Below are 70751 nucleotides of genomic sequence, written 5' to 3' on the forward strand. Positions count from 1 at the left end.
GTTTTGATCCATGTTTTCATAATTTTAAGTTAGTTTTCTCATTTTCATGTTTTATTATTTTTAGAAGTTTATTTGTCATATTCCATTGATTTAGATTGAGTCATTAGTTCTAATAAATATTAGTTTGATTTTTTAATTTTAAAAACATTTTAGTGATTAATTAATAAATATTAGCATTATATTCAGGAATAATTATTATTAACAAGTATTATAAAATTTTAGCTATAATTTTATAGTTTTTTCATTTTACTTTAGTAATATTAAACCGTTTAATGTATTTATTTATTATTTTTTTAAAATAATTTTTTCTTCTGTTTTATGTCACCGAATTATCTTTTTTTCAAAAAAATATGAGTCCAAAATATAATCTCTCGCTGTTATAATTGGAAAAATTCCAGTTTATAGACATATGTAATTTATTATTTTTTAGTTTATAAACATTTAGTAAAATAGAAATATAGTTTTCATTATTGTAGTTTTATTAATAGGTATCACTATGAACTCAAATGAAAAAACAATTCATATAAAATACAATTAAGACTCTGATGAAGAGGGTTGATTTCATATGTTTCACTGATAATTATAATTTGGTAATTATGGTTTATTTTTTAGATTTATCTTTTATGTTATTTTAAAGTATTAATAAAACTTTATTAGATTATTATGATAATGGTATTTTTACATATGTGGTTTGGTGATAGAATAAATAAAAAAATCTTGTGAGCACCAAATCATTATCTATGTTGTGTTGTAATAAAAAAATAAAATATATATCTTCTAATTAATTTCATATTTGAAACTAGTTAAATAATCCAATACTATTAAAGTTGAAGTATATCCTATTGATATTAGTTGGTTCCAACAAAAAATATAACTGCATTTAAAATCAATATTACCTATTTAGATATTAAAACTACCCATAATCTACCTATTACGAAAATGGTTATTATTACTAACTTCCCTTTTGTATATTTGATGAACATACCAAAGTATCATTCGGTTGAATCTGTAATTTTCAAATGAAATACTTTCTATGACAAAAACAGATAAAAAATAGTATATACTGCCGAAGTATACTACTTCGGACTTGATAAATTTCTCTATATTGTATATATTACTATTTCCATTGTTTAATAATATCTTAAAGTTATCATAAAATAACTTTTAAATCTGAAATAAAAAATATAATCTTATAATAGGTTATTAATATTTCATATCAATTAATTTTATTTTTATATATTACCATTTTTTTCTTTTTGAATGACATCATAACAATTTCATCAAAATATAAGTAATCACAAATTTATTCCATTTTATGTAATTTACCAAAGATCATATTAATCCATTTACATATATACATTTAAGAGAATATATTAAAAATTATTTTTTCAAACATTTTTCAAAATTTTTGTTTGGTTTTCAGTGCGGATTGGATTTTGTATTGGTTTTCCGATATAACACTTTAAGAATAACTCGAGTATACGAGTTAGAACTAATGGAATATGAAAATTTGATTTTCGGATTGATTTTGAGTCGGGGTTTTATGGATACAAATATTTTTGACGTACTATGTTAGGTAACTAATAAGAAAATATAATATGTTAAGTAACTAATAATCTTTAGGAATAAGTTTTAAAATAATTTCTGAAATGTATATAACGCAAGTGTACAGACCTATTTCCTATTGTTATCAAAGATTATATTAAATTAAATTAGTATTAAACACAAATATAAAAACTAAATTTCTTAAAATTAAAACAAAAAATATACCCGTCTTAAAAAGGCGGGTTAGAATCTAGTCAATACTATTAAATCTGGATCATACCCCATTGATATTAGTTGAGTCCAACTTAAGAAATAAGAAAGTAAAGAAGCAAAGACGCATTATATAAGTGCTTATATCCATATATTATAACTGCTCCCTTAAAAAGTCTCAGATACAAGCATTATTTTTTTTAAAGTATATCATCCTAATATTGATACAGCTAAACCGTAAATGATTAAACCATTGGTTATGAACTTTAATATAGGCTTTGGTTTTTTAATGTCGTTAAGAAACCTGAAAACTTTGATAAATCTAATAACCTTAAGAGTTTGGATTACACAATTTAAATTACATATCTTCAGCAACATACATATTAATACTTTAAATTATAGTGAATATTCTTGGTTTAATTCTTTTATAATAAGTTATAATATTTTTAGTGAATATAAATTAAAATATAAATGCATTTATAATGTTTTTTATAATACTTCAATTTAAAAATTTTAAAATACTTTTATAAGTATTTTTAAATTTATTTATCTACAACCATCCGCAACAGCAAATGTTATCTGAAATCATTTTTTAATTTTAAATGGATGGAACAATTTTTGAAACTGTTTATAACGTTTTGTGATCATTGTAAAACGCCAACAATGCTATCTTAATATAAATGTCAAAGCAGTTGAAGATGTTTTTATTTATATTTTACAACATAAATATGGATAATAACAAATATGTTGTATTAACGGGTGAGAAAATAATATAAAAAAATCTCATACCAATTAGTTATGCAGGTTTCTTGTGGATTTTCTTTTATTATATTTTACAACATATATATACAGTGGACTATCATAAAATTATAATTGATAATTGATAACAAAAATAAACTAATCCAAATCAAACAATTAGTTTTGTTAATAGATTCATAATCTACAAATCATATCATCTTTTTATAAAAACTTAAAATTTAACTTCCTAATCAGAATACAAACGGATTCTAATAATATAACTAAAAATAAAATAAAAACTAATAATTAAAAGTTACATATTAGTTCAACTAGTGGTTTAACTGGTAGGCCTTGTTCTGAGTTTTAGAGGATTTTATTTAATCTACAAAATCATGTCATCTTTTTTATAAAAACTAAAAATTTAACTTCCTAATTAGAATACAAACATATTCTAATATCATAACTAAAAAAATAATAATTAAAAGTTATATATTGGTTCAACCAGTGATTTAACTGGTAGTCGGGTCCTGAGTTTTAGCGGGTTTTTGTAGATTTTACCGGATTATTAAATAATGATTTTTTCCTTAAACTCAAACCAGATTACACATCTGATCACCGGATTTACCGATTCAACAGCGGATCTGGTTTGGGGTTTCAAAACACTAGATACAAGTATATAGCTAGGCATTATCACAAATTCAATATAATTATTAAAACCTCTTACTTATAATTTTTAAAAAGTAGTATACACATATATATGATTACAAAAAACATAAAAAATAAATTTCTAGAAAAAAATAAAATTAAAAAATACCCGCCTTTTTAAAGGGCGGTTAGAATCTAGTTTAGATTAAAATTTAAAAATTATGTTAAAATTGAATTAGTTTTTTTTTTTTTTTTTTTTTTTAAATTGAATTAGTTGGATACATATTAATTCGTACAAGGTGCATACCATCAACTAGTAGCGTTAAAAGAAAAACAAAGATGTTTTGATAATCCTCCACAGTAAAATACATTAAATCCCATGAATAACTAACAAAACATCTCCGAGTTCGATTGCAATAGATGTTACAACTTAGAGCATTTTTTATCCAAGGTATTTAGACGGTTTTTAGAGAGAGGGAACCACAAAGTGAAAGAACCAAGGAAGAAAATAGTCAGATAAAAAACGCTTGAGGTAGGTTTTATGCACTGTGCGTGGATTTCACCGACACATGTTTTTTTTTAATTTTTTTTTAATCAGAAAAGTAAAAAGAAAAAATTTAAGAAACCCTAATGGGTTTTAGGGAAACTCTTGCAATTAGTATACTTTTCGTGACCAGAAATCAGTATATGGAAATTGAAATATATTTAATCTTCAATTTGACGTATATAATTATTTATTCGAAGATATAAAAACGTACACTATTAATAAAATACACACAAAAAAAGGGAACAACAAATTTTTGAAAATCAAACATTACAATCTCCACGCCGTTGTTCACCAATAAAAAGATTTATAAACAAACAGTTTTTAAAAGGGTGCGTTTAAGCATGTTTCTTAGAAGCTTTTTGTTTCTCGAGTTTCTCGAAAAGGGAGCCATCGTAGACAGCTCTAACAGTGTCTTTGTGCAACAAACCGTTCTTGTCTTTGCATAGATAATACAAGATCTTCCACTCCGTAAATGCAGCAATCCTGTAAATTTTTAATTTACATATTACTACTACTATTTAGAATCAGGTCCATATAATTAGAACGAAATGAACCAACCCGGTTCTAATACTTACGCTCCTTTACGATCATTAGCCTCTTTGTTTGAGTTGAGCAGTTGTTTAAGTTCCTTGTTCGTCAATGCATCGGGATGTGTCTTTGAATGCTTTGCAAATATCTCCTCGAATTTCGATTCCACAAATCTCCAAAAGTTTGAATTATAACAAAACAAACAAAATTAATAAACTGAATGTATAGTACTTTTAATTTTGAAGACATGTAGTAGTATTTTGGAAAACAAAAAATTAAACAACAATTATAGAATCTATTAAAAACATATTTAAATTGGAAAATTAACAAGAGAAGAAGATACCTCCCATTCTTGTCGTAAACGCCTGAATCGCTGCCGTGTTTAGCAAGATGGATATTCTTAACCTCTATCGGAAATGATAACGAGAAACCTTTTCCCTGCAAATCAAAACACACATCATTGGCTCCTTTTTAACTTTTGTAATAAAGTATTAAATTTCACTAATTAGTTAACTGTGTCAATATATAATTTACAACCGTATTTGTAATTTAAATTTACCGGACGAGTTTTGCTGCTTAGACCGATATTGATGAACAGAGAAGCGAATGCCGACAAGAGATATCCACATCCGATTGCTCTAAACCCTATTTTTGTTTTGTTTGTCGTTATCAAACAAAAAAAACTATCAAAATCTTACTTTGATTACTGATGAGTCATAAGACCATACATATACAGATCGATAAACGAAAATATCTCCTAGACAAATCTAATTTTAGATAGTAAGAGATTTGTTAAGACATTTTTGCCGAGTTTTTTTACAAGAAGAACGTACCTTGATATGTCTCTGAGGGATAAACGATGCCATCTTTGTTCCTATCGAAGAAGGCTACATGTCTCTGTAAGAAGTTATCTTCTTCTGGCACAAATTTCACTCCTAAGAAAAAAAACAAAAACGTTTTAAGAAATCGATTGTGTTACGGGTACAGATGCATAATCACAAACTTGAAGTTGAGAATGTGAATGCAGGAAAGAGTACCAGAGGAAGCCATTATCGTAGAGACAGCAAAAAGGAAATGGTCGAGAGAGAGAGAGAGAGAGAGAGAGAGAGAGAGAGAGAGAGAGAGAGATGAGGAACAGAAAAAGAAGTGTAGAGAGAATAGCGAAACAAACGCTTCTTTTATCCTTAGTTTTTTTAAATCTTTAGAATTAAGAAATGTATGATAATAATGCAATCGAAGATTCAATTAATGTATGTTTTTTTTATTATGATTGGTATACGAAAACGTGTAAACGACTGGGAAGCGTAGGGCATTTTTTATTGGCCTCATTCATGAACCACGTAGCTTGCGCTGATTACAGCCATATATAAGCCCATTCCGTTTCTATTTGACTTGAGTTTTTTTTCTCAATAAAATCTCAATTATTCAATCTCGGAGAATACTTAATGTTCTAGTTAATTACTCGCTGTTAACTTTTTCTTTCTGTAATTTATTTTAAAATAGCTTGGCATCACCCTTAACTTCTTCATAATCTTTTTTTCCTGGCAAAACTTCTTTTTAATCAATCGTTTTGATAATTATACTTTCATATTCGTCTATTAATTGCAAAGTTTGCCGTTTATGTCCGTCTAGCATAGCCCTCGTCAGCTTTTATAACAAACTATTGCCACACGTTAGCTTATTATGTTTCCAAATAAACATATTTTTGTTGATGATCCTATACTCATCACCAAGAACATCTACATTGAAGGTTTAAGAGGAAAATTCTCACACATTCCAAAAAAAAATATTATAATAATGAACAATGACGAATTCGTTTCGTTGGAGTTCGTCCGGATAAACTCGGTTCATCACGGGTTCGCCACGTGGCAGTCTTCTATTGGTCCGTTTATTTTTTTTCATAAAAATCAAACGGACAAGATAAAAGAATAAGAAAAAAATTAAAGTTATGAACCTTCTACAGAGTTCATTGATGGATGGGATGCTCTAGCAACTCGTTTACTTTTAAAAAGCTTTTATTCATAATAGTGTTAAATAACTTTTTTTTTAAACGAAAATGTTAGTCTAAAATGAAATTAATAGAAAACAGATTAATTTAGCATTTGGAAGTTAAAAGGTTTATATTTAATACCAATGAAAATGGGTCGGATGAGCGCAAAACGAATCGTGCTTTACATTACTTACCTGCAAAGGAGATCAAATTGATGATAATGCAACTATAGTGGGTGATATGATTAAATTATTAGGTTTTTTTTTTCCGTCAAAGATTTATATTAGTAAAATGAGCTAAAACCCAACCGATACAAAGCCCAAACCAGACCCACACAGAAAAATCAACAATCAAGCATCCAGCCCACTAACTGAAACCCTAGCGACTATGGACTTCTCACGTCGACGGCCGCCTCGCGTCAAGTTGTTGGAAGAGCAGGACACGTGTAAACATCCCCGCCATCAGAGGAGTCACGCGTCACACGACCATCGCGTCACCATCTTCACTCGCTACCACCGGAGAACACAAACTCCGTTCACCGACTCACACCCACCACCGTTCTTCATCGCATTGTCAACACGCCATAGGAGTCAAATCGACCCTCGAGAACTCCTCGGTCTTTGAACTACTTCACACCCGCGAATCGAGAACCACTGGAATCTTTTCATCTCGCCGGAGAGCTTCACCGTTTCACGAGATCTCATCCGCAGAAACCTAAACCAACTGGAATATAACCACTTTGAAAACAAACCTATTGTAGTGACCTAAACTCAAAAAGAGTACCGGGCTCCTTGTCGGCAGCACAGAGCTTTGGTAGCCTCCGTTCTCCGTAACTAAAAGTCGGCGGAGGTAAGTCTGACGGAGACTCCCTTCCCGAAAGTTAGGATCGGCGTCGGTGAATCTGAGGTAGTCTCCACCGTCCGGAAAGAACGAACTCTTCACAAACAAGTCACTCTTTCTCCCGGTCCTGCATGCGATGGCGTCTTCACTCCAAGCACCGAACCACCGCTTGGGATAGAGGCGTTGTCAGAGCTCCGACAAAATAGTCTTTGACAGGACGGTGGAGAGGGACCTTCAAAAACCAAGAACAAACAAACAGATTGGATTCCGGCACCGGCACGGACGCTCACGCACCGGCCGCGTACCGGAACCAATCTAGAACTAAACTTCTCTCTCTTCTCTCTCTTCTCTCTCGACCCGTTTTGGTAAAACCACTGTGATGATTAAATTATTAGGTTTAAAAGTGCTTTTTGATAGACAAATTATTAAAGAGTAATATATCACACAGGTGTGTTTTCCTATGGTGATATAATCGTTTCGGTGCTTTTTTATATAACAAACTTTAATTATTGACTTTTTGACCAGTATGGATGACATTTTAAAAAAAAAAAAAATTGACGAACCAGTATGGATGAATGACTAAGCTCATCTATATCTATTTTGACATTTGATCATTTGAACTATGTTATTACTTTGGCGGATCGGTAGATTGATAACAGTTATATGATATAGGGGCTGTTTGTTTCACCATTTATCATTTCCATTCAGATGATTCATTTATATGATCTATCTAGATGATCCATTCAGATTTTTGTACATGTTTATTTGTTAATCTAGATATCTCATCTAGATGAAATATCTAAATGAATCATATGTTTGTTTCTTTGTTTCTATTTCCATTCAAATGAGTTTAGTAAATAAATTACCAAAATACCTATGTTAGTTTAATCATATGGTTAATTATTTAGTTTAATAATTTACATTAGAATTATTTCAAAATTAACAAGTCTTTTTGCGGTTTGGGCGGGAAAACAAGATTTTTCGGTTTTAGCGGACAAACACATTTTTGGGTTTTGGTGTGAAAATACAATTTTTGATTTTGGTGAGAAAACACGTATTGCGGTTTTAGCAGGAAACACGTTTTTGCGGTAACGATATTTTTCAGCTTGGCGGGAAAACGAGATTTTTCGGTTTTGGTGGAAAAATAAGATTCCGCGGTAACGATATTTTTCAGCTTGGCGGGAAAACGAGATTTTTCGTTTTTGGCGGGAAAATACGTTTTTGCTGTTTTGGCGGAAAAACGAGATTTTTCGGTTTTGGCGAAAAAACTAGATTTTTTTGGTTTTGGCGGGAAAACAAGATTTTGTTGTTTTGGCGAGAAAACGCGTTTTGGTGAGAAAACGAGATTTTTCGGTTTTGGCAGAAAAACGAAATTTTACGATTTAGGCGGGAAAACATGTTTTTGCGGTTTTAGCGGGAAAACGAGATTTTTCGGTTTTGGCGAGAAAACGAGATTTTTTTTGGTTTTGGCAGAAAACGAGATTTTGTGGTTTTGGCGGGAAAACACGTTTTTGCGGTTTTGGCGGGAAAACGAGATTTTTCGGTTTTGGCGGGAAAATACGTTTTTGGCGAAAAATGTGTTTTAGCGGGAAAATGAGATTTTTCGGTTTTGGCGGGAGAACGCATTTTTCCCTGTTTTAGATGGAAAATGATTTTTTTTTTATTTTGGCGGCAAAAGCGTTTTTTGTGGTTTTGGCGGAAACACATTTTTGTTGTTTTGGCGGCAAAATACGTTTTGACGGAAAAACGAGATTTTTTTTTGTTTTGGCGGGAAAACGCGTTTTTGCGGTTTTCGCTAGAAAATAATATTTTTTCGATTTTGGAGGAAAACACGTTTTTGCGGTTTTGGCGGGAAACACGTTTTTGTGATTTATGCGGAAAAAATTTTTTTTCGGTTTTGGCGGGAAAACGCATTTGACGTTTTTGCGGGAAACACGTTTTTGCGAGAAAACGAGATTTTTAGTTTTGGCGGGAAAACGAGATCTTTCGGTTTTGGTGGAAAACAATGTTTTTGTGTTTTTGTCAATTTTTAGGTGTGACAAAATAATATTATATTTAGATTTATAATTTGTGAATTACATTAGAGGCATAATAGATATTATACCATTTTGAATGAATCATCTCCATTCAAATGATCCAAATTGGTTCATTTGAATGGACTTTAAAATTAAGCCTAAATTTCCAAAAGTCATCCGAATGATCCATCTGAATGAGTTGCAATTTTACTGTCTAAACAAACAAAACTCTCATCTTCATCCAAATGGTTTATCCAGATGGAGAAACAAACAGGTCCATAGTCGTTATGAATTATAAAATAAGAATTTTAAGATTATATATATATATTAAATTCTGCTGGTTAGCCATCTTTAGAATTTGGTATTAGATGTTATGAAATAGTTTATGCTTACACATATATCAAGTTATCAACTATTGATCTCGACAAGATTATGGATTATTTTTTAACTAGTTTTGTTTTTATAATAGTTTAGTAGAATTGTAAGTACATTCTGTTAATAACAACTGATAGAAGTGGATAGGTAGTGAATGGTTTTTCCACTAATTGGATTTACTAAACAGTTAGTTTTTTTTAACACAAACTAAACAGTTGGTATTTCATGAAAATTAAAAGATTTGATAGAGGTGTATACAGTTTGAGAATTGATTTCAATAAAATGTTTTAATAGACTTTTAAGAAACGGTATCAACAATTCACACGCATTGGATAAGTGCATTAATCAAAATGTCATTGCGTAAAGCCGAGTGCAACGGATTCTTTATGCTTCGATCTATTGTCTTGTCCAAAGCCAAAGGCTGGTGAGTGGTGATGGCAACGCTACAGCTTTTCTTCTCCACATTCACATTAGGTGTAGATCGTTGCTTCTACAAATTACCAACAACATTCCGTTTTTTATATTACAATCCATTTTCGTATTATACTATTATTATTCTTTAAAAAAAAAGGAAAAATCACATCACACAAATGCAAGATAGACAACCTAACGTGTAATAATAGAACCCTTTTTGTGCTACCGGTGTAATAATAGAACTAAGACCACCAATATTGGTGTCCTTAGGCTTGTCCTTAACTGATTTTGGGTTGAAATTTAAATCAAAAAAGGCATTTAATTATAAGAGACGAGATCAATTGTCCTAAGCTTAGATACATTTGGGTTGTGTCCTTAAGGCACGTGTTGTGTTGTTATTTGTCGAAGGAAAACGTAAACAGATCTGTCGTTTTACTTTTCTCTCTCTTTTTGCATATTCTGTCGTTTTAATTTCTATTTTGTAAATGTCCTACCTATAATCCATACATTTAACAAAGTCTTTACCTTGTGTCCTTAAGCACCAACTATTAATAAAAAATACTAAAGACCATTACCTAAGGACAATGGATAATGATGCTCTAAGATCGGCTAAATCGTTTTATTTTTTTTTTTTTGGCTCAACAACTTACTTTTCATTAACCAATCTCAAGTGTTTACAAGATCTTATCAACCTCAACAAAAGAGCTTAACCACACTGGCACAACAGAATACAACTTAGGGACAAAGGACGCGAGCGTTGTAGTCTCCCTCGCTATTCTGTCTGCTACTTTATTACCACTCCTAGGATAGAACTCCACTCCATAGCCACTGTTTTCTGTCAGTAAAAAACTAATCTCCTGCATGATAGGCTTAATAGACAGCCACATCTCTTCCTCTCCATAGATTAGCTTCTTTAAAGTCAGGGAATCAGTCTCAAACACCACACTTGTATAACCAAATCCGGTTAAGGTTTGAATGGCCCACCGGAGAGCTTCAGCCTCAGTTTCAAGCACTGACCCTGCATTTGACAGCTTCTTCGCCCCTGCCCAGAGGAGGTTGCCTTGTTGATCTCTCGCGACCCACCCAACTCCACCTTCACATGTTTCTTTTTTCCAGGATCCATCAATATTACACTTAATCTTCATGGGTGGTGGCGCTCTCCATTTGCGGTCATGGCCCTCTTCTGTAGGCTTTTTTACCTCTTTATTTCGTACCTCTTGAAACACAAACTCGTTACGGTTCTTCCAAATCCTCCACAGCAGATAAGGCACAGACTCGTCTTCCACCTCTTCCTTTGGGAACTCTTGTTTTTGGTTTAAGACCCAATGGAGGTTGGTGTAGATCGAATCCGACCAGATACCATGAGGGGGGGGATGAATTGTGGAATGAGCCCATATCAGTCTCGCATAAGTGCACTGGAAGAGCACATGGTTAATATCCTCCTCACGACACTCACATCTGCTGCAACTCATATCCTTTGCGATATGTCTTCTTACCATATTAGCTGCTACCGGGATTGAGTTGCTAATGCATCGCCATAGGAAGTGTCGTATTTTTGGGCTTGCATTCACTCGCCATGCTTGTTGGTAGAGGCCGTCAAGGCTCGGCTGTAGTGCCTCCTTCTGCTCTTTTTCTGCCTCAATGATGTTCACTAGGACCCAGTAGCCTGACTTCACCGTATAATGGCCTGTTTTAGTGAAATCCCAAGCATAAGAATCCTCGCTTCTCCTTCCTGCTGGGGTTATTTTCCTGATTTGGGCTTGTACCTCTGCAGTGAACAAGCTTTGTAGTAACTCTTCATTCCAAGTTCTGCAGCTTGAATCCAAGAGGTCACTCACTTTCAACTGTTCTGTCACTACCATTTCCCGTGAGTATCCATTCCATGCCATTGACTGGACCATTGTTGCCGGAGTTTTACCAATCCATCTATCCTGCCAGACCTTTGTTCTCTGACCATTGCCGATAATGACTCTAGCCCCTCTTTTGATTAGCTCTTGAGCCGCAAAGATACTCCGCCATGCATAGGATGGCCGGGATCCTAGAGTTGCATTCAAAGGGTCAGATGTCTTGAAGTACCTGCTCTTATAGATCTTGGCCATCAATGAATCAGGATTAGTGACCATCCTCCATAGCTGTTTGCCTAAGAGTGCCAGATTGTAAGCTTCCAAATCTTTAAATCCAAGTCCTCCGCAATCTTTTGACTTACACAGATGATCCCAACTTTTCCAGTGCATCCCCTTTGACTCCTTGTTTGTTTTCCACCAGAAGTCCGCCATTAGGGATACTATCTGCTTGCATATCGTCTTTGGAATCAAAAAGCAGGACATTGTGTATGTCGGGAGTGCCATAGCCACTGCTTTTAGCAAGACTTCTTTACCTCCCGGTGACAGGAATTTAGTCTGCCATCCCTGTACTTTCTGAGCCATGTTCTCCTTCAAGTAGCTCAGTATGGAGACGCGTGAACCACCCATTGATTCTGGGACTCCTAGATAAAAGCCTTCCCCCCCGGTTTGATCGATCCCTAATTTTATCATGATCTCCTCCCGTCTCTGGAGTGGGATATGCTTCCCAAAGTAGATGCTCGACTTTTGATAGTTAATCCTCTGGCCCGATGCAATGCTATAGTTACGCAGAAGCTGGGTTACCCTGTCTATTTCCTCATCTGAGCTCTTACAATATAGCATGCTATCGTCCGCAAACAAAAGATGGGAGACCGGAGGGGCTCTTCTCGCTACCCTTAATCCCGAGATCAATCTTGATTCTTCAGCTCTCTTCAACATTTGGACCAGCATCTCTGTACACATCACAAAAAGATAGGGTGACAGAGGGTCACCTTGTCGGAGTCCCCGTGATGGTACTATATCCCCAAATGGGGTTCCATTGATCAGAACTTGGTATCGCACCGATGAGACACAGCTCATAATGAGTTTAATCCAGTGTTCATTGAATCCTAGCGCTTGCATTGTTCTCTCCAGGAATCTCCATTCAACACGATCATAGGCCTTGGAGATATCCGTCTTGATAGCGATAGACTCATAGGCACACTTGTTATCCGAGCTTAACGCATGAAGCAGTTCGTGAGCTACCAAGATGTTATCGGATATGAGTCTTCCCTCCACGAAAGCTGCCTGTGTTTCTGAGATCAATGATGGCATCACCTGCTTGAGTCTCCCTGTCATTAGCTTGGATATCACCTTGTATGCCACGTTGCACAAACTGATCGGCCGGTATTCGCTCATTTTTCTTGCAGTCGGGCTCTTGGGTATAAGGCATATGTTTGTGTTGTTTACCCCCTCTTCCATCACTCCAGTTTGGAAGAACCTCTGCACCATTTCCATAACCTCCTCCTGGCATGTCTCCCAAAACTGTTGGAAAAAGAATCCATTCATGCCGTCAGGTCCGGGGCATTTATGGGGGTTGATTTCAAACACAGCTCTTCTGACTTCCTCTCTTGAGATCGGCTTCATAAGTGTCTCGTTTTGAGTAGCGGTCAACACTGGTGGTAGCTCACTCCACACTGCTAGCTCCGCTCCTACATCTTCCGAAGAGAAAAGAAAATTGAAATACTGCTCAGCCACTTTACCAAGATCCTCATCTGCAAACCATTCATTCCCAATATCATCAATCAAACTTTTGATCATGTTTTGAGCTCTACGATTTTTGGTTACAGCATGAAAATATTTGGTATTTCTATCCCCAGCCCTCAGCCAGTTCATCCTACTCTTCTGCCACCAGAACAGTTCCTCATTATAGTATTCTTCATTCAGTTCCTTCCTCATGCTTTCCAGCTCTTCTCTTTTGAACTGTTCTTGTCTTGATGCCTCATCGATTTTGTAGTGGAGTTCTTGTATTCTCATTGCTGAACTTGGTTTTGCACTTCTCTTCCACACTGAAATGGCTTTCCTACAGGTAGAGATTCTTCCCATAATATTGGCTTGTCCATTCCCTTGCGCCTTCCAGCCCTGATTCACAACCTCAATGAAGCCTTCTCGCTTTGTCCATCGATGATCGTACTTGAAGGTTGCTCTTTTCTTCCATTGCATTCCATCCAGGGAGGTTAGGATGGGACTGTGATCGGAACAAACTCTCTTCAGATAGTAGATGGTGGCCTGTGGGAAGCACTCGAGCCATTGTTGGTTTGCCACTGATCTGTCTAGCCGGCACTGTACCAGACCATTAATCCTTCTTCCTGCCCAGGATAGGAAATCGCCTTTATGCTTAATGTCCCACAGACCCCAGTTGCTAAGGAGCTGACGAAATTCTAGGCCTTCTTTTTCTGATCTCTCAGCTCCGCCGGACTTCTCCGATTGATCTACCATCTCATTAAAATCTCCAGTTAAGATCCAAGGGCCTTGTCTCTCTGCGCCTAGTCTGGATAATCTTTCCCAGACTTCACTTCTTTTACTCTTCACTGGGTCTCCATATACACAAGTGAGGTGGAATTGGTGATCTTGCCATTTAACCTTCGCATCAATGACTCTACTGTTTGCTTGCAAGATTTCCACTTCACACGATTGTTTCCATAGAAGAGCTAGGCCTCCACCCTTTCCTTTTGCATCCACTGATCTCAGATACTGAAAGCCTAGCTTCTCCACAACATACTCCATATAACTTCTCCTACTTTTGGTCTCGCTGAGGAATATTATCTCAGGAGAATACTGACCAAGTATCTCCTGTAGATGTCGAACTGTCGGGACATTCCCCAATCCCTGACAGTTCCAACTCAATATTCTCATATTGACCTCGAAGGGTTGGTATTAACCTTCAACCCTTCTTTCCTTTTGTTTCCACTTGCCAATGCTATCCTACGGACAGAATGGTCTGGGACAGATGCTGCTACAAGAGCAGAATGAGTGGGGGTAGTGAAGCCCCCTTGACTAGCCGCCTGGCTCAAAGCCTCTGACTTCTTCTCCGACCCTTTACTCATACTGCCGAGTCGGCAGAAAACAGATGGAGCCTCATTTGTCTTTTCAGTAGAGCCTATTCTCATCTTCTTCGATTTCCTTTCATCGCTACTACTCATCCTTCTTCTTTTGGAACTACCCATTCCTCCTGTTACTCTCTTCTCTCGAGGGGTGAGATCAAGCTGACCTCCAAGACGTTCAAACACTGAGGGTGGGCTTCGACTTCCCTTACTCGATTGTCCTTCCTGTTTTTCTCCTGATCGAGCTTCAGTTAATTTATCACGAAGATCCTCCAGCGTTACCTCTGTATCCTCTCCCAGCTCCATTCCACTTAACCTATTGAAGACAGAGTCTGATCCTTGTCCTGTTTTTGAGGTTCCTCCCTCACCAGAGCTCCCTAAGGTACCTCTTGAACCCGTCTGGTCTCCTGAGCCCTTTGATAATGCTGTAGATTCCTGGGAGCTTCTTGAGTAGCCGCTCACTCCTCTCGAGCCTTTTTGTTGCCAGACCAGCTGTGGAACTTCAGCCACCTTTTTTCCTTTACGCAACTCTCCTCTACTGTCTTGCCTTGATGATTGAGCCATCCTTTTGCCTCCTGCTTCCCCTCGTGCTTCCCCTCTTGGGGTTACCTCTTTAAAAACCACTCCTTTGAGTGCTCCTCTCTTTGGGTTCGCCTTCCTTGGGGTCTCCTTGATTCCTCTGTGTCTACGCATAGGTTCCACAGGAGCTTTACTCTGCTTAATCCCTTCCTCACTTCGATGGTCTTGTATTTGGAGGTTGCATCTAGTCTGATCATGAGTGAGCCTCTTACAAGTGTAGCACACTTTTATTAGCTTCTCGTATTCCAGCTCTGTGGGCACCGTTTCACCAGACTTGAATCGAGCTGTTCTGCGGAACTGTATTGGCTCCTCCGTACTGATCCACACTAATGCTCTTACATACTCCAAGGAGTTGGAGTTCTTAGCATGGAGCTCTATTCTTTCCACCTTCCCTAGTGGTTTCATCAGGTACTCCACCATTTGATGTTTCATGCGATGAATTGGGAGCCCTCGAATGCGGATCCAGAATGGGATCCGCTTAAGGAACTCCTCATCTGGGTGTGGAGACCATCTGTTCATAGAAACTATCCAGCCATTAACAAACCATGGCCCCTTCGTCAGGACATGTTGTAGGTCGCTCTCCGCTTCGAAGATGAACTGGACTTTGTCATCACCAACTCCTCTGCCCTTGACTTTGTCCTCTAAACCCCAGATTGGTGGCAGAGCTTTCACGAGGCCCCCAACTTTGTGGACATAGGGGTTGAGGCACCTCACTATCACGCTCATGGTGTTCTCCTCTATGAGATCCTCAAACTCCAAATCCGGCATGTCCACCATCTCTCCTTCCTCCAACAGCTCGAGCTCTTTGAGTTCCTCCACCAAGGACGCCTCTTTCTTCTTCCGAGTTCGAAACATGGTTCGCTTGCAAAGCTACCGCCTTTCTTCTGTTTTTAATGAAACCGCACCGCAAAGAAGTCACACAGACTTAATGAGCCTCAGATCTGTAGATCTATGGCTATCGACACCTTATGGTCTCTCCTCCCGTGAGCCGTTCGATGACTCTAGCTCCCGGGAGCAGCAACTCTCTCTCCTGACTTGCTGAATGTTAGGATTCTTGCTCTAGACTAAATCGTTTTATTGTTCTTGCGAAATAAACAGTTCTGGATCATTAAAATTTATAATGTATTGTAAAGATTTCTGATTAATAAAATTCTTTCAGAATTATTTACTAGATTTTGGTTTAACTGACAGCTGCAGTCACTTGGTACTTTTGTTAACTGGTAAAATGTTTGGTTATTGCAAGAAGTCAAGAGTAGATAGAACGCATCTTGCATGACTAGAAATACCTGCCATGATTTTAACAAAATATAAAAGTAATTTGCTTTCCCACCCTCCCAACTTTAACTTTTCCAGCTATCTATGCAAAGTCTCTTATTTTGATGCCCTCTTTTCCCTCAAATTGGGCCCCAACACACACAACTAAAAAGAAAAGTGAATGAGGAGAAGAGCTAGAGTTTATTAGGAATTCTGATATATTCTCAAACATTACATAATACATAATCAAATGGGTAGGATTAAGCCCTGTGTAAGAAAGGAGTTTGAGGCAGGCACAATGTCAAAGCGTTAAAATATGATGTTTATATATACACTGTTTTTGTCTCTTTAATTCTCATACAAATTCCTCATTTTACCTTAGTGCTTCACATGACGCAACATTTGACCACAAGTTCCTTTGGGTCTGTTCTCCCTTCCTCATTACCTGATTGTGAAACACTCAGTTTTCTGTTAGAATCTTTAAACCAGGTATGTAAGAAGTTACCTTGTCAACCCAAAGGTTTCAAAAGTAAATACAACTCCTATACCACTTAAAAATAAATTTTACCTTCCAAGGGTTGAGACAACTTGCGGTTCTGGGGTGACATCATTTCTTTTTTAAGCTGCATCAGTAAATCTTCCATTGTGTATTCTCTTCTCCAGTTGGAAAGCATAGGGAAATGACTCGGTTCAACCTGATCGTTTTGTTTTGACCCATCTTGTTAGGAAAAAACAAACATGCAAAACAAGAACTCCTGATCACCACTAATGTTGGTTGTTGTTAAAGCTTACCACTCCATTATCAGAGTTAACGCAAGACATGTTAATCTGGGTCTGGAACCTGACAATAGGAGGAATTTGTGGGTAATCTTTGCCACAAAAAAGCTTGAGCTGGAAGATTTTCCCTTCATAGGCAGTCTGATTATTCACATAAAACAAAAACATGGATCAGATGCCAACAGTGGAAACATACATTTTCTTTGGTCTCTCTGTCTCATTTACCAAAACTGGTATAAGCTCCATACAGTTAAATGCAACTTAGGTCATCTCCAACCCCATTCCATTTTTTTTCTAAAATAGAGTAAAATTGATTATGGAGTAAAGAATGCTCAAATCCCATTATATTTCTTACTCTATAAATGGAGTAATCTATTTTTTATTTGTTCTTTACTCCATTATGGAATAAAAAATGAAATAGGGTTAAAACATTTTTACTCAATAGTCACTTTTACTCTATTTTGGAGGAAAAAATAGAATTTTTCATATCATTTACGGTTAATTAAATCATAAAAACGTATATATATATATGGTTTGCTGTATTAATTCCAACAAAATTGCATCTTTCTCCATTTTAGACAGATAACAAGGGTAAGATGCCGAGATGATGGAGAAGAGAAGAAAGGAGAGTACGCTATGAGGACCGATGATGGTGCCAGTCCAAGATTGCATGAGAATATCGTCAGCATCATCCATTCCATAGCTGACGGTGCCGTCACCAATACCTTTCTCACCTCTTTCAAGCTCTTCCAACAATCTAAAGTTTCTTGGAACTGCCCAAACAAAAAAAAAAGGTTAAGATAGGTGAACACAAAACCCTAGATTCCTCCAAAATAGATGGGAACTTACCAACGACCTTCTCTTCCTCGGAACTCATCGCCTGAGAAGTTAGAACGTAGTCGGAGAATTCAGGGACTTTCCTGAAGGATTCGGCGAATAGAGGAGAGGAGAGGAGAGAAGAGAGAGAGTCCTGCCTACTGTTCAGCTGAATGAAAATGGCAAAATAGTGGAAGAATAATAAAAGAGTGAGCTGGTCAAGTGCGTTATCACGCTCGTTATTTTGCAACCCCCACTTTATAATTTGAAGTATTTTATTACATCCCCTCAACCTCAAGTATCATTCTGCTCTGGACGCGTGTGATATCTAAATTCTATGGCATGCTTCATTATTCAATTACTGCCGCTAATTATTCAATTTAAGACAATCGTTTATAGCAAATCACCAGCAAAACGTACAATTATGGAATTATCATAACTAACCAAAAACAACAATAACCAAAGCCAAAATTATCATAACTAACCAAAAACAACAATAACCAAAGCCAAAATAATTAACAGAATGCCAATTTATAAACCCTTTTAATGTGTGTTCAAAAAAAAAAAAAAACCCTTTTAATGCCTTTTTTACTATCTGATCATCTGTGAGCTGCCTCGGTCTCAGGAGACTCACACTCTACACTTTCTATCAGCAATTTCCTCACAGAATCATCAACAAATTTAGTTTGACAAGCACGGTGACTCCACACTAGGAGATATAAAATCAAGCCCCATAAGTAAGCAGTATCCGCATGCCATCCATAGTTCGAGCACCTTCCTCTTCTGGTGGATGATGTCCGTACACCCTTTCACATTTCCCCTCAAGTTGCACAAAACACCTACTACTAAGTAAAATGTTTAGAGCGAAACCTCGGAAAAACAAAAGAGACAAGGCCATAACTGTGTGAATCAATCTTATGTGATAAGTATTTCAGTTATATGTCAAAAGAAAAATGCATCATCTTAAAATAAATATTCAAACGTCAGAACAAAATTAACTTTTCTATAACATCGGAAAAGCCTTCAAGGCTTTCAACTGTAACACTGCCGAGAAGAAAGCTTTCGACTTTTATAACAGAACAAAAAATAAAGGGTTTCTTCTACAAGCTTTCAGGTAGCATCTAAGCTCACCATGCGGTTTTCATGGTTCGCCTCACATCTCCATCTTCTTGCTCGACCTGAAAAGTGATAGACAGACATATATAAGATGATGATACAGACAACACAAATTAAGTAAAACTATTAAAAAGGAATCTCACCTCAACAACTACCCTCTTCTTCTTCTTTGATTTTCCAACAACATCAGGCTTTCTTGAATCTCTTTTTCCTTTTTTATGAATCACAACTTGCTCCTCAACGTCATCATCACCTTCCTCATCATCTGAATCTGTAAGAAAGTTTAATCAACAATGAGAAAGACCTGACTTGACTAAGAACCCTACAAAGGGATCTATGGTTTTCAAAAGGGAGCATCCAATTTGACAGAGAATAATGAATGTTTTTACCATGTTCATCATCATCAAAGCCAGAACCCTTAGAGGGAAAACCAGAGAAATCTTCCATATCTTCCTCTTCCTCAAGTTCTTCATAGCCTTCAACATATTCAATCTCTGGTTCCTCCTAATCCAATTCAACAAAGAATATCCATAAAAAAAGGGTCTAACAAAACAGAGCAAAAAAAAACAAATTATCAATTCTTTAATGTGTAAGCTTAGACAAAAGGCCAAAAGGGTACCTCCTCTTCTTCCTGAACATCCTCAGCCAATTGCTTTTCTTCATCAAGAACCTTGTTCCACTCAAGCTCCGGGTAATTGTATATGTCACCGTAAATACCCTTCTTCAAACGCTCTAGCAACTCGGTCTCAATGGCCTTATCCAAGACCGCTGCTTTGATAGCCTTCTCCTCTCTTCTTGATTCTCTCTTAATATCCCTTCTAGGCGTAGTCATTATCTTCTCCCTGTGAACACAAAATCAAAACCATCAAACAAACAAGGAAGCTGCAACAAGAAAAGACAACCACTCCTCCTGAAAGAGAACCAACCAAACCTTGTTTTGAGAGCAAGTTTCCTCATCCGAATACGCATCTGAGTCATTTTAGTCAGTCTTTGTTTGATCTTGTGCTGTAACAACTTAGGCCAATACAACTACCACACACACACAAAATGAAACAGAGTAAGCTCTTGTTTGCATCAAGTCTATGTACCAAGGTAAGCTAACTAACCAAGTGCTTGTCAATGGTTTCAAGAGCCTTCTCGTAGTTTCTTGGCAGCTTCACCCTCTCCCACAAGTTCTTTGGCATATGGGCTCTCTCTATCGTCTTCATATACAAATAAAAAACACCTTTTTTTTTTTTGCAAAACAGAGAGAACAATCAGAAAAAACATATAAAAAAATGTCAACTTTGGAGAAAGTTTCAGACAAGTAAGTAGTTACCATCGTGTTCTCTAATGGTGGCGTAGCGACTGTTAGCGAGAGGACAAGAGCTTCGGTTGCAGATTCCCGTTACGTTGTAAGGGTTTCTACAAAAGATTCCTGTTTCGATTCTACAGAGCAGTAACGAAACTCAAATCAGTCAAAAGATGTCGGAAGAGGTATGCACGAGAGAAGGAGCAAAGGAGAGCTTACTTGGCCATGTAACTGCAGTGCTTGTGCCTGATGACTTGCCATATAACCTCGTCATGCTGCATCTTGGATGCAAAATCCGGCGGCGCAGGGTGGGGATGATCGGAGAAGAGGGGTTTATGCAGGACTAGGGTTTCTTGTTAAGAATGTTTTGTTTTTGTTGGTGAGTGTGTGTGTTAGGTTTTGTAAATATTCAAAAGTTGGAGGGGTATACTGTAGTTTTCTAATTTTGCGCCAACATTACAAAGTTATGTGAATCAATTAAGTTAATTAACGATGTACAAGGGTTAAAAGAATACTATTGTTTGTGTTTAATCTTATTAATAGTCACAATTTGAATAACATTTGCGATTAATTAGCAACAACGTATGAGAACAAACTCATCTATAAAATCCATTTAATTATTTGCATTAAATTGATCGGATATTTCATTTTGTGCATTTTTTTTAGCATTTCATAGAATCCAAAACGATTTAAGAGTAAAAAGAAATGAAAATACATCATGATATGGTCTATGAATAACCAAGTAATGATAGTTTGGTGGCGAAGACTAATTTTCATTTGTCATTAAGCAAGCAATACCAACTATTAAGAAGCCTAACAAAAGCGGAAGGAGATTTACATTACAAACATGGGATGTACAAATCTCTCTACAGAATTGTAAATCACTCAAAAGGCTAGTATCGAGACTATAACCAAACTAGAGAGCAATCATTCATAGAAACAAACGGCGTGTAAAGAGAAGAGCTCCAGGTTAAATCGATGGTGGAATCAAGAAGACAGGAACCAAATTTTTGGGTGAAGGATTTAGCAGAAGAAGAATTGTGTTGAGTGAATAAAACAAGTCCGACTTGGGAAGACGAAGAGAGCCTGAAGATAATTGGATAACACGTATATGACCATCGAACGTTTCAGAGGTAGAGACCATCAACAAGTTTGCACGATACAATTACACAGGAAAAGATTATTTCAACCACACTACATAGTCAAATCAGAACAAACATTCAAAAAAAACTTTTGGACATCTCGTCTCAAACCAGTGAGTGGCTTTACCAAGGCACATCCAGAATCACCAAATCTCTGCGCACAGCATTGTCCTGGCCACGGTTTGCTGAACTGTGTTCATTAAGCACGATGCCGCCTGCGGGGGGATCTGGACCTTGACCGCTTTGACCTGTATAGCAAAACAGGTTTAAGAACAAGCACAAGGTAGCAAATGGTCTTTTAAATTAAGGAAAATAAAGAAAGTTCCAGTTTTAACCACCTGTCAAGAGAGAGAGAGGTAACATATAAAACTGGGATTACGTACCTAGATTTTTCATGAGAAGAGTAGGAATTGTGCTTGTTCTCAGAATGCTTGCTATGTGGTGACCGCGAAGTAACATATCTATACAATCAAAACATATAATAGTATTTTGGCTCGTGAGTTTCCTGCTACCTTATTCCGCTTTGAACGATGCTTAGCCATCTCTCTTTGGTTCAAAACTTTTGCTTTCAAAAGTTCTCTAACTTCACAAAGTCTAACAGACATATAGAAACACTAGTGATCTCGAAATGCTAATAGTAGAGAAAAATTACCTTTTTCTGGACCTTCCGGGAGATGGTGACCGATTCCTTCTTCTAGAAGAAGACTTCCTAAAGAAGCGCAAGAAGATCGTTAGCATCAGTTAAAAGAAGTGCAAAAGAACAAAACTCAGAGCAGAATACTCTACTACCACCTTCTTGAATCATCAGAGGATTCGTCACTCGATGGAGAAGAGCGTCTTCTTCTGGACCTCACAGGAGATGGTGATTTATTCCTTTTTCTCGAACGGGACTTCCTGAAGAAGGCAAAAAAAATAATCGTTGTGAGTACTGGAAAACATTGTTAGGACAACTTAAATGAAGAACATTCCATGCCACCTTATTGAATCGTCAGAGGATCCATTACTGGTTGGAGAGCGTCTTCTTTTGTCTTTGCTCGAGTCTTGAGAATGTCTGTGTCTTGACCGTTCTTCCTTTTCCTTCTCCCTCTTTTTACCCCGGTCATCCTTAGAACTTGTTCTGTGAGGCCTCTCTGCATCCTTCGAGTAATTCTTTTTTACATCGAGATCAGTAGATTTTCTATTTGATTCGAAGCCTTTAACTTCCTCTGCTGACTTCATGTCCTTCTGCTTCACTCTATCTTTTGAGCCATTCTGAGAATCTCCCTTTTCTTTTCCAGTTTTCATTTCTTCTCCTCTACTTCTATCCCTATTCAAATCGTCACTCAAGTCTTTCCCGGAACTTTTATTGCTATCCTGACGAAGGTTGCAATCTGATTCCAAGCCAGAGTTCTTCCTGTGAGGCTGATCTAGTATTGCTTCTTTATCACTGACTGTTCTGTCAGGATAGTTTGTTCTGCATCCTGAAGTATCATCAGAGCTGGCACTTACATTAACCTTTTCGTTACCTTCACTGAATGAATTTCTTCCGGATCCCAACATTTGATCCAAATCTGACTTATTGTTATTGGCGGATACATCACCCGCTACAACTTCTTGATTTAATCTCGCGTCGACCGTTGCTTTAGGTTCGGGAGGATCATCCGCGCTTGGCTGCTGGGTAACATCGTTTCTTGACCCCATGCCATGACTTTCCACTCCATCACTGCCATCGACATCAGCATTAGAGGCAGTATCAGTATCCGCATCATCATCATCAGACGCATAGCTAGCAAGGCCTAGCACATCTGCCTTTTTATCTGCGCCTCCTACTGAGACCAAAACCTTTGCCGAAGCCTTGTGCGTTGGATCAGCTGCCGAAAGAAGAGATGATGATGACTTAGGTTTGTGCTGGACATTGTCATCTATAGCAATGAGCACAGAATAACAGCAAACAAGATGGAATATTCAGTAGACGTTCCACAGATTAATAGCATAACCCTAAATCTTGAGGACAAAACTGACCTTTTTGTATTGCTTCATCTTCATCAATGACTTTGGTAGCAATTTCATCAAATAATTCATCTGTAACCTGTTTGAAAAAATATGTCAACTGTTGCGAAAATGTGTTTATAGACCAATTTTCTATCAGGCTACCTACCTTGCGAAGAACTTCAGTCAAGATACGTTTTATCTCTGAGCTGATTGCTGTGTTTCTAACTGCATCCATCTCATCCTACATGCAGCAAACCATACATTTAAATTATGGTGCTGAATAAAGTTGTATGTACCAGGGGAGCTCGAATCGTCATAAACAACAACTGATAAAACAATATTAAAGTTAAAAGAACCTCATCCTCCTCTTCTTCTTCTTCGTCGGAAGATTTAGAAGCGCTGAACCTTTTGTCGTCTCGCTGATCAAATCTCTCGGGAGGTTTATAAAGTACATCATCGTACATAGGCTCTCTCTCCTCAAAACTCCCTGAAGAAGGCTTTCCATGAGATGGTTTGATTTTCGATAGCTCTTCCTTGAGCCAGTTAGGTAAATTAACCTGGAAAGCACCTTATTAGACAGAAATCATGGAAGATAATGAGCTACACTAGAATCGATTTATTCTTACGTTTTTAGAAGGAACAGACGATGCTGCGTTTGAGTCATCCATGAAAGCAGCAACAGGGTGAAGAGGCGGCCTTGTTCCAAAAGCATAAGGGGGTCCACCAGGCTGGAGATTTGGTGGGGTATACCCTCCATACGGAGGCATAGCCATAGATGAATTATGCTGCCAAAAAAAAGCATTACATCAAACTTGCCACTGACAAACCAACCCAAAAATAAAAGATAAAACCAAAAGCGTTAAGAGTACCTCTGGCATTGAAGGTACCGATGAAGGAATAGGAGGATAAACAACTCCGGTTGAAGTATGAGGCAGCCACGCATTATGATGACTAGCGTAGTCAGAACTCTCTCTGGTAGCAAACTGTAAAGGCTGATCCTGAAGAGTACTAACTGGAGCGGCTGTTTGATCTCCATATGCATATTGCATTTGCTGCTCTGCCCAAACAGTCCCCCCACCATCTGGCACTCCTATCTGCACATGATGCTGTGTTGCATTGCCAGATTCTTCTTTCCCTGCAAACAAAGTAAGAAGTATAAGTTCTGGAGATGTTAACAGCTCAATCAGTCTTCCCAACAAAACTACCGTTTCCTATTCAATGAGAAGAACAATGATCGATAATGTCTAATCTATGTGCGGGATACATCTATAACTAAACCGGTTAGACAATACGTCACTGTACTAATGTCTAATCTAGTTACTAGGAAACCCACATAGAGTGCTTGACTAGAAGCTAGAGTGATTGTTCCAAGTAATTGGTTACCTGCAACAGAAGAATAACTATAAGGTACCTCCTGCTGATGAATAGCTGAAGTGGTAGGCATGTTTTCTTGATGTGAATAACCCTCGTTTCCTGTTGCATAATGTGGAGCTGGAAACTGCTGATAGCTCTGTTGATGAACATCTTGATAGCTCTGATTAGGGTACTGATGGTAGACTTGTTGTCCACTAGGTTGGTTCGTTGCAGCCCATTCTTTAGCTTTTAGTGCCCAATCCTCAGCGTTGCTATTATTAGCTGGGTGCCATAACGAGATTAGTCAGAAACCTAAAACCCTAACAAATCACTCAATTAACATTAATCTCCGATCAAGAAAGCAAACCTTGAGCTGTCTGACCTTGTTGAGACCATTCCTAATATGCAAAAATCAAAAAAAAAAAATCAAATCTAAGAATCAGCAATTCGACACAAGATCAATCCAACGACGGAGCAAGCAACCTGCGGATATGGCTGACGAGGCGGAGGAGGTCCAGCGGGCGAGGGGGGAAACTGAGTGTTACCGTTGGCGGCGGGGTTAAACGGCTGCTGGTGAGAGTGAATCGGGTAAGGATGATAACCAGGTGGAGGAGGTGGTCCCCAGTGCGGTGGTGGCGATGGAGAGTGGAATTGATTGGAGTAACTACCAGGCTGCGGAGGATGAGGAGGCAACGGTGGCCTCGCCGTGTGTTGATAATATTGGTGGTAAGGATCCGCCGCTTGCGGTGGTCCAGACGGCGGTCTAATGTACGGGCGCGGTGGCTGGTACGCGTCCATTCCGATTCGCGAGAGACTTAGCAATCTCTCCTCTCGAGTCTTCTTCAAACTTTAGACCTAATTATTTAGAAAACAGCAGGTCGTCTTCAGAGTTTTACTTTTAACTTTCGTGCCGTTAAAAAGGGTTAAAACTTCAGGTTGTTTTGATTAATCGTAATAAAACGGCATGTAGTTTACTTTGTGTGTACGAGTGGTATAAAATCTGTAAAATATGAAGGATCCGAATCCAAACCGAAGACCTGAATCCGATGCCTAACCAAAACAATATGCAAACCGATGTGGGGTCCACCAATTCACCAGCCACAAGGCTACACCGGTGCGTGAGAAATTGCGCGTGGAGAGATCCGATCGTGTGGTGGTGAACTATTTTTCCCTTTGCCAACTAAATCATTCCATCTAATTGACACCATTTCAATATTATTATTGGGCTTTAACTTTATTAGGCCCATATAACATACAAACCCATATAAAAATATGAAAACCCTAAGTCATCACTATAAGTCTGCGCTACTTCTCCAGAAAACCCTAGCCACAGGAGGAAAATGACGACGAGACTCAGGAAGAACAGGAAGAAGCGTGGCCACGTCAGCGCCGGACATGGACGTATCGGAAAGCACAGAAAGCATCCCGGAGGTCGCGGTAACGCCGGAGGTATGCACCACCACAGGATCCTCTTCGACAAGTACCATCCCGGTTACTTCGGCAAAGTCGGTATGAGGTACTTCCACAAGCTCCGCAACAAGTTCTTCTGCCCCATCGTCAACCTCGACAGGCTCTGGTCGCTCGTCCCCGAGGACGTGAAGGCCAAATCGACCAAGGACAAGGTTCCGTTGATCGATGTGACGCAGCACGGGTTCTTCAAGGTGTTGGGGAAAGGTCATTTGCCTGAGAACAAGCCTTTTGTGGTGAAGGCGAAGCTTATCTCGAAGACTGCTGAGAAGAAGATTAAGGAAGCTGGTGGTGCTGTTGTTCTTACAGCTTAGGCTTTTGTCAGTTGTTTTTGGTTATAACTTGTCTTGTTTTTGGATCTTTGAGTTTGGGAAACTTATGTTTGATTTTATAAATGGTTGTTATGACATTCGGGTTTTAGGATTGTTATTACCGTTCAAAGATCTGGAATACTTAGTGAATTATCGTTAGGTTGAGGTTAAAAGAATCGATTACTTTGATCTCAGGGTACTTAGAGATAATAGGAGGCTTAGAGAGTAGCTTGTTACGCACGCTAGTTATTGGCTTTGGTTTATAGCATGATTACGAGTTGTAGAAAGCTGTTTAGTGTGCAACTTTGCTTGATGTGACTAGTAGCTGTTACAAGACCCAACTTTGCTTGATGCGACTAGTAGCTGTTACAAGACATAAGTCAAACATTTCCATGAACATTTCTCACTAGTGTTTTGTTTGCATCGTGATGCATTTCTGCTGTACGTTATTATAGCAGTTTTGGAATGCTTTTTTTATTGTGATCTAACTACTTGACCATTCCCACTCTCAAGAATCAAATTTATTAAACTGAAAATTTTGGTTTAACACTGTTAAATCAAATTTTCATAATTCAAAACAACATTAGGATAATATTAACGAACGCACTATGTATTAGTGAGAATCTAATGCAACTTATGTATGTTTTGTTGAGAAGGAAGTGTTCAAATCTCGAATGGTCTTTTGTCCGAATCCGCCGCGTTTGGGTGGATTTTTTCCGACGTTTCTCGACGGAGCGGGAGGAGGAGTACTCTTAGACTGTGGTGGATTTGTAGATTGCACTCCTTTCGGAGTGATGAATTCATCTTCTTCGTTCTCCGGCTTGTTATTGATCGGAGGGGGCACGGGAATGTTCACTTCAAACGACTTTCTCGGAGGAGCCATGGCCTAAACAAAGAAAACGAGCAGCTATATGTTAATTACTTGAAAATGTAAAAGTAAAAACTTTTCTTCTTCAGAGACAGGCGAGAACCTGATTTTCTTGAGTTTTCTTGAGTAGTAAGTAAAATAAAAGTTTCTTTAAAACTATATCTGATTGAAGAAGCTTTGGAGGAATATATATATACCAAAAGAGCTTGGAGTAGCGGCTCAATTTCTAGTTACACCAAAAGGTCTTAAGAATATACAAAAAAATAGTGTGAATAGACTTTATCAAAAAAATAGTGTGAATAGACAAAAACAATAATGTTTCTGAGAGTACTTAATTTGCTCTAATTAACATTCTTCAGTAAACAAAGTTATGATGACGTAATTAACGAATTGTTTTGACTAATTAATGTGTATAACCTATAAAATAGTTACAAGATGTGAATGTCTAAACGTTGACACTATTATGATACTTCCACGATTTCACTGGAAAAGATAGACCTACAAAAAATAAACAACATTGTAGTATGAAATTATTGATGATTGTGAATTTGTAATGCGTATGATTCTATTTAGCTCGAAACCGACTATTCGATTTCGCTATTACCAAACATGATCTACCTTTCTATTTAGACTTCATGTAGCTGTTGTGGCCGTGTGGGTCAACTTTCTCTAGTTTTAACTCGAAACATTAAAGGTTTGTAAAACGATCAGTTCTTGGAGTCTCTATTTTCTCAAACCCATAGTTACTCGCATCCACCTCAAGGTTGAAACTCTGACGCATTACATAAGTTACTCAAGTCATAGTTTTGCTATCTTATTATATAAAATTTGTTCTTCAAAGTTACTAATTAACATGATCGCGACACATGGCAATTAAAACTTTAAGATTGTGACATGTGTTATTATATCTCATAATTAAAAACCTTATTATAAATATTATTAATAGTAATTTTCTATTTTTAAAATTCTAAACAAAATATTTAAGATTGTGACATGTGTTAATCTTTCTCATAATTAAAAACTTATTATAAATATTACTAATAGTAATTTTCTATTTTTTAAATTCTAAACAAAAGATAATTGTAAAAGATTATTTGATAGTAATTTTGCTTCTAATATTTTTACATGTGTTTAAATATATAATGATTAAAAATATATGTACTTATATAATAAAAACGAATTTTGAATAATCTAATTGTAAATATTTTTAATAGTTAAACATTATTTAATTTTATTTTTTTCAGAATTTTTCCTTCTTTAAGATTGTGACATGTGTTAATCTATCTCATAATTAAAAACCTTATTATAAAAATAATTAATAGTAATTTTCCAATTTTAAAATTCTAAACAAAAGATAATATTGTACAAACTGATTATAGTTTAAAACACATGTCAAAATTATTAATTAACATGATTGTGACACATGACAATTATATATTTAAAATTTTGATATTTGTTAAAATATCTCATAATTAAATATATATATATACAATAATTTTTCAAATTCTAAACAAAATATAATTGTAAAATATTATTTAATAATAATTTTTTCTGATATTTTTACACGTGTTTAAATATATAATGATTAAAATATATATGTACTTATATAATAAATACGAATTTTGAATAATCTAATTGTAAAAATTATTTAATAGTTAAAATTCATTTAATATTAATTGTTTCATGATTTTTCCTTTTTTCAGAATTCTAAACAATTTTTCTTTCTTATTATAATAAAGTTTGGTTCTTCAAAGTTAGTAATTAAATCGCGACACATGTCAATTAAAACTTAAAGATTGTGACAAGTGTTTAAAACTAAAATCAATTTGTAAAATATTTAACACTGATTTTACTTTTCTAAAATCATAAAGAAAAATAAATGTATATAATATTTAATCATAATTATCCTTTTTAAAAAGCTTAAACTAAAAAATTGTAAAAAATATTGATTAATGTTAATTTCCTTCATAGAAATCACGAAGAAAAGATAACTGTAAAAAAATAAAAAAAAACTGTCAAGAAGTATTTGATAGTAATTATATTTTTTGGAAAAATCTAAGACCTATGAAACTTTGTTTTTCAAAGTTACTAATTAACATGATAGCAACACATGATAATTAAAAGTTTAAGATTGTGACATGTGTTTTAAACAAAAAAAACCAGTTTGTAAAATATTTAACACTAATTTTCCTTTTCTAAAGTCGTAAAAAATGTAAAAAATATTTAATTGTAGTTATCCTTTTTAAAAATGTTAAACCAAAAAATTTCTTAATGTTAAATTTCCTTTATTCAAATCATAAAGAAAAGATAACTTTAAAGAAATAAAAAACTGTCAAGAAATATTTGATAGTAGTTATCATTTTTAAAAAATCTTAGACCAAAAAACGTAAAACTATATAATGTTAATTTTCTTTTATTCAAATTATAATTAAAAACATCATAAACTAAAAATAATTACAATTATTCACATCTATATATATAGAACTAAACTCCCTCATATTTGATCACCAAGTATAATTATTGATTCATGAAAAATACAAGGTACAGTTCTGTATCCTTATCTTCGCATATTCTTTTCTTCTTACAAACTCATGTTGATTTCTTTTGTCATTATTGTTATGCTGCCTACGTAAATTATTGCCACATTAATGATTAGGCCTTTGTACAGTAATAATTATCACTCTATAAAAATATTTATTTATTAATGTAAATGTTGTTTCTTAAGATAATTACTATTATCTTAAAGATTTCATATATAATTTTATATATGTAAAAATATTAAACCTAAACCCTTAACATTATCCTATCTCTCAACTCTAAATTCTAAGTTTAAATTAGTTACTTAGTTTTTTTTTTGGTCGACGTTAATTCTAGAATTAGAAATTTTTTTCCTTTTTAAAAGTGAAAATATAATAGTGGTTAGTATAAACATGAAAAGTAATAATATGAATGTAGTATTTTTGACAATTGTTTTATTTACTTTATAAACTTGAAACCTTACATTATGATGTATTCACTGCTCCATAAAATATCTTATATCAACAACATGAATATTTGATATTTTTTTAGTTTTATGTTAATATCATGAATTAGAAAAAACATGTTCAAAAGAGATGAAAATTACGAAATAAAAAAGATAGAGAAAAAATAATTTAGTAAATGATATTTCTTTAACAAAATTTAGGATTAAAATGTGCATTAAAAACTAGAGTAAATAGAAAAATAAATTTTAATTAAAAATTTAATTTATTATTAAATAAACTATTTACAAATATTTTTCTAAAGTATTTTTAAAATATAATTTATCTTAAAATTACTACTAAATATTAAAAATTTAAATATAATATTTAATAATTTTGAAATATTTTTTAGAAATTAATTTTATAGTTTCATAGTATATATATTTTTAATCATAAAATATTCTAACAATTTCACAATATTTAAAATAAAAAATATCATCAAATATTATTTTGCAATTATATATTTTTAAAAATTTTAAAAATAGAAATTACTATTAAATAATATTTATGATAAAACATTAACAGAAATCATTTTTGTTATCTTAGTATATATTTATTTATTTAGGAGATAGTTTAACTCATATCACATTTTTAAATATATAATTGTCATGTGTCACAACCATGTTACCCATTAATTTTGAAAAACTAGGTTCAATATAGTATTTTATGATAAAATTTCATTATAATTTTAGAAAAAGAAAATTAGTATTAAATAAATTATTTTTCAAATCTGTTGTTTTCTGTTAATTGAAAAAGGAAAGTTTCTTCAAGTTACTATTAAATAATTTTAAAAAAAAATTTCTAATAATTTTTAAAATTAGTTGTTTCAAACTTCGTTTATTTTATTTTCATGGTTCATATATTTTTAATCATTACATATTTAAAACACATGTCACAATATTAGAAAACAAATTGTTATCAAATAATCTTTTGCAATTATATTTTGGTTAGGGTTTCAAAAATGGAAAATTACTATTAAATAATATTAATAATTACTTTCTAAAAATTTAGTTTTGGTTATTATCTTAGTATATATTCTTTTAATTATGATATATATTAGAACAAGTCACATTTTAAATATATAATTGCCATCATATTAATTATCAACTTTGAAGAACCAAGCAACTTAAAAATTGTTAATAAAATTAAATTATAAAATTCAACAATATAATAAATTATTTAATAAAAATCATGAATAAAAACTATCTATTAAATAAATAAATAAAATTCATCTATGTATCATGATTATAAAATAAAATTTTAGAACTTATGTAAAAATTTTAATTATAAAATAAATTCCACGCAACATATGCAAATCAATCATAAAATTATTATTTTTTATGTTCTTTATTAAATTAAAACATCAAAAATCTCATTGCAACGCAACGGGCTTATATCTAGTGAATTTTATAGTTATAGGTAAACAAATATTTTTTTATAGAAATATATATATTTTTAAAAGAATCGTATTTTTTATTTACATTATATTTTATTAAATAACAAACTGTTGATTAATTAATGTGGATAAAAGAATTTAATCACGAGAAAAGAATTACAAGATGTGATTGTCTACAAGTTTCCTATTACCTAAAAGTTGATACTATTACTTTTTATACTAAAAGTTGACACTATTACTTGCATGATACTTCTAAACGATTTCACCTTAAAAGTTTAGTTTTTTGTCGCCTACCCACTTAGTTACACCAAGATAAACAACACTACACTATGAGATTAATATTGATGATTGTAAGCACATGATTCTATTCGGCTCGAAACCGACGATTCAATTTACGCGCTATTACCAAACGTGATGTAGACTTCTGTTTAGACTTCAAGTATAGTTGTTGACTTGTTTTTGTGTGGCGGTGTGGGTCCACTTTCCTTACTTTGAAGGAAATTGATTCTCTCACTCCCACCAAAACCAAACCACAACAATTACAATCATGAACCCCCTCTTCCTCTTTGCCGCCCTTCTTTCTTTGTTTCTCAAACCCTACCAGAGCTGCCACGTGTCACCCTGATGACGAGGTCGGTCTTCTAGCTTTCAAGTCTGGTATAGCCGAGGATCCTTCGGGTATTCTCAGTACATGGAAGAAAGGAACTGATTGCTGCGCATGGAACTCAATCTTTTGTAACCTCGACAATAGGGTCACCACAATCTCTATCGACATTCCAGAGACTGGTGGAAACTTCCTCTCCGGCACAATCTCGCCCTCTCTAGCCAAACTCCAACACCTCACCGACTTTGCGTTAAGTAATCTCTTAAACATCACATGATCGTTTCCACAGTTCCTTTTCCAGTTACCAAACCTAAACAACGTTCTTCTCGATAACACCGGTCTCTCCGGTCCACTTCCGGTTAAAATCGGTAGCCTAAGAAAGCGGGAAGGGCTTCGTATTCCAAGAAACCGGTTTACGGGACCGTTCCCTAGTTCAATATCCGAATTGACTCGCTTACGGGATGTGGATATTTCGTGGAACGAGATATCAGGGAGTCCAACAAGGTTTCTGAATCAGGCTAAGAATCTTCGGGAGTTCATTGCAAAGGGGAATAAACTCCGGTTTGATTTTGGAAAGGTTAAAATCCCAGGGGGGTTAGGAAGCTTAATCTATCAACAAACTTAATATATGGGAGAGTACCCCCGTCGGTGGCCACCCTCTCAGAATTAAACGTGAGACACAACCATCTCTGCGGAGAACTTCCAAAACTTCCACCAGGGAGGTTCTACACCAGTGATTTCGAAGACAACGACTGTCTCTGTGGCTTTCCGCTTCCTCCATGCAAGGCTTGACAGCATCAAATTAAACAAAGTCCAAAGTTTTTGTGCGGCCGATGAGTGAATTTAAGTTATTAATCTATGTTATGTACCCTCCAATTGTTGATTAATTGTTCGACTCCAACTAATAATTGGGTTACGTGAGATGAAAATGAATTGAGTATCTATTTTACTAGCTGAGACAAAATTGTCACACGTGAAATATAAGAGGGAAAAAGCGTCTCAAAATAGTTGATATTAGTTGCAATAGACACTAATGAATTTAGTAGCAAAATCGTCACAAATAGTTGATCACAGTTGCAAAGGTAACTGTTTTTGTTTTGTAGCTTGAGCAAATATAAAGTTATCACCGTGTTACTAAAACATGAAGTAATACCAAATAAGCTCAAAAGAAGTTGCAAGAACATGTTACTAGTCATCGACTTGAATAGTGAATCACTCTAAATCGAGCTCAAAGAGGTTACTAATCATCGACATGAATAGGAATTATATGAAAAAAAAATCCACTAAGATGAATAGTGAATCACTCAAAAACACACCCACATCAGAAATAAGTAACCATCTCTTCTCTCTGACATTATGTACATAGTATTCACCATCTATCCACAGAAAGACCTACAAGCATTTATCTTATGTGTCCACTCTGTAAAAACAACACCCAGTTTGCTACAACAACAATATAGGCTAGAGAGCTTGTTCAGAAACCAAAACAAAAAAAAAGATTCAAGGAAAAGTGTATGCATTTGATGTAGCGGAAGCTTCTAGGGATAGAACTAGATCCATTTATTCCAAGAATACACGAATTTAGGGTTTGTGAATACTCTTCACAGTGCTTAATTAAAAGCTCTTAGGGGTTGTGAATACTCTTCACAGTGGTTTATCAAAACCTCTTTAGGGTTTGAGAATACTCTTCTCAGTGGTTTATCAAAACCTCTTCTGGAAAACTCTTTTATTAATCAAATCATCATAAAATGAATACAACCATGAGTCTAAAAGACTATATATAAGAAAGCCATAAAACCCTAAAATATTAAGATAATTATCAAAAACCTTAATTAAATAAATAATAATATATTTGGAAATATTCCAAATATTTATCTACATCATTCCCTCCGGGTTGGAGAAGATTCGTCTTCGAATCTTGATCGTAGTCTTCGAATCCAAAACGTTTTCCAATAAAAACTCTTCCTCGAACCTTCAATATCATGTTTTGCACGAGTTTTGCACGGATCTGTTTGTAACTTGAATCTTCATAAATCCGTTTTTGCACAAATTTTGCATAAAGCAGATAATTAAGATTCTGCCCAAAATCTTCATCAATATAACTTCGCCCTATTTTTGCACGAAAATCGTTCTGCACAGACTTTACACAGATCTCATCCCGTCCGAATTTTGCACAAACTTCATCTTTATTGACAGAGTCGACAACACAAATATCTTCTTCGATAAATCTCTCCTCGTCATCATCATCATCAAACTGCACATCTTGAGCTCGTGCTGCTTCTCTTTTCTTTAATGCCTCATCGAACTTATTTAATGCCGTGCAGAAATCTTGTTCTAACTTCTTATAAATCTTGTTGAGATCTTGTTTAAGCTTTTTCAAGATATGATCTTGTTTAAGCTTTTCCAAGATCTCAGCTAGTGGTTGTTGTTGTAGATACATCTGCAATCAAGATAATAGAACCGTTTGGCTTCTGGGGATAAAATTAGATCCGTTTATTCCAAGAATACACGAATCTAGGGTTTGTGAATACTCTTCACAGTGCTTAATTAAAAGCTCTTAGGAGTTGTGAATACTCTTCACAATGGTTTATCAAAACCTCTTTAGGGTTTGAGAATACTCTTCTCAGTGGTTTATCAAAACCTCTTCTGGAAAACTTCTTTATTAATCAAATCATCATAAACTGAATACAACCATGAGTCTAAAAGACTATATATAAAAAAACCATAAAACCTTAAAATATTAAGATAATTATCAAAAACCTTAATTAAATAAATAATAATATATTTGAAAATATTCCAAATATTTATCTACATCAGCATTTCTCTATTCCGTGTATGATGGTATGTCAGAACTCCAGATTGTTGGAGGAACTATTTTATCTTGCGTGAGATCTCAATGTAATTCAAAAGTTTCTTTAGAGCCTCACTATAAATAGCTCGCTTTGCTCTCTCCATAGCCACATCCACATCCTCTGCACCCGCCACATCCCAATAAATTATCTACAGTCCCAGCATTAGGATGATTCTATCATAAGCTGCGCCTTTCTCACCACGAAATGCTGCCATACCCAGCTGGATGTTCTTGGTCCTATCCATTCAACAAAAGTATATCAAGTTCTTTCTCTTTTGTGGGTAACCATTGTCCCAACAGTGTGAAACAAATATGTTTTAAGAGGTTTTACTGAACGATCAGTCCGTGGAGTTTCTGTTGGCTTAAACCCATAGTTTCTTGCATCCACCTAAAGGCTGAAACTTTGACGTGGCATCCCTACAATTACAGAAGTTACTCAAGTCATAAGTTACACTGACCAACAATGTTTGACACATAAAGCAGATTAGTTTCATATAAAAGTTTTTTGAATCTCATATAAAAGTCAAAATAGCAATTTTTTCGTTGTTCCACTAATTTTTCATTTGAGTCTCCACAATTTCACTACTTTCTGTTTGAAAGTTTTGAGTAGTTAATTTTTTTTTTTGCATAGGGCCCCAAGTTTTCAGACCCTTCTATGCTCCATTGAGTATATATTGTGTAATCGTAGTACCGTGCAAGTAATAGTGTCAAGTTTTAGGCAATCCGTGCAAATGCATTTTTCCGGATGAATCTCAATGGAGCATAGAAGGGTCTGAAAACTTGGGGCCCTATGCAAAAAAAAATTAACTACTATTCAATTTGCGAATCTTCACGAGAGAGAAAAAACAATCAGAGTTAGCATGAAATTGTTGATGACTGTAATATGACTGTAATGCATAGGATTCTACTCAGCTCGAAACCGACTATTCAATTTACTTGGCCATTACCAAACATGATGTACACTTCTATTTAGACATCAAGTAGTTGTTGTTATGTGGCCGTGTGGGTCAATTTTCTTAGTTTGAATACTTTTACTCAGAACATTAAAGGTTTAAAGAAAAGTTGAATCGATGTTATTTTAATAAAAAAATCTATTTGACCAAATAATTATTGATTTTGGATGTAAATCCAAAGTTGAAGAATGTGGCAGACTGAATAGTTTTATCGTGTCCAGGCACCTATAAGATTATGGATCTCAAAACCAATAACGTAGAAGGAGTTTACAGAAAGTGTATGAATTTCAGTTGCTTCATCATTCATTTATTCTACTTAAAATATATTTTAAAAAATAAAGATAAAATCATAACTAAAAAAGTTAGACAAATTCCATGCAAGGCATTAAGAAACGTATTATGCGACTTATGTATGTGTTCTTGAGAAGAAAGTGTTCAAATCTTGAACGTCGACGGCGGTAAGCCTCCGTGGTGTGGATTTTCCCAGACGTTTTTCAATGGTCTCTTGTTGGATTCCGCCGCGCACAGGAGCCGGAGGACACTTAGTAAGCGGTGGAATTTTAAAATTTCCCCCCTTTGGAGTGGTGAATCCATCCTTTTCTTCTTCTTTCTCTAGCTTCTTATTGATCGGAGCTTGCACCGGAGTCTTCACTTTAAGTGACTTTCCAGGAGAATCCATGGCGAAGAAAACTGAAACAAAACAACAAGGAAAATAAAACCTTTGACCTAAACTGGTCTGTTAACTACTTTATACAAAAAAGTAACTTCGTAATTACTAAAATGAGAACTGATTTTCTTGAGTTTTCTAAGCAAAAGGAGGAACAATAGGATTAGGTTTTAGAGCTTTTTAAACTGTATCTGATAGAAGAAGCTTTGAAGAGAAAATAACAACAAAAAAGAGGCAAAGAGTTGTGGAGAATCTGATATCATTTTTTAATTTAATTTATAACGGTGGAATATTTTCCATCTAGAAACTTTATTTCATCAACGATTGGATAACTCTTTGTTAATTTTCTTTATAATGTTAATGAAAATAAGCATGGATCACTATCACGTCCAGGTTCTTTACATTTCTAATATGAAAAAATAAGATAAAATATTTAGAAGCTTCTCCAGTTAATATCTTGGTAATTACTCAATTTCTAGTTTCACCAAAAAGAAGAATATACTTCTTCCGTATATATCAAATATATACTTTCGGCTAAGCTTTTTATTTAAATTAATGTCATTTTATGGATTCGATGAAAAGTGTATATAAACTTGAGATTATTTTGGGGAAAATCGCATAAAAGACTCTCAAAATGTCACTTACTAGCACTTTAAACCTTGAAGTTTTTTCACTAACACTTTTAACCTTCAAAGTGACTTTTGTATCATAAAAAACCTCCAAATCAAAAAGTTGACATATTCAGCAGGTAATTTTTCAAAAATAATTATTTAATTAATAAAATAAAAAAAATAAATAAATAAATAAATCCAAATAATAAATAAAAATCGAAACCTTAATAAAATTCACAAAAATGAAAATATAATAAAAAATTGAATAAATATTTTTAAAATTAAATAATTTTATAAAATTTTAACAAAATAAAAATAACTAAAATTGTAATAATAAATAAGATTAAATTTAAATAGAGAAGAACTAAATAAAAAGTTCAATTTTTTTAAAAAAATAGAAAATTCAAAATTGATTTTTTTAATTATAATATTTTTTCAAAAAATATATCATATCATCGTGGACAACAACAATTTCAAATATATCAATAATGACAATGATGGTTTCTGACTTTTATTTAATTATGAGTTTTTATTAAATTTTATGATTTTTGTTTAATTTTTTGATTAATATTTTAAATAATATTATTTAATAAGTAAAATAAACAAAAAAATAAAAAACCAGAAAATTAAACAAAAATCGTAAAATTTAATAAAACTCATAAATTAAGTAAAATTAGAAAAAATTAGAAAAATCAGAAAATTAATTAATATTTAGAAAATTAAAGTTCAAAAATAAATGAGATAAAACTAAAAACATAAAAATAAAAAATTCATATATTTCAAAAAAAAAATGAAAATTCAAAAGTTTTGAAAAAGATTTTTTGTCATTTTTAACGATGATGTTGGAAACTATCATTGGAGATATGACAATTATCGCCATTGTTAATGGTTATGTGAGAAACCATCATCGTCACTAGTGAATTTTGAATTTTGAATTTTCTATTTTCCTTTTTTTAAAAAAATTGTGAACTTTTTATTTAGTTTTTCTCTATTTAAAATTTAATTTTATTTATTATTAATTTTTAGTTATTTTATTTTATTAATACTTTAGAAAATAATTTTAAAAATATTTATCCAATTTTCTAAAATTTTAATTTTTTTAATTTTTTCATTTTTGTAAATTTTATTAAAAGTTTCGATTTTTATTTATTTTTTGGATTTTTTATTTATTTATTTTGTTTATTTTATTAATTAAATAATTATTTTTGAAAAATTACCTGCTGAACCGGTCAATTTTTTGATTTGGAGGTTTTTTATGATACAAATGTCACTTTGAAGGTTAAAAGTGTTAGTGAAAAAACTTCAGGGTTTAAAGTGCTAGTAAGTGACACTTTGAAGGTTTTTTATGCGATTTTCCCGATTATTTTGTGCGTGTTATCAAATAAATATAAAAGTATTTTAAAGAGCATGAGAAGAGCTTCTACAAAGCAGGACCAGTAGTTATAGCATTTACAGAGTAAAATAGACAATAATAATGTTCTCTGAGTCCTTTTTTTCACATTCTTGACTCTCGAGTAACCAAATCTGTCACCGTACTCAGACGTGAAGTCATCATTGAACCTTGGGACTGATACAGGGTCGCTCGTCTTGGTATATGTTCTGCTGGTACACCTCTGTCTTCAAGAAGAACAAATCTCTCATCACAAGAGAACAGCAATATCTACCTAACATAGCTGAGTAGAGTGGATACTGTGGGATTGGAACCAGAATCTCCCAGCCAAGAAAACTTATAAACCCGGTCTTATCCCCATACCAATGGCCACTAACTCCGAATTTAAGTGAAAGCTAACTCCTAAGAGAAGTGAAAAGCAAAATATTTAACACTCCTCATGATAGAACCAATCAATATGGCTCATATGCACACACACATCAGAAATAAACATTTCTCTCCAGATTCTGTACATAGCATCCACTCTGTAAAAAACAACACTTAGTTTTGCAACATCAACAACAACAACAACAATAGAGTTTTGTCCACAAAAAAAAAAGAGAAGATTAAAGGAAAGATGTATGCATTTCTCTATTCCGTGTATGATGGTATGGATGGTTTGTCAAAGACTCCAGACTGTTTTGGATGAACTATTTCATCTTGCGTGAGATCTCAATGTAATTCAAAAGCTTCTTTAGAGCCTTCCCACTGTCAATAGCCTCCTTTGCTCTCTCCATAGCCACAGCCACATCCTCTGCACCTTCGGATCCCAATAAATGATCCACAATCCCAGCATTTAGGACGATTCTATCATAAGCAGCGCCTTTCTCACCACGCAGCGCTGCCAAACCAAGCTCTATGTTCTTGGACACCTATCAAAATTTTATTTGCTTGCTTTGAGTGAAACCATTGTCCCCAACTAAGTGTGAAAAACAAATATATTTTGTGAGAGATCTTACGGAACGATCAGTTCTTGGAGTCTCTGTTGGCTCAAACCCATAGTTTCTTGCATCCACCTCAAGGTTGAAACTCTGACGTGACACCCCTACAATTACAGTAAGTTACTCAAGTCATAAGCATATAAAATAATCAAGCAATGAGACTATGGAACGTTGTTTTTTAGCAGTTCTTACCGTCAGCTTCAAGAGCAGTGTCTGAACTGGAAGAACGGAAACCAGAACAGTAGTTAACTGGAAACCCTTTCGATGCAGTTGCTGCTCGCACCCTTGTTGTCATTGAGAGTGCCCCTTCTTCTCCCTGCATATATATATATATATATTACCAAAGAAAACTTTTACACTGTGAAAAGGTTCAAAACTTTTCAAATGGAAACTAGTAACAGATGTTTGATGACAAGTAAAAAAAGAAAGAGAATAGACCTTAACCACCAAACCAGAATGGACACCTCTTCTTCTCATAAGCATTAAGAGAGGCTCTTCGTACCCTTCGTGGTAAAACCCCGCCACTATTGATTCTTTCCCTGTCGCCTGCATTGAAAAGAACATTCCATGAAAAATGTCTGTATTATGTTTTCCTTAAATTTTTTTGTCTTAGTCATCATGACTACTAGTGAAGCTATTATTAACATCTCAATCACTTATCTTACCCTCACAAACTGCTGAACTTTCTCCGTTGTTGCCAGAGGAGGACGCTTCTTTATATGCTCCCTCATTCCCACTACTGAATATCTAAGAAAAATGTAGTACAAATTAGCATAGCCCCCATATCTAAAGCTAAACAAAGGAATGGCTCAAAACAAATATATATCATACAAAGACGGCCGAGCTTCCCGTAGACTAAGATATGCAAATCCAGCCTTCTCATCCTGCAAAAAGACCCACAAACAGGGTTATACATACCAAGTTAACCATAGAGAGAGAGAGACCATTAGTTTAAACTATTGTAGGCACCTCGATGAGTTCTTTTGCTTGGTGAACAGACAACCTTGTATTCGCTCCCATAAACTTCAACATCTGCTCCTCAGTCACACCTCCCTAGACCCAAAAATAACTAAAAAGTTAAAAACGAAAATAAATAATCATTTTTTGTTATATCAATACCTTTGGAGGCATCCATTCAACGCCATGGAGGAGTGATGATTCACCATAGCAAGCTCTAACCGTAGCCACAAACAGCGTGCTTCGAAAGAACCGAGTGTTCCCATCATAAGGCTCTCCATAATGAGTCAACGACTTGACATCAGCAACAGGAGCACCACCGAGTTCATCATCAAACGCGAGGCAGTAAGCTTTAAGCTCCCTATCCGTCTCTCTATTCATCCTCTGACCAATCAAAAACGCCGAAAGCAACGACTCACTCACTCCACAATAACCACCTAACCCATCTCCCTCTCCAAGCGGCAGAACGTCTCTCAAAACACCTTTAACCTCCTCGTACCCGAGATGACCTCCAGCCAAAACCTCTCTCAACGCACCAACCAGCCTCATCTCCTTAGCTTCGTTCCCGACGAAACTCGGTCCAACGGAGCTACTGCCAGTTCCCAAAAGAGAGCCCTCGGGATCAGCAATGAAGAGCACATCAGGAGGTAATGCCCGAACAAGAAGCGGCCAGAACACATCCATCGCCCGCTTTTCGCCTTCGCTCCATTGTGTTTCCTCGGGAAACGCGTTTGCTCGGATTGTCATCCCAGCAAAGAATGCACCAAGCTGTGCCTTTGACACTGGTTCTTCCCCTTTTAGTTCCCCTCTAGCTACATCATCATAGTAAAGAGTGTCTAATCAACACGTTCAAAAAACTATATATAGAGCCAATCACTAATCACTAAACATATTCTTTATTCTTAAACACCAGTATAAACATGCATCATAGTGAGAACTAGTAAAGACTAATCAACACGTTCAAAAACTATATATAGAGCCAATCACTAAACATATTGTTTATTCTCGAAAGTGACTTAAATCTCCGTGCACCAGTAAAAACAACCCGCATAACATAGAAATTAGATTAGAAATTATTCGTGTTACAAGAAAAAATTATTCATTCACATAATCATTATACAAACTCTTTTTAAGTTTTTTTTTCTTTTTTGCTTTCTTCTAAATTAATTAGAGTTTGTTCATAAACAACAAAACCAAGAAGCCTAACAGAAAGAGCCTAATGTCTTTCATCAAATTCTAAATCATAAGAAGATGAAACCAAACAAGCTCTGAAGATATAAAGTTTGAAACTTTATATATAAAGGCTTAAGCTTTTACATGAGTTAACTGATGCTTTACCTGATCTAAGTATAGTATCAAAGACCTTGAAAGCCTGTTCTTCAGTAAGGGGTCTTGTCTGGGTGGGTCCGGTGCAAACCCTAGCTTGGGCATCAAGAACGGTAGGGTTTGCTTTTGGAATCTCCGATCTACGGTAAGTGGAAGAGAGAGCTGGATTCTTGATATCAGAGTCCTTGAGACCGAACTGTTCCATCATTGCAGAGTCCAGCACTGCTTTTATCTTCAAACCACCGTGAGGAAGGAGGAGCTTCCGCCGCCAAGGACGGCCGTTGAGACCGGTTAGAGGGAACCGGAGGCATGAGGAAGGCGGTGGTGGGTGGTCGGAGTAGGTAGGCCTCTTGGTTTGGAACGAAGAGAGGGAGAAGGAAGATTCGGGGTTGAGGAGAGCTTTCATCGGATTGGATTGGATTGGATTGTCTCGTTCTCAGATGAAGATGACGGTACGGTATGAACCAAACCGTTTAAAGTACTTTGTTTCTTTTTATTACATACTCCTCTGTTTTTTCTAAGATGTATGTTTTGGTGTTTTCACACATATTAAGAAAACACATTAACTATACATCATTTTTAGAAATTATCAAATTCCAATACATTTTAACCAATAGTCTTTCAATAAATTCAATCAGTTTTATTGAAATTTGCAATTTTTGTATAGGAAACATAAAAAATACATCTTTGTGAAACAATTTATTTTTTTAAAACATCTATCTTTAAAAAACAGAGGGAGTAACTTTTAATCAGACCAAAAGTTGGTAACAATAAGATAATATATTTTATCAGGCCACTGGCGCTGAGATTAGCCAGCCACATTTGTCTCTACGAAGGCATGATCAGTCACATTCAAGTTCAGGTGCGATTATACAGAGAATGTCTCATTCCTAGTTTATACATGTGTATTTCATAGTTTTGTGAGGACAATAACATTCTTTTTTGTAAACTATCTCCGATTTGTTATCTAAGGATGGGTGTTCGGTTCGGGTTATTCAGATTTTTGGATTTAGCATTTAGTCTGATTCGGATTTTGTATGTTTCAGAATTTTGAATTAGATTCGATTATAGTTTATAACTCTGTTTAAGACTTATTTTGGATCCAAAGTCAATTCAGATTCATTTAATTTTGGTTCAGATTCACTATATATCATATAAATAAACTTATAATTTAGTATTAGAAATATTTATTCAGGGTTTTCATATTTATTTCGGTTGATAATTCAATTTTTACAATTATCTTTTAAGAAAAAATGGGTTATTTGGATTTTTAAATTTTTTTATGTCTTCAATCAAATTAAGTTGATGACACTTTAAACTTAGATATATTCATATCATTCTACAAAATTTATTAAGATATTTTTACAGTGTATATCGAGTAAAAAATCAAAAAATTTGGATTGAATCAGATTTTGGATATTATTTTATGCTCACCCTTAATCGACATGTTACTATGTATATGGAAAAAGATACGTCTTCGTACCCGAGCCCTTTTGGTTAAGAATCTGCAGAAGCATTTTTTTTAACTCTAGATAATTATGTTATTATAAACTATGAGAACGTTACAGACGATTTTACGGCCGACAATTCTATCCGTCACTGACTGCATCACCTCACCTGAACCACCCTATCGTATCCATGCCTGACGGTACTCCTTGCGCCATGCTGCAGAACCTCTTGTAAGTCTTCTCTCGCTTAATTCGCATAATTTCGTCTTTACTGGGACTCGAAACCCAGACCTCCTGATGTAGAAACATTAATGAACTCTTAGTCAAACCACTGGACCAAGGGGACTTCCACACTGCAGAAACATTTAACAATAACATCTTTTTTTTTTTTTGAAAAGAGCCTTTTTCTTAATCTGGCGCCTTAACAATAACATCTTTTATAATATTGTTTTCTGCATCACAGGAAACTTCTCTAAGTTTGTCATATGTTTTTATCCTGCTTAGTTGTTACTAGTAATCGTATACCCAATAATGTAAATTACTACGTCCGTATACAAACCAACTACGTAAAACAATGTTATAAAAGACGAAAACTAAAAAAAAACTATTGGAATATACTTATCTATCTTTGTCAAAAAAAAAAAAATATACTTATCTATGTGTTAAGTGTTTGTAGACTGCATTAACCCGACATAATTTTATGAATTGTTGGATGCCTAATTATTGGTAAGTTCAAAGACATGAGAACTTTTATTGTGGGTGAAGTAGAATCTGGCAGCATTCATGAAGCTGATTCCTTGATCCTTATGCCAAACAAGGTTCTTTCCATTTTCTTTTGTTTCGTTTCATTTTTAATCGAGAGATTCTTTTTTTTTTTTGGTAAACTAGTCGAGAGATTCTTGTTTTCATGATGACTCTCATCGATCAATGTGAGAAGATATGACGGTTGCTGTTAATGTAGAGAGAGCGACAAAAACTAGTGCAGAAAGTAAATGGCACACAAAGTTTGTTAACGGGATTCATTTCCTACATTCCCGGGACCTCGTCCAGATTTCATTGACTTAGAATAAGGAGCAACCTACAATTGCTATATGGTACAACACACACGAGTGTCTACCACTTTTTTCTAAGGAGCAATCTACAAAGATTAGGAATACAACGGATCCCATCCGGACACGCTAGAGCACACTGTCTTCTACAGCTGCAATCTTCACAGACCTCTTCAATGAAACCTCCTTTGCTAAACTCCCCCTGAGTCTAGGCTTCGATCTTCCACTTCTCGGAAGTACTTCACCAAGTACGTCAGCACCTAACGCACACCAATGACACCAAGCTTGATCACCCAAGCACACACGAAGCTACCCACGAGCTCCACACACGATGGCTAACTCCACCATACAAAGCGCCAACACCAACGCCACCAAACTAAGTCAACATCAGACTCCATCGACAACTACTACAGACACTGCTTCGACACCAAGCAGATACACCAATATACAATGAAACCCCTCTCTCTATTATGTGAGGTCTGACTTTCTCATAAGGCACGTCCCTCCTTATATAGCATACCAGAACTTGTTCTCCACGTCTTTAACTTAATCTCCAAGTCTTCCATTTGCTCTCCAAGTTTTTCCAATACACATAAGGTAACTTTCCATTATTTTTATTGGAAAACTTCACCTTCAAGCAAACTCCTTTTGCTTTATGGAAAACGTCCATATGTCTTCAAGCACATATCATCTTTCCTTTTCTAACTCAGGAAGCCCACGATCATCAATAAACCCGAACTCCCATTCAGCTCCATCTTCATGCCACACGCTTGTAGTACCTCCTGTAGTACTTCACGAACTAATACAAAACATCTCAGGAATCTGCATCTTCAATCTCCCCCTATGAGTCACATCATGGTCAAAAACCAATTCGAAGATCAACACCTTCCAAATCTATGAAGAAATCCCATCACGCCATCTTCAGCGATCTCCAATCAAACTTTGTTCTACTTTCTGAACAAGTTTATGTCCTCACCTTGATCTACTCGAAACTAAGTCGTTAACTCTATCGAGTCCCGCTCTGATACCACTTGTTAATGTAGAGAGAGCGACAAAAACTAGTGCAGAAAGTAAATGGCACACAAAGTTTGTTAACGGGGTTCGTTTCCTACATCCTCATTACCTCGTCCAGATTTCATTGACTTAGAACAAGGAGCAACCTACAATTGCTATATGGTACAACACACACGAGTGTCTACCACTCTTTTCTAAGGAGCAATCTACAAAGATTAGGAATACAACGGATCCCATCCGGACACGCCAGAGCACACTGTCTTCTACAGCTGCAATCTTCACAGACCTCTTCAATGAAACCTCCTTTGCTAAACTCTCCCTGAGTCTAGGCTTCGATCTCCCACTTCTCGGAAATACTTCACCAAGTACGTCAGCACCTAACGCACACCAATGACACCAAGCTTGATCACCCAAGCACACACGAAGCTACCCACAAGCTCCACACACGATGGCTAACTCCACCACACAAAGCGCCAACACCAACGCCACCAAACTAAGTCAACATCAGACTCCATCGATAACTACTACAGACACTGCTTCGACACCAAGCAGATACACCAATATACAATGAAACCCTCTCTCTATTATGTGAGGTCTGACTTTCTCATAAGGCACGTCCCTCCTTATATAGCATACCAGAACTTGTTCTCCACGTCTTTAACTTAATCTCCAAGTCTTCCACTTGCTCTCCAAGTCTTTCCAATACACATAAGGTAACTTTCCATTATTTTTATTGGAAAACTTCACCTTCAAGCAAACTCCTTTTGCTTTATGGAAAACGTCCATATGTCTTCAAGCACATATCATCTTTCCTTTTCTAACTCAGGAAGCCCATGATCATCAATAAACCCGAACTCCCATTCAGCTTCATCTTCATGCCACACGTTTGTAATACCTCCTGTAGTACTTCACGAACTAATACAGAACATCTCAGGAATCTGCATCTTCAGTTGCTATTGAGCGAGCATGACCGGGTTATAATGAGATTTGATATTTGTTTTCAGGTTTTGTTTAATCCAGCATCAGTGAGTATGATGTTTGTACATATTACATGACAATTTTGTATCGCGACATGACTCTTTTCTGTTTGTGAATCATGTTTCAGTGAATATATTTTTGTTAAATAATTTATAAAAATAGTATTTATAAAAGAATTATAGACTCTTAAAAATAAAAATTAATAATGAAAAAGTTTGATATATAGCCCGTAAAAAGTTGTAGCCGGCCCTTTTACTAAGTTTGTTGCCCAACTAGAAATCCTTGAGCTCCATGCCTCAATGACACTGGATGACATTTTCATACAAGTTACTTTTAGGAAGCACTATAGCTCTGCTACTAAGTAAAAACTCTATAAATTAATAATATTTAGATTTTAAATTTTATTAATTTATTGCTTTAATTTTTTTTAATATTTATGTTTTCAAAAATTATTTTTAAAACAGAAAATTAAAAAGAGTATTTCATTCATAATATTATATATTAGTTCAAATTTATAGAGATAATTTTAACTATTTTTAAAAAATTATTGATGTATTTTATGTATATGATTATACATCTTAAAATTATTTATTTTATATGTAATTCGATAAAATTATATATGAAATTTATTATGGTTAAAAATAAACAATAATTTTTTTTGTATGTTTATATAAAAATAACATATATGATATTGTTAATTTATAATTTTGGTAGGACCATATATTTTCTAAGAATTTTCAAAATATTACTATTTTATTAAGTTATCAAATTTTTTTCTGAACAAAGTTATCGAATTATGTTGTATTTTATATTGGTGCAATTTAAAATTCCATAAATTTTAACTATTTTTATTATATTATGGATGTATTTTATGATAATTATATAAAATAGTTACTATTTATATAAATTATGATGGTTTGGGTTGGTTCACTCATGTTGATACTCCTAAATTTATCTATGATGATTATATATATTAGAATATAAATTTACTTTATATGTAGTTAGATAATATAATAAATAAAATTAGAGATGATATTCATATATAATATAAATAAACAATAAAAAATTGTATACACTTATATAAAATTAACATATATGAAAATTACGAATTTATAATTCTAATAGGACCATATATTTATCTTTAAAAAATCCAAAATTTGAATATTTATTAGTTTATCAACTTCTGTTATATTTTCTATTGGCTCAATTTAAAATATTAATTTATTGTTACCAATATAAATTTATAGTCTTAAATTGTATTTGTTTGCTATAGCCTCATAGCCCATAGGTGTATACCTAATAAAATTATGGGCTGCTATTTAGTGGACAGAGTGTTAAACAATGCTTTGAAGCCTTGTTAAGACGGACGTATTGGGCCCAAAAAGTTTCTTTAGCAATAAAATAACAAATGTTAAGACAGTTAAAAGAAAAAATGCCTGATCGTCTAGCGCATTTGGTGTGTGCGCTATGCTAAGCCCTACCTCATGGGTTCGATCTAAGGCAGAGAAGAGAGAGAGGAAAAGGAGAGATGTTTGGTGGTGGTGGGGATAAAAGACATTTAATCAGTCGATTGTCTTTACTGCCTTATAATTTGAGGTATTCTAAAATACCTTTCTTTTAACTTTTTTCAGATCACCTAAATCTGATAATAAAAGCCAAAAATGAGAAAAAAACCATACAAAAATGCCAGAGCTACATAAATCAGAGGTGCAGTTAAAAAAAGATTATATATACTTCAGTTTTACCTGCCTTCTAATTTAGGTATTTCGGAGCTGGTAGAATTTTTTAATCTTTTCATTTCGAGACTTGTAGACTTAAGTCTTGACAAATGATTTTGCATATTATAAATAAATCTGTTAACCTTATAAAACTTTCAGTCAAATATTCAGATAAAATATACTTAAATAAATTAAAAGCTTATATCCATTAGAAAATTATAAAGTTATAGTTTTATATATTTCACATATAGAAAAGCCCACATATATTTAAACAGACACCGAGAGAGAACTTTTATTGTTTCAACATATTGTAGATGGCTAGGGTAAGCTAGACATCTAAAGAGTACTTAATTACGAAGGCTTTTTATAAACCTTTAACCATCAGACTTTTATATGCGCTTATTATTTTAAAGGTCAATGCTTTTAATGAGCTTCATGTTGGCGAGTCTCTCGAGAAACACATTGAAAACATCTTCACGACTCAGCATACTGACTCGGACATGCTTCTTGTCAGATCCACAACGTTCTCCTGCCCTGCTCATAACCTTCTGCCTCCTCAAATCGTTAACAAGATCCGTCTCTTCCTTCGTCCCCAGCCACGCAAACGCTATGTAACCACGTGAATAAACACCAACCGTTACGTCTTAATCAATTCACAAAAATCCAAACGTTACAACAACATAAAACATGTGTCGTCTAGTATAAGTTACCAGGGTAAGATTCGAGTGTCTTGCCAAAAAAGTTGCAATAGCCTTCGGGGTACTTAGGAAGAGTGAAATCACTTTCCTTCACCACTTCACGAAGCCTCTCCCACCTGTTCTTCATCATCTCACGACCGTACTCGAAGAAGTTCTCCGTTTCGCTCTGACAAGTCTCCTTGAGAACTTTGAGAATCTTGGCAGTTCGTACCTGTGACTCCTTAGACACACCAATAGAGTTCACTACGATATACTCAACCATCTTCTTTGCCACCTCCTTGTCCTTCACCAATGCCCACCTTCACCATCCAAACAAACCAAACCCATTAATTAATATTAATGAAACTAAAAAGCAGTTCAGTAAACATGCATTTTAGTTTAATGCATGTTGTTATGAAGGAGTTAAACTAATGTCTGACCCGATGCGGGACCCAGCGTGGCCTGTGATCTTGGAGAAAGTGAAGAGCATGATGTCATGGTCTTGACAGCGAGTGATGGGAGTGTAGTGGGGCCAGTAATAAGCAAAGTCATGGATCACTTTAGCCTCGTCGTCGTTTGGACGGTTCACCACAGTCTCTCTGATAGTGCCGTCTGGGTTATTGGGTGACGTGACCAGCTCGATGAACGGACCCTTCTTGTCGAAGCCCCACGCGTCTCCTTCCCACTTGTACATGCCCGACCGAACATATGTTGTCTCCTCCACATACGTCTGTTTAAAAAATAAAGTTGTATACATTATTATATTCCAAAAAATGAAATTATTTAAGAGGAGAAGAATGGTTTTTGGTAAAAGCGAAAAAAAAAGTGGGGACATGAGCATGTTACTGATGTCTTTGCACATGAATTCACAACACATGCAGTATGTAAGAAGGGAAAAATGTTTTTTGTAAATTGTTAAATCAAAAAGTCTGGTGGATGTGAGGTGTTGTGTTCGATAAACATGTCTGTCACTGTGTCTTTTAGATCTCCAATCTTTGATATTGTAAACAAGAGCCCCTAAATCTTCACATCAAATCAGCTTTTTAGTTAAGAATTAGGATTTTGTATAAGAGCATGATTATTGCAAAGGTTCTTAATAAAAGTTCTTAATACAGATATATGTATATATATGTATATGTATATATTATATATGCGTATGTAATTGTTTGCTAAGAACTTTACGGAAACCGAAACCGAAAGTTCCTTAATTAAGAAACTTTTGGTTTTGGTTTCTGTAAAGTTCTTAGCAAACAATTACATACGCATATATAATATATACATATACATATATATACATATATGTGTATTAAGGACTTTTGCTAAGAAACTTTGCAATAATCATGCTCTAAAATCAGAATAAAAAACATAGAATAAGACGTAGTCACGTAGCTAATGAATCTTCTTCCAAGTTTTATTTTATTATGCTTCTATAGTTTTTTCTAGTAATACTATATGACATCCTAAATAACTAAAAATAAATAAAACAATTGCTTCTTTGTCGGTTTACATTTGGTTAGGCAGTTTTGAAAAGATAAACCAAAAGCAACACCAGAAAAAACCGTCAAAATCTCCTTATATATTTTCTTTAATTCTTGCCCAAAAAATATTTTATTTAATTATGTTTAGATTTAGTTTTTTTTTTGAAAGTTAGATTTAGTTTATTTATCTAGTTAATTTTAAGAAATTACTCTTCTCTAAATGTCTATTTTCTTGATAAATTTAGTTAATAAAAAAAACGCACAAGATAGATCTGGACTTGATCCAAAACCCTACTCGAATTAAAAAATAATCCACAAAGATTCAGAGTAGTGGTTTGTCTAGCTGAAAAATCGGTTTATTAGTTTTTAAAATAATTTGTCAACGGAGAAAAGGCATGATTTAAAATAATCTTTTAAAAGGAAAAAGATACGAGGAGGAGGTTTAGTTTAGTGGTGGGGGCTTACGGAGTAATAAGGAGCAGCGGCGACGACACTGACAGGTTCGATCCCACCAGCAAGCAAAGATAGTGCGTGGACGGCCGCTTGACAAAGCTGCGTCGAACCGGTCCCGACCACGATATAACGATCCTCCGTTGCTGCGTTTCCGACCGCACCGTGCAACTCTTTGATTGCTTCGGCTAGTTCCGGCTCAAGGAACCAACAGAGGTTATTCACGTCGCTGAAATAGCTCATTAGATCACAACCACGTATCGTCACCGTACATCTGTCACCCATCTTCCTCCAATATTCTTCGTACGCCGTTGGATCCCCACTGCAACAATTTTTATTTTATTTTATAAGGAACTGATTTTCTGTTTTGGAGCCGATGATTTTGCAATGCGGTTAGAGGAATTTGTGAAATAAAAAAGAAAGACGTACTGATCAAGGTTGACGATGCAGTCAGACATGGCGATGTTCTTCGTGTTCTCCACTTTCACCATCTTCTTATTCTTCTTGTTCTTGGTTTGCTCCTTCGTTTGGAATAGTGTTAATGATTAGAGAATAGTGCAGGGCTGAGTGTATTTATCTAGGTTGCATGGAAGCTTTGTCGGATGTTCGCTTCCCGCTTCGGAATCGGAATCGGAATCAGAAGCTTGTGGAAGCTTTCGGAATCTCGCTTCCAATGCGTTTCCAAAAATGCCTCTTTAAAAACACGTTGGAAGCTTACGATTCCAATTTGGAATCACACTTCCGTTTTAAAAAAATACAATATCATAAACAAATAAAAAATATATATAAAAAATTTTATATAATAGTGAAATAGAGAATATATATACACAAGAATTAAAACTAATACTCTATATTGTCTTTATGCATTGAGGGTTTATTAGAGATATATTGTCTATATTCAAATATATTACGTTAATTATTTACGAAATATTTAAAAATAATTAGTTTAATAATATCTTATAAACTTAGTTTATGTATAGTTTCACGGTTTTAACATAAAATCATTAAAATTATTATAAATGAACACATTTTTAATTTTAATTTAAATCATATAATTGTTAGTTACATTTGTAAACTATATATATATATATATATATATATATAAATATATGTTTCCGACACGTTTCCGCTTCCTATTTTTTTTTAAATTCTCGCTTCTACGCTTCCACACGATTCCGCTTCCGCGTATCCGCTTCCGTTTCCATGTAACATAGGTATTTATAGGAGGAAAGCGATTTCTTATTTTATTATTAACTTAAAAAATAAAATAAAATAAAAGGTGATGTGTTCTGGTTTTAAATGAGAAAAAAATCTTTATTAAAATAAATGGCACTTTTATGAAAAATCAATTTAGTTAATTTGACAAAACAAAAGGCTGGAGCTCCAATATATAGCAAGAAATATAATACTTCATTTGTTTATATTAATTGATGTTTTACATTAATGCACAGATATTAAAAAAATACCTTTTATCAAATGCATCACTAAAATATAATTTAAAACTACTTTATTGAATTATAAATAAATGCAATAAAAATATAACTGTTACACAGATTTTGATAAATCTAAAATTATTTATATTTATGCAAAAATCTTCTATTATGAAACAACAAAACCTCCCCATAATATCATATTACAAAAATAACATAATATTTGAGAAACGTATATTTTATATTCATCGAATATTAAAATGATTCATAAAACTGAAAATTTGAGATGATTTGCATTAATCTGACAAATTTGTTGTCATATAAACAAGAATTTTGAAAATTCATTTAAAATTCAGGTTATTGAACTTATCATATCATGAAGTAAATTGATTTTTTTTTCTTATTTGAAAGTATTTTAAATTGTAAAACTTATAGTGATTTTAAATTGTTTTAACAAAATTTCTTGGTGAAAATTTAGAAGTCTAAATATCTAATTATTCTTGAGATTCTAAATATATTTAATAAATTACATTAATTTATCTAATCTACTTAAAAATATTTAAAATTAAATCATTTAAAATTGTAAATTGAATACACCACCCCTATAACTTTAAATCAATAATCATCAAAATTTGCAGATTTTTCTAAATGACAGCTCTTTATAAATTTTGATCTGATCATTTTTATTCTATTATAATTTCTAGCACAAAATCATTAAAATGTAAATATATTTAAAATAATAAATCATTGACAGTCGTGAAGAAGATATGATAACATTGACAGAATATGGTAGTTTAATTTTATTGGAGTTCTGCTGAAAACAACAAAATATACATCAAATACCTTGTGTCAAAATAAATGGAATGATAGAACTGGCTCTACGTGCTGGATGATTTTATTAGGTCTGTTGAAAAAATAATTGTGAAGGTTAATTTACAAAGAAGAAACTCTTTTTGTTAAGATTTTTAAAGGCAAACATTTTTAGTAGTGTCGTCCAAAAAAATGTAAACATTTTTAGAATTTGAATATGTAAGAACCGATTAGATTGCATTTAGCATTTTACGGATGTACAAACGCAATAGTAGTTTTATGGTCATCTGATTTTTTTATTAAACACAAGAAATGATATAATTTTGGAACACAAATTCGATTAATGAAATATAATCTCAGAGTTAAAACTAGCGGAAAAGGAAATTCCGTCGAAAGCAGAGATTACAAACCAAACAAAAATCCATAACTGATTGTAGTTCCATACCCAAAAAAAATCGAAAGAAAAAGGAGTGTTTAATTAGCTCATTCTCTAGTAAACACATGATTAATCAAACTGGTGAGAACATGATCTTCCATCCCAATATGAAACGATTCATATATCTCATTTTCTTACCCAAGATCATCAGTAAATTAATCCTAATTACTAGATTTGTGTCATGTTATCAACTCATTGATAACCATCAAGGATATGAAATTCTCGGTTTGCTAACACGATTAATGTGCAGGAAAATACAAAGCTTATAAATTGTTTTTTATGAATCTAAAATACTTATAAAAATAAATTTAACTTATAATTCTTATTAAAGTTTATTGATTGTTATCAGTAGTTACAAATTCGAAGGTTTTCCATCTGATTTGAGTACTTGTATTTTTATAACAAAGAAATATTTTAAATTTTATGAAATCCATGATAACGTTCTTAGTAAATCTATATGATTTAAATTTAAATTTATAAATTTATAAATCATATTACCAATATTTCAACATGGATTTAAAATCATGGAACATATAACTTCTCTTCCCTTATTTATGTGGGTCTTGTGGACTCTATATATGAACTAGCAAGAATCAATACATGTCTTAAATTAACGACTTCTGGAAGCGGATGTGCTGGTGAAATCAATCCAGTCAGATTGAGAATGGCAAGAGGCCTTGATTCCTCAAAGTTTTCATGCTCGTCCTAATCTGATGACTACAACATTGAGAAAAGCGCTAGCAAGAAATATATGGATCTCGTACACTGTTTTTTTGATGCAGTGACAGTACTTGTGTCATGGGTTGGTTGTTTCAATCAGTTTCATGAACTTGTATTTAGCAGAGAATGTCTAATCGCTTTCTTGTAGCTTTGGTATTAGTCGCAGAACCTCTATGTCAAGCACACCCAGTTCAGGAGATATTCACCGGGTTTTAAGAACTTCGTATATCATCTAGACTCTAAAAGTTTTATCTCTCTTTTTCTATCAAAGGTATTTTCCACAACATTTGCGTTTGATCTTTTACCATACTTCTTTTGATTTACCCCACGTTTAAGGAATGTTATAATTGATGGGTTGACGAAAGCAGCTCTTTTCTTATTGTTGACATCTCTCTCTTTGGATGAGTGAACTATGTTATTTTCTTTACGAATGAAATAATGGTTTGAAAAAAAGCGAATAACACTTATTCACTTTAAATTTCCAAATCTGTTAAAATACATATACCAATAACCTCTCCTTAACTTCAATACAGAAATTAGCCGTAATTTATGATCAGACACTTACATATAGTATTTAAGAAATTCGGAAACATATTTTAAATCAACAACTTATATAAATCAGAAACATCCAAATTAACTTCAGATATTGGGTATTATCCTATTGGGTTTAGACATCCAACGTCCCCTAACTCAATACTCGTTTGGGTAATTTTGTTGATTGGATCATATGATCAAATTTGATTTTGTTTGGATCAGGTTCGGTTTGGATCTCAGTTACAAAGACTATTATTTCCGGCCATTGTGAAAATTGAAATGACCTTAAAACAGAAGAAATTTATTTGTCAAGCAATTTGAGATGTCTATCATTAATTTAAAATCTGAGGGAAAAGAAAATTTGTGATATACAACACCATCGTTGTGGAATGGAATGATAGTTAATAAACAACATGTTTTGAATGCTCATGTGTCATTATTTTTTTCGTATGTGGATTCTTTATTCTATCCCCACTTTCAATACAAAATGGATAAATTCTCTTGGATATATATTATATATATGAGTAAAAATGATTAAAATGCTAACAACGATTGCAATCCCCTTAGATATCTTAAAGATCATGGAAATCAAATACCAAATATGGTAAGATGCTCAATTAGTGGTATGAATGTAGTATTCATATGGTCAATCATCTGATGTGAATACAACGGTATTAGAGAGAAGTAAAAATAGGCAAGTGGTGTCATGTAGAGTGTAGACTCTTAGAAGGATTCTAATGGTTTTGGTAAAGATGGTATAGCATCCAAGAGGATAACATGTTTGGATGGGTTGAGTAATATAAGAAGTATTCTCTTACTACTCCCTGTTGAGATCGAAGCACTAATGTGAATAATGGGGTGTATGAAGTATTCTCTCACATTCCGAGATACATAGGTAATTTTTACAATAGACTGGTCAGAAATAATTAAGATATTGTCTGAAACAATGCATTGGCATATGTTTTCAATGAATTTGAGGAGATTCATCTATGCAGTTTTCCAATGGTGTGTTATCATTGTATTCTCTCGTAAAATCAATAGAAAGATAAATAAGGTAGTGTGGATTGTTCCGATACAACCACCTTATTTTAAAAATAATAATAGTAATGTAAGATTGATTTGTATATCCTAATCGTTTTAAAAATCTGAATTATGTTGTTGAAAAATTATTTTATTACAAGCACTATCACATTTAATTATCAATAGTAAAAACAACACATGAGACCATTACGACTAATAACTCTATGTAATATGTACATATAATTATGTATTTTCAGTGGTTCAAAATGAAAATGAAATGATTATAGCAAATATGAAAAAATAAAATATTACATACACAAACATATATGCATATACTAACAAAAACATAAAAATTAGCAATTGTTTCACTAGTAAATTCTTGATAAAAATCAATTATTTTATTTTTTCAAGATCAATTTTATGATGGGATTTTTTGTGGTTATGTTAACTTCATACTGTTTCTTAATGGCATATTGCATTGCAAACCCTGAATTTCTCTGGTGGGTATCTATGGAATCTATCGGAACATCGAGACTCTATTTCTATCTTTCCAGATTGTAGCTTTTGATTTCGTTCCTAGGACCAAAACCAGTTGGTTGATGCCATGGCTAAAGTCTTTCTTTGTAATGGTTCGGTTGTTGCCAACTAGCTTCGTCGACTTTTGCATTTTAATCAAATCAGTGTTCTAAAACTTTTTATATAATATAACATCTTATAACAAATATTTTGTACCTTATTCATTTTAAATTGTGACTTCAATTTTTTATAAACTGATTGAAAAGAAAATAATTATTTTCTGATTAGTAGTTTTTCTCTCAAAACTTATGTGACTATTTCACACAAATATGTTCATGTTAATGTTTTCTAAAAATGTTATTCGTGGATTCCAAAAATCAGAAAGGGTACACTTCTAAGATATATTGCAATCCAGTCGGAAAACAATCAACTAAGATATTAGGAATTTGAATGAAACATCAAAAACAGGATGGAAGAATATACATCCTCGAAATAATCAAAACAATTTACAAAATAAGACTGGGTAGAGAAATATGAAAAATAAATATCCCTAGTTTTTCAGAAGTTTTTTCATATATGAGAATTCCAAAGAAGTATGAAATTCTGATAGAAGTATGAGAATCAATAATTTTCATATTTTTTCTAACTGAAGAATAGATCGGTTGCAATGATGAAGAAACATATCAAGATGACCAGTAACAAAAATAGTAAAATTACCTTCATCCAAGACTGCCATGAGAACTTCTTTACATATCGTCTAAGATTTCACTTATTTCCCCTTCTACATACATTTTTCTTATATGGTTTCCAAATTTTACTTGACTTTGTAACGTTGTATCTCAATTTGAGACGTTTGGATTTCCTCTTAGTGGGAGACGATAACCATCATAAGACCTAAATTAATACCAAATGTCTCGATACATATATGTATAGTATGTCACTATATATACAATATTTTAATGTTGTATACCTGTTTTTGGTTGGTAGGATTATTTCAAAAGATTTAATAAATATTGATATATTTTGTGATGTTAAATTAACTAAAAATGGTTGTCAATTACACGAACACGAAATCACGAAATGACTGCAGATATGAACAAAAATAACATAGAAATCTATATGGATTATGAATTCATGACAACATTCATATATGTGTTATGTTGCTAACTCGATCAATATCATTTTGAGATCTAAAAATGTCTCAGAGTTAAAATCCATCAACTTATAGTGATTTTAACATATTCATATATGTTCTCGGTTGTATAACATTGTATTTAAAATTTGATATATGTATTTCCTTTGTTTTTTATATTTTGTATGAGTATTATGATCTATTTGGTTGATGAAAATTTTCATTGCTAAATTCGAAGTCCATCATATTTTTATAGCTATCAGAATGGTGTTGATAGTGTTAGTAACATAAAACATAATTATAAATGGATATTAACATATGATTTATATAGTTTATGTAAAATACATTACTTTTCTCTAAAAATGTGATTGGTTTGTATAACTGATAATCATTTTCATTGGCTTATAACAAACATTATAACCAGAGTTGATAAATTTATTCAAACAAACCAAGTTGATAGATTTACTGGTTGATTTAAAGTAGTAACATGTATCATTTATCAATTGATGATAGATTTATATGGTTATAACAATGTTTGTAATAATCCAATCAAAAATGCTCCTTCTATATAATGATAATGAAGGACCCATATATATGTACGTAAATTACGGTAAATTAATAAGTGGACTCACATATTAATCTGTGTGATATGTACAATATTTTTAACACAAATTATAAAATCTATACAAAACATATTCTTATTAAAAGTAAGTTGATATATGAATCTAATAATGTTGAAATGAATATACTTCGTAAAATAAATATACACTACGGATAATATATATTTTGCATAGTAAATTTTTTATTATAACATCTAAAACCAAAAAAAAATCAACCAAATTTTAGCTGAAAAACAATCGTAAATGTCAACCGTATGGGTAAACCGTAAAATTGATCACATAAGATTGCAAACCTTTTCTAAAAAAACTGAAATTAGTTTCCTATTATTGGAAATTATTTATATTTATATATTTCTTTTATAAATGTCAATTGTGTTTTTTGTTAAAAGTACTAAAATTAAAAAAAATAGCAACAAATTTCTAAGCAATGGTCTAATAGTATAAAATTATAAAATATTTTAGTAATTTCTCAACTTTCAAAAAAATTATCTATATTCTTTGGAAAAAAAGATATTACGGATATCATGCGATAACTTCGTTGTAAAAAATTTACATGATATGGTTAGGATAAAAAAAAATTTTTTTACATGATATAGACATTGCCACAGACTTACGTTTGCCTTTAATGAAATAAATATTTATTTTTCATTATTTAGAGAACTTATTAATTATACACTCTTTCTGTTTCATAATTGTGTATACAAATTAATAAATCATTTAGTTGTGCATATTTTATATATATAAACATTATTACCAATATACATACTCATATTTCAACCAATAGAAAAATAAATTAGATAATAAAGTTAATAAATTATGCACTGAAATGCTAAAATAACACTTATTTCGCAATGAAAAGTTTTCTCTGTAATGACAATTAATATGAAACGTAGAGAATAATAAACTTTGTCCAGTTAATTTTAAGGGTCAAATTATACTCGATAAACAATAATGTACTGTACGGTGATTGTACAATGTTTAAGGTAAGCTTTGTGAACAGTGATTTTACAATGTTTAAGGTAAGCTTTGTGAACAGTTGATTGAGTAGAAACACAAAGATGTTAATGATACATATGCTCACGATCTGATGATATACATATAAATGGAGATGAAGTGGTTTGCTACTCAACTACAATGTATGTCAATTTTTTTGTTTAACATATTAGAAAAAGTTGCATCTAAATTTTTTAAACAATAATTAGATTAGTGTTCTTCTTCGTTTTCAAAATCTTTTATTTAAAATTATTAATTGTTTAACCTATTAGAAAATAGAAAATCAGTTAAGTTTTTGGTAAATTTTAAGTATAAAATTAATAGTGAATTTGAATTTTTATTTTCAAAATCTAAATATTTGTACATAACCTGGATTATAAATATCTGAACCAGATTTGGTATATAAAATTATCTAAACAGTTTTTAAATCTTTATACCGAAATATCCAAATACCCAAAAATATCCAATCTAAATATGAACGAATACACCAACTAATGATACTATTATTCTTTTGGATAAAATTACACGTAAATAACTAGTTAACTCATAAAAATTGTATCTTTTTTTTTATAAATGCAGATTGAGGAAATTTCGTTTTGAATTTCTGATGCGATGAATTCCAACAAAATTTCAATAATTTTAAGAAAATCTCTAGCAATATTTTATTGGATCATCTGAAAAATGTGAATATAAAATACATATGATTGTTAGTTATGATATTATTGAAACCTATTTTATATAGTAGCTTTGTAAACTAATACTCCATTCGTTTCGATTTAATTGTCGTTGTAGGGAAAAATTTTCGTTTCAAAATAAGTGTCGTTTTAGAGTTTCAATACAAAATTTATTAAAAAGATTCTCTATTTTATTTTTCTATTGGTTGAAATATGGTTATGTGTATAGGTAATTATGTTTTATTTTGGAAATATACAAAATCATATGTTTTCTTAATCTGTGTGCATATACTTAGAACAACAAATAATATGAAACAGAGAGAGTATATTATAGTAAACATATTAATTCTTGCCATGGATTAATTCATAACCCACAGATTTTATTATTCTGTGTTAATTAATTTATTGAATAATCTTTATGTTTCTAAAAGAAGTAATTTTTAAAACTTTCACGCATATTAAAAAATATTATTTCCTGTAACTATAAACTAATAGAATTTTAATAAATACAACTATTTTAAAAGATTATAAATTACTATTAAATAATGTCTTGAAAAAGTAAAAAAAAAATATATTTTTGAAACACCTTTTTTTCATTTAAAACATGATTTTTTCAGAACAGATGGAGTATTAGTTTACTTTAAAAAAAAAAAATTATGAAAGTATATTACATCTTATGATCTACACCATATGATCAACTTGGGAAAATCTAAAGGTATTTTTATTCAGTAAAGTATCATTTAAATTATATAATTTATTTCCTTTAAACAAACATAATTCATGATCATTTCTTTTTTTCCGAAATCATGATTATCTTTTTGTTCTTTTTAAAAATTTTGTAACGTTTTGAACAAAAAAGTTGTAACGCTTCGTATTCACTAATAGTATAATACTAGATCCTAACCCGTGCGTCCGCACATGTGTTTTCTACTTGTAATTAGAAGTATTTAATCCGGAAAAACGAATTTATCAAACTAATCAAAACCAAACTGAACCGGAATAGAAAAATGGTTTAGATTTGGTAATACCAAACTTGACGAATATATGTTATTTATAAGAAACCACTGTATATAAATATGGTTTGATATATAAACTAATCAAACAAAATAAACTGAATAAACCGATCAATTAAAATATAATAGTTAATTATATGTATATTATATAATTAATAATATATACATAATTTAATTTATAGATATAATCTTCATATTTAAAACGTAGTCATTTAATATTTTATTTTAAGTTATTTTCTTTTTATCAAATTAAACAAAACATATTTTTTGGTACCAAATATGTGTGCTAATATTTAGTTATTAAATAGTATTATATATTTCTAATTTTTCTTATTTTATTCTATAAAATACATTAAATACTTAAAATAAGTTTATTAATTGGTTAGCTAAATGATAGAAAGTAGTAGATTTTATTTTAGTTAAATAAGGAAAATATATTAAATGCTTAAAATAAATTTATTAATTGTTTCAGTGGCATAAGGTTGTAAATAAATTGTAAACTTAAGGATTAATTCTTATTTGTATTTCCCTTTTAATTAATAGATTAGATGTATCGTTACAAATTATCATACTTTCCCATTTTGTTTTTTATACTCGAAATTTCAATTTCAAAAATTAGTTTCATTTATTGCGAGTGGGCGTGGCTAAATCTTGAAGGATTCCCTCTTTAATTTCGTTGGTTTATTCTTTCGTATGCATTGAATGAACACCAAATTTCTAACGCCATTTTACTTCTTGGCTTCTTGCAAACCACACTACTTTCATGCTTCTTGTAGACCACAGTACTGTCATTTATCTAAAAGTAACTGATGCATGCATAGTATTTCTATTTTTCTACATAATGACACATTGACATGTGGTTTTGAGCGTTTTTGAATTGTAGAACTGCTCCATTTGTCCATTACCTCGACATATTCCCTTGTAAAAGCTACTTTCATATTTAAAACTACATATTAGTAATCGAAACGTAAATGTTGAATGTTATCAACCTAAAGTAACCGATGCATGGTATTTCATATATTTTTTTCTAAATGTTGGATGCTGGATGAGCAACTGTCATGTGGTTACAGCTCCATTTGTACATAACTTTGACATCTAGGCCTGGATATATTTTCCTGGATCCGGATTTCAATCCGAAAAATTGTGTTTTGGGTCAGATCCGGATATGATAAAATACCAAATTGAATATACTTTCATTTATGTTTCGGGTACCGGATCGGATCAGGTATTATCCGAGATCCTAACGACTATCCAACATATCCAATTTTTATTTTATAGACTCATTAAATAAAGGTAGGTTTTAGTTTGTTCAAGACTTGTTTTATTTTCATGTGAAATTATTTAAATTTGCTTTTATTTAGTTTTAGAGTTCTGATATTTATAGGTTTTATTCTCTTATAATTGATTCGGGTATTCGGGTAAGTCGGGTAAAAAACATCCATTTTGGATATTTTCGAATAAAAGAGCTAAATCCGAACCGGAACCGATTTTTCTATAGTTACTTCTGATATATCCGAAATCATCCGGATTCAACAAGTACCAAACCAAATCCGATCCGAGTTTTATAAATACCCAATCTGTACCAATTTTTACATATTCGAAATATCCGAAATACCCGGGTAAATGCCCATACCTATTGACATCTATAGGCTGAGGTTTATGCTTAAGATTTCAACGTCATTTTTGGGTCTAATTGTTAAACTGTCAAACGTCATTTTACTTCTTGGCTTCTCGCAAACCATAGTACTTTGATGTATCCTCAACACATGTATAGTGTATACATGATCCACTGTAAAAGTTTTTTCATGTTTCTTTTTTCCCGTATTAGGTTTAAACTGAAACGTTGGATGTAATTTTTTTTGACGATAGCGAATGATATTTCGTATTCTATTTCTATATCCATATATATAGTGGGCTGTGGTTTTTACTATCTATATAGTGACATGTGGTTTTGACCTTTTTTTAATTGTAATACTGCTCAAGTCACCTATAAGAACATCTACAAAAAAACATTATATTTTGAAGTTTGTAAAATTTCATATTTTAAGTTTTAAGATAATCTTCTACAGAAGCAAAATTTCAAACTCAACTTCAAAATAATTTATATTTTATATTATGATCCTTATATTTATGATACTTAATTTAAAATTCATAAGCATTTATAAATAATTAAATAGCACATATTTAAAACACTATAGAAATATTAATTAACAAAATGATACAGTAAAACAATTTTCCATAGGAATATGTAATTAAATATTAAATTACAAGTAAAATACTACATTATTTTATAAAACTATTTTCATAATACTTATGTATATGATAAATTAGTACATTTGTTAAGTTTTTCTAATATTTTTGTTATCTAAATCTAGTTTTGAAAAAAAAATTAAGTTTAATTTAATTTTATTTGTAGAAATTAAAATTATAAAAGAAAATTTGAAATATTTATGAGTTATAAAATTTTGAAGGATTAAAAAGATTAAAGGACAGAAGAAGAGTCATACATATAATATATAAATGTAAGGACCAAAATTCAATGAAAAATATGAAACTTCAAATTTAAAGTTTTGAGTAGCGACACTACACTCTATATTTGAAGTTTCACTATTCAAAACTTTAAATTTGAAGTTTTGAAATTCCTTCTTGGAGAACAAAAAAAATTCATAGTTGAAGTTATAGAATGTCTTTTGGAGATGCTCTAATATATAAGATGAGATTTATGTTTCTTACATCGTCAAGTTTTTATTATTTTTAGAATTTAAATTACAAATAGAAACTTTCAAATTGTTTTGAACCAACATAGGTAAATTTAACTATTATGATCTTTTTTACACATGTAGTGCTATATATTTCTTGTTCAGATAAAAAAATTCGCGTTTTACAAAATTAATTTCCCCTCATAATTTATTTTATGTTTATTGAAATGTTAAAATTCATCCTTAATTTTTTTTCAACTGTTAAATTTAACTTCCAAATATAATTTTATGATACTATCATAAATCATAATACAATCTATGTTATTTGAATTTTTTCTTAATTTGGTGGGTTTTCCGTTCTCTTGTAAGTACAAAAAGTTTCAGTTATCTTTAGACAGATTTGTCGACCTACATATTTAATCAATAAGAATAATAATGTAAACCTTATGAATGTCAAACCGTCAACTCTAATCAGCCAAATCTATCTGTTAAAACTATCTCTAACTAAATTAGAAGCAATATTTTCTATTTTTACTTTATTTTAAAATAAAATAATTGTATAAAGTCGAATTTTCTCCGATAGTTTAACTCAATAATATAGAATTACTCTGTTATAAAATAGAATATAAAGAGATATTATATTTTTTGCTCTAGTTTTAGAATAAATTGTTTATATCCCTCTATATTTTATTTTATAATAGAACAACTCAATTATAAAATTAAATCATTGGATCAAATCCAAATCGTAATAGAGTTACGCTATTTTATAATAAAATATAAAAGGGAAAACAGTACTATGTTGGAGAGGTTCTAAGCTTCTATTAAATACAATATATAATATGTAGGACATGAGATGTAGTGTCCATATAATTAACTTGATTGTCAGAGATAGAATGGCTGAAATAGATCACAATGTGGATGCAATTCAGAATGCTATCTCCTATGTTAGGTCACACACAAATACATTAAAGTCCTTTGAGTGTAAGGTCGACTCAGTCAAGATTACAGATCTATGTCAACCAAAAGCAACCACTCTAGCAAGTCTACCAAGAGGCAGTTTACCTTTGGATGTCAAGACATGATGGAAATCAAAATATCTGATGCTGACAACAACTAAGAAGTTCATGGTGGCATTCTGGAAGCAGAAGACAAGTTGTACAATGATTATTTCTGCGAGTTTCAAAATGGAGCTAAAAGGATCGGTCCTCCTCAGCTAAGGGATTGGAAAGCCACTGATAAACTATGTCAGTTTCTCATGATCTTCTACAACAAGACACTAGTAGTATCAGCTTTAACTTCTCTCAACGCGCATAGATGTTATGGTGAGATAGTGATGATACCAACCAATTTGATAGGACTCAGCAATAGTTCATATCATGATTTAAAGTCTAAGGCGTCTGAGATGTTCAAGAAATTCGACAAGTATTGGAATGATCTGAAGAATATGAACATGATGTTGGTAGTTGCCACTCAATCCTGCAAACAAGTTGGAGCTTGCAAAGATGTGTTTTGAGGAGTTGTATGGGGCATACAGTTTCGATTACAAGGAGATGCATGATTTGTTGATTGGTGTATTGAGAATTTTTTTTCAAAGAATACAGTGCAAGACATGACAGTAGTGGTGATCCGAATTACCAGTCTTCTCAGCTTGCCGATTCATCTCAGTCAAGAGAGCAGTGTATCGAAAGGATGGAGATAGTTGACGATCATGTTGGTTATACGAGGATGGATGTTAGGTACAAGCAAAATCCAAATGAGATAGGTGTTAGAGAGAAAAGAATGAGCTGGAAACTTAGCTCAAGTGTGGAGAACCCGGATTTGATGATAGGAGTGGAGTATGATGTGATGTCATGGTGGAGGAAAAACAGTGTGAAGTTCCATGTTTTATTTGAGATTGTCTGGGATGTTCTTGCAATGCAAGTATCGTCAGTTGTTTCAGAGAGTGCTTTTAGCACTAGTGGTAGGATTCTTGAGCCACATAGGAGTTGCCTAACTCATTACATGGTTGAGTTCTTATGTGTACAGAGCAATGGATGAAACAAGACTTGAAGATGAATTCAAGGCAGCTTACAAATGCACATGTTCTATATGATCTTGAAGAAGTGGACAAGCTTGAAAGAGATAACAAAATATGAATTCAGTCGCCATTTACAATATGATAAAATTATTATATTATAAAGCTTAGTTATTTACTTATTTTTCAGAGAATGGAAGCACAATCCTTCAAGAAGACCAAGTTCCTGCAGAAGACTAAGTAGTATCGGATCTTGTCGTTTTTTATGTTTGGATTTTGAATTTTGCATCTGTTTCTTTAGTACTATCGTATGTTTTTATTTTGGTTTTGGATTTTTACATTTTGAACTTGAGAAAGTTATGTTTTGGTTGTTTAATTATGAATGTTTGTTTTCGGATGTGATCGTATTATTAAGTTATTTTCGAGTAAATGTAGTTATTTTCAGCTAAATGTAGTGACTTTCGGTTATAAAACCCGGATTCAAACCCGATTCATTGTAATTTAGGAACTCAACGGATCTTTCATTAAAGATCCGATCCGAACCTAATAAATTCTGAACCGAATCCATATTGAAAGTTCATATAATTTGAATTGAACTTCTGAGTTAAAATCCAAAAATCAGAAAACCCATTTCATCCGAACCGAATCCGATGGGAGTACCGAACGCCCATACCTAATCGAGACTGAAGTAGATATTTTAGTTTTATTAAAAAAACAACAGTAGCAGTTAAGGTAGTGGATTTCCTTTTAAATTAAATAGGGAGGGTATTGAGACCACCAAGTTGGAAAGCGTAGGGAGTAGGGGGAAATGATGAAATCACAAGCCCATTCAATATAATAATTAATTTGTCAATTCTCATCGTTCTTCATCATCACATATCATTTTCCTATATGGACCTATCGTAACACTATCTCTCGTTCATACCTTGGATCTTGAAAATCGTCATTCGAAATTAACTTAAGATAGTATGTAATATTATCGTATGGACGTGATCATATCGACTTATCAAATGACAACGATGTACAATGATTTATCCGTTGTAAACTACTATATCAAATCTAATTTTATTTTTTGTAAGTCCTTTGATCCACAATTATTCCAGTCCCGGGGACCAAGTACTTATGTACGTGTATTCTTCGTCAAAGAGTCCCGCACAATGATGACTCTTCATATGCTGATATTGAAAGCCTTTATATTATTAATCGTTATGGTCGAGTTTTGTTCTCCACAAATATGCATATCTATAAAATGAACACTATGACTTCTTAATAAATTGAAAAGTACCTATACAAAATTATGAAAGACATAATATATAACTCTTGATCATCTTAATAAAGAATTTGCCACATTTGTATAAACGACCTCTACATAAAGTTAAGCAATACACAAATAGAAATAAAATAATGTTATCATTTATAAAAAGAACTATGTAAAGGCTTTATAAAAAGTGTGCGTATATTACAATAAAACTCACTTAGTTAATTTTAAATTATGAGTTTAGAGTATGTCTATTTGAAGGGTAGTGTTATCACGTGGAAAGGTTCGATATTATGTAAGTTACTACTATGTAATTAGCTTTGACATTAAATTGTCAACTCTCTGATAATGATAATTCAGTTCACCTTGCCTTTAATTCTCCTTAAATATTTTTAATATTCTTAATTCGTAATTAGTATATTCTCTGAGAGTGTTTGCCAAATGGCTAGCTTACGTAGTTAGAACGTTAAGAGTAAGGACAAGAACATGATGAGTCGGTTTGCATGCTTCGTGCTTCCACTTCACTCGCCGTTGTTCTTGTTACTTGTCGTCGTTTTTATTTTTATTTTATTAATGAAAAGTGTTAATTATGTTAATTAAGTACAAACAGATATCCAAATCATATTTCCACTCTATTTCATATGGATTGGTTATGAGTTCCGACCATCGATTAGTTTTTTTCCCTCAATCTATTGATGAAAAATAAATAGTCATATTTCATAAATAGAAGATTTAGTTGATCATTATATATATTTATACTTTTTTGGGGCAAACACAAGATTCGTTCATTCATAAAGTTCACACTCCAACGGAGGAGGAATAATTACAGAAGTATATAGTTATATTTTAACCACTAAATTTATCTGGTTCCAGTCTCAGTCTGAAACTAAAATTGTATTAAATTAAAATTGCATTAACCAAATTGTAAACGTTTTGTTTATAGTTAATATTCGTAAACTTTGTGACTGATATGTGTCGTTTCTTTTTGACTTTGTGCAATATTAGAAAATATTAGTTACAGAAAAAAACTGACCATGTTTGTGACTTTGTGCATTATTCAGAATATGAGAGATGCCCACTTGTTATATTTTCGTAAACTTTGTGTTTCTCCAAAAATGGTCAAGCCCGCAGTCCAGTCTAGGGTTTTAAACTACGTTTATTCGGTTTACAAATGGCCCATATTTCTCAATATCTGTTCATTAAGAAAGCCTAATAATAGCTGGTAAGTATATTTTTTTTTCTGAAAAAGTAGGAGGTGGTAAGTATTTTTTTTATTTGATTAACTATGATGGGTTCGGGCCTTCGGCCTTAATCCCCTTTAGGTCCGGAGCCAGCATTTATCTTTACCTGTTAGGGTTCTGGACACTTTTTCCCGCCCGAGATTCGAACTCGTGACCTCTCAGACAAATGCCTGAGGTGTTACCAGTTGAGCTAACTCGTCCGGGTATGGTAAGTATCTTTTTGACAGCTGAGTTATCTATCTATGTTAACAACACTTCTTTTGGCCAAAGAATAGAGTTTCAAAACTTCTATTGCACAACCTTATATGAATATTATTATGATTAATCAGGGGTTCAAAGGGTTCTGAACTCTTCTGAACTCGAATGAAGCTTATTTGCAATTTAAAATTGTAGTGAGATGTAATTGTGAAGCCTAACCGTTGAATATATATGAGATTGCTAGCCTCGTGATGCATACGTTTAATATGCATACAAACTTAACATCTATCTATTAATTTAGCTTCGTAATTTTTATCTAACATTAACAAGTTATATTAAAACCACTTAAAGAATTAGTTAATAAGATATATTTGAATATTTACACTGATAATAAAATTGTTATAAATAAATATTAACTAAAATTTAACAAAAAATAAAATAAAAATTTTATACTATTCTTTTACAAATTCTAAATAGAAATGATATATGAATTAAATATGACAAATTATATTAAATATGTAAATTAACAAACTTTATTTTAAAAATGGTTTCATTTAAATAAATTATCTCATTAAAATGAGTTAAAATTTGTAAACTATATAATATTTTATACAAAAAAAAATTTATTAACATAGGTTAAACTTTATTTATATCTACAACTATATATTATCTTTTTATTTATTTTGAAACTCTCAACAATATATTGTTTAAAAATTTTATATTCGAAATATAATAGTATATAATAGCCTTTAGTTCATATACTTTTAAAAATATGTTATTAGAAACTATGAAATTTTAGTAATTCATTTAAAATATTAATGATAAATCAAATTTTAATTATATTTTATTTTAATTATAAAAAAATCTGTTGAGAAAAATTTAGAAAATATTACCAAAAATCAAATATTTTTTATAAAATAATTTATTAATGTAGTAAAAAAGAATTCAAAATTCAAGTAATCTTCCAAACTCGAAATAGTAGTGTAATTTTTGAAAAATTTTCTTGACAAAATATAAGATTTTGAAAATAAATATTAAAACTCAAAATGATAATATTTCAAATTTTTCAAATATAGAATCTTAGATGATAAGGAATAACTTTTTGTAATGCACCAAGAAAAAACAAACTATATATGTTGTAAAAATTAAAGCAATATAATATTTTGAAATCTTAACTAAAAATAAAAACAAAACTTAATATGATTAAAGATATCCAATATCAGTAAAATTTACTAAAAATAATATGATATATGCTACTATATATATAATTTACTAAAATAATAGGGTTATATTATTTGAACAAAACATTTTTTATTTATAAATCCCGTAATGTACTAAAATAATATATGTTAAAAGTATATTTTTAACATAACTTGTAAATATAAATTATCTTAAACATATTTATTTTCTATAATATAAATAAATAAATTTTAAAAATGTACTATAACAAAATGTATAAATAAAGAAAAACATATTTTGAAAGAGGTTATCTATTTGATTATTTTTATTGTTATTTGATATACCTAACTCAAAACTATATTAGTAAGTAATAAATATTAATAACAAAATAAAATGTATTAAACAAATCATTACCGAATAAGAAATATAAACAATAATATTATGAAGTTACACATATATAATATTAAAATAGAAAATAATATAAGTAAACATTTATAGTAATATCAAATCCATTTATAAAACTGAAAAATATCCGCATGGAGACAACCCGAATTGAGATTTGGACCATTGTTGGTTGTTGTTCTATTCAAAATAATATAATAACATTGAAATTATCATACATTTTTCTAAAATGAAAAAATGTAATGCTATTTTACTAAATTGTTTCAGATTCAATGAGGTTTCCAAAATCTAAGACTAATTGTTACTTTTAATCATTTGGAAATTATTTTATTATTTGTTAATTTTTCGGTAAGTAATTAATGATGTATTTATTTAAATTCACTTATCTATCTTATTAAAAGAGAAGTACCCATTTAAAATACCCATTAGTTTTCACTTTTATTTACACTTCATGCCACTGTAGTATTAATTAAGTTTCCTATTTTTATGCTTGTCTTTTTTCACTTTAGTTAATGTGTTTTCCAAAATTAAATACACAATTAAACAATACTTTCTATTTTAATATTTTGTCTTTTTCAC

The 70751-nt window shown here is 32.8% G+C and overlaps 8 protein-coding genes, 1 long non-coding RNA gene and 1 pseudogene across 10 annotated transcripts; 2 read left to right on the forward strand and 8 right to left on the reverse strand.

The window, feature by feature from the left end:
- Positions 1 to 3921: 3921 nt before the first annotated feature.
- Positions 3922 to 5547, reverse strand: LOC108832036 (probable peroxygenase 4). The gene is made up of 7 exons (XM_056995492.1): positions 5340 to 5547; positions 5251 to 5302; positions 5047 to 5148; positions 4773 to 4858; positions 4557 to 4651; positions 4261 to 4386; positions 3922 to 4168 (listed from the first exon to the last, which is right to left on the reverse strand). Exons 2-7 carry the CDS (start codon positions 5261 to 5263, stop codon positions 4021 to 4023), a joined length of 570 nt encoding a protein of 189 aa, XP_056851472.1. The 5' UTR covers positions 5264 to 5302; positions 5340 to 5547; the 3' UTR covers positions 3922 to 4020.
- A 4974-nt stretch (positions 5548 to 10521) lies between these two features.
- Positions 10522 to 16205, reverse strand: LOC130508476 (uncharacterized). The gene is made up of 2 exons (XM_057004008.1): positions 14610 to 16205; positions 10522 to 14556 (listed from the first exon to the last, which is right to left on the reverse strand). Exons 1-2 carry the CDS (start codon positions 16203 to 16205, stop codon positions 10522 to 10524), a joined length of 5631 nt encoding a protein of 1876 aa, XP_056859988.1.
- Positions 16206 to 16786: 581 nt separating this feature from the next.
- Positions 16787 to 18388, reverse strand: LOC108830297 (ubiquitin-conjugating enzyme E2 variant 1B). Its single transcript, XM_018603895.2, has 5 exons — positions 18231 to 18388; positions 18015 to 18154; positions 17397 to 17522; positions 17173 to 17299; positions 16787 to 17049 (listed from the first exon to the last, which is right to left on the reverse strand). The coding sequence occupies exons 1-5, from the start codon at positions 18256 to 18258 to the stop codon at positions 16991 to 16993; spliced, it is 480 nt and encodes a 159-aa protein (XP_018459397.1). The 5' UTR covers positions 18259 to 18388; the 3' UTR covers positions 16787 to 16990.
- A 700-nt stretch (positions 18389 to 19088) lies between these two features.
- On the reverse strand, positions 19089 to 20983 carry LOC108830298 (uncharacterized). The gene is made up of 8 exons (XM_018603896.2): positions 20824 to 20983; positions 20632 to 20741; positions 20420 to 20538; positions 20245 to 20342; positions 19933 to 20155; positions 19703 to 19817; positions 19457 to 19584; positions 19089 to 19375 (listed from the first exon to the last, which is right to left on the reverse strand). The coding sequence occupies exons 1-8, from the start codon at positions 20883 to 20885 to the stop codon at positions 19325 to 19327; spliced, it is 906 nt and encodes a 301-aa protein (XP_018459398.2). The 5' UTR covers positions 20886 to 20983; the 3' UTR covers positions 19089 to 19324.
- Positions 20984 to 21686: 703 nt separating this feature from the next.
- LOC108842944 (uncharacterized) lies at positions 21687 to 25925 on the reverse strand. 2 transcript variants are annotated; one of them, XM_018616003.2, is made up of 13 exons: positions 25554 to 25925; positions 25438 to 25468; positions 25101 to 25352; positions 24587 to 24852; positions 24344 to 24502; positions 24074 to 24274; positions 23884 to 23958; positions 23748 to 23814; positions 22723 to 23647; positions 22539 to 22640; positions 22399 to 22455; positions 22130 to 22207; positions 21687 to 21994 (listed from the first exon to the last, which is right to left on the reverse strand). In XM_018616003.2, exons 1-13 carry the CDS (start codon positions 25866 to 25868, stop codon positions 21946 to 21948), a joined length of 2577 nt encoding a protein of 858 aa, XP_018471505.2. In that variant the 5' UTR covers positions 25869 to 25925; the 3' UTR covers positions 21687 to 21945. The 2 variants fall into 2 exon arrangements, with proteins under 2 accessions (XP_018471505.2, XP_056851485.1); XM_056995505.1 differs by lacking the exons at positions 25438 to 25468; positions 25554 to 25925 and having other exon boundaries at positions 25129 to 25267.
- Positions 25926 to 26371: 446 nt separating this feature from the next.
- Positions 26372 to 26946, forward strand: LOC108830299 (60S ribosomal protein L27a-3). The gene has a single exon (XM_018603897.2). It carries the CDS (start codon positions 26411 to 26413, stop codon positions 26849 to 26851), a length of 441 nt encoding a protein of 146 aa, XP_018459399.1. The 5' UTR covers positions 26372 to 26410; the 3' UTR covers positions 26852 to 26946.
- Positions 26947 to 32679: 5733 nt separating this feature from the next.
- LOC108830296 (DNA damage-repair/toleration protein DRT100-like) lies at positions 32680 to 33528 on the forward strand (annotated as a pseudogene).
- Positions 33529 to 36817: 3289 nt separating this feature from the next.
- Positions 36818 to 37549, reverse strand: LOC130498934 (uncharacterized). The gene is made up of 2 exons (XR_008937958.1): positions 37317 to 37549; positions 36818 to 37230 (listed from the first exon to the last, which is right to left on the reverse strand). It is a non-coding gene; the product is annotated as an uncharacterized LOC130498934 (long non-coding RNA).
- A 2138-nt stretch (positions 37550 to 39687) lies between these two features.
- Positions 39688 to 42940, reverse strand: LOC108843439 (uncharacterized). Its single transcript, XM_018616632.2, has 9 exons — positions 42484 to 42940; positions 41308 to 41957; positions 41158 to 41241; positions 41020 to 41072; positions 40854 to 40935; positions 40627 to 40734; positions 40381 to 40504; positions 40207 to 40292; positions 39688 to 40119 (listed from the first exon to the last, which is right to left on the reverse strand). Exons 1-9 carry the CDS (start codon positions 42875 to 42877, stop codon positions 39898 to 39900), a joined length of 1803 nt encoding a protein of 600 aa, XP_018472134.2. The 5' UTR covers positions 42878 to 42940; the 3' UTR covers positions 39688 to 39897.
- Positions 42941 to 48865: 5925 nt separating this feature from the next.
- LOC108839658 (L-tryptophan--pyruvate aminotransferase 1) lies at positions 48866 to 51871 on the reverse strand. Its single transcript, XM_018612409.2, has 5 exons — positions 51713 to 51871; positions 51299 to 51605; positions 49796 to 50085; positions 49389 to 49675; positions 48866 to 49285 (listed from the first exon to the last, which is right to left on the reverse strand). The coding sequence occupies exons 1-5, from the start codon at positions 51772 to 51774 to the stop codon at positions 49086 to 49088; spliced, it is 1146 nt and encodes a 381-aa protein (XP_018467911.2). The 5' UTR covers positions 51775 to 51871; the 3' UTR covers positions 48866 to 49085.
- Between the last annotated feature and the right edge of the window lie 18880 nt (positions 51872 to 70751).

This window comes from Raphanus sativus, chromosome 2 (genome assembly GCF_000801105.2).
Source record: "Raphanus sativus cultivar WK10039 chromosome 2, ASM80110v3, whole genome shotgun sequence".
Taxonomy (NCBI): domain Eukaryota; kingdom Viridiplantae; phylum Streptophyta; class Magnoliopsida; order Brassicales; family Brassicaceae; genus Raphanus; species Raphanus sativus.

Excerpts from the sequence above, each read along its gene's own strand:
- LOC108832036 (XM_056995492.1), bottom strand. Across the intron at positions 4,652-4,772 it reads TAAGCAGCAAAACTCGTCCG|GGAAAAGGTTTCTCGTTATC; the intron begins GTAAATTTAAAT and ends TTTGATTTGCAG. Across the intron at positions 4,169-4,260 it reads GCTAATGATCGTAAAGGAGC|GATTGCTGCATTTACGGAGT; the intron begins GTAAGTATTAGA and ends AAAAATTTACAG.
- LOC130508476 (XM_057004008.1), bottom strand. The coding sequence starts at position 16,205 with ATGTTTCGAACTCGGAAGAAGAAAGAGGCGTCCTTGGTGGAGGAACTC. Across the intron at positions 14,557-14,609 it reads AAAGGAAAGAAGGGTTGAAG|GGATTGGGGAATGTCCCGAC; the intron begins GTTAATACCAAC and ends TGGAACTGTCAG.
- LOC108830297 (XM_018603895.2), bottom strand. The coding sequence starts at position 18,258 with ATGAGTTCCGAGGAAGAGAAGGTCGTTG. Across the intron at positions 18,155-18,230 it reads CGAGGAAGAGAAGGTCGTTG|TTCCAAGAAACTTTAGATTG; the intron begins GTAAGTTCCCAT and ends TTGTTTGGGCAG. Across the intron at positions 17,300-17,396 it reads TTAACTCTGATAATGGAGTG|GTTGAACCGAGTCATTTCCC; the intron begins GTAAGCTTTAAC and ends CAAAACGATCAG.
- LOC108830298 (XM_018603896.2), bottom strand. The coding sequence starts at position 20,885 with ATGCAGCATGACGAGGTTATATGGCAAGTCATCAGGCACAAGCACTGC. Across the intron at positions 20,539-20,631 it reads CACCATTAGAGAACACGATG|GTGTTTTTTATTTGTATATG; the intron begins GTAACTACTTAC and ends AAAAAAAAAAAG. Across the intron at positions 19,585-19,702 it reads CTTTGATGATGATGAACATG|ATTCAGATGATGAGGAAGGT; the intron begins GTAAAAACATTC and ends ACTTTCTTACAG.
- LOC108842944 (XM_018616003.2), bottom strand. The coding sequence starts at position 25,868 with ATGGACGCGTACCAGCCACCGCGCCCGTACATTAGACCGCCGTCTGGA. Across the intron at positions 22,641-22,722 it reads TCCTCTGACGATTCAATAAG|GAAGTCCCGTTCGAGAAAAA; the intron begins GTGGCATGGAAT and ends TGCCTTCTTCAG. Across the intron at positions 21,995-22,129 it reads TCTTCTCATGAAAAATCTAG|GTCAAAGCGGTCAAGGTCCA; the intron begins GTACGTAATCCC and ends TTTGCTATACAG.
- LOC108830299 (XM_018603897.2), top strand. The coding sequence starts at position 26,411 with ATGACGACGAGACTCAGGAAGAACAGGAAGAAGCGTGGCCACGTCAGC.
- LOC108843439 (XM_018616632.2), bottom strand. The coding sequence starts at position 42,877 with ATGAAAGCTCTCCTCAACCCCGAATCTTCCTTCTCCCTCTCTTCGTTC. Across the intron at positions 40,735-40,853 it reads AAGTTCAGCAGTTTGTGAGG|GCGACAGGGAAAGAATCAAT; the intron begins GTAAGATAAGTG and ends TTTTCAATGCAG. Across the intron at positions 40,505-40,626 it reads ATTCTGGTTTGGTGGTTAAG|GGAGAAGAAGGGGCACTCTC; the intron begins GTCTATTCTCTT and ends ATATATATGCAG.
- LOC108839658 (XM_018612409.2), bottom strand. The coding sequence starts at position 51,774 with ATGGTGAAAGTGGAGAACACGAAGAACATCGCCATGTCTGACTGCATC. Across the intron at positions 51,606-51,712 it reads TGCATCGTCAACCTTGATCA|TGGGGATCCAACGGCGTACG; the intron begins GTACGTCTTTCT and ends AAATTGTTGCAG. Across the intron at positions 49,676-49,795 it reads CACGCTGGGTCCCGCATCGG|GTGGGCATTGGTGAAGGACA; the intron begins GTCAGACATTAG and ends TGGATGGTGAAG.